This window comes from Hordeum vulgare, chromosome 1H (genome assembly GCF_904849725.1).
Source record: "Hordeum vulgare subsp. vulgare chromosome 1H, MorexV3_pseudomolecules_assembly, whole genome shotgun sequence".
Classification (NCBI taxonomy): domain Eukaryota; kingdom Viridiplantae; phylum Streptophyta; class Magnoliopsida; order Poales; family Poaceae; genus Hordeum; species Hordeum vulgare.
Genome location: NC_058518.1, coordinates 264,040,140 through 264,112,228, shown reverse-complemented (window position 1 = coordinate 264,112,228; position 72,089 = coordinate 264,040,140).

The following is a 72,089-nucleotide window of genomic DNA, read 5'->3' as shown; positions in this document are numbered from 1 at the left end:
AAAAGTTTGGGGATGTGATGCTTATGTCAAAAAGCTTCAGCCTGAAAAGATGGAACCCAAAGCGGAAAAGTGCGTCTTCATAGGTTACCCAAAGGAGACAGTTGTGGTACACCTTCTATCTCAGATCCGAGGGCAAAGTGTTTGTTGCTAAGAAGGGAGCTTTTCTTGAGAAGGAGTTTCTCTCGAAAGAATTGAGTGGGAGGAAGATAGAACTTGATGAGGTTGAAGAACCTCTACACCCTCTAGATGGTGGCGCAGGGCAAGGGGAAACCTCTGACAAAGCGACGCCGGTTGAGGAGGAAGTTAATGATGATGATCATGAAACTTCGGATCAAGTTCCTATCGGACCTCGCACGTCGACAAGATCACGTACTGCTCCTGAGTGGTACGGTAATCCTATCTTATCAATCATGTTGGTAGAAAACAATGAACCTATGAATTATGAAGAAGCAATGGTGGGCTCGGATTCCAACAAATGGCTGGAGGCCATGAAATCAGAGATAGGATCTATGTATGAAAACAAAGTGTGGACTTTGGAACTATTCAGAACAAATGGATCTTTAAGAAGAAGACGGACGCGGACAGTAATGTGACCGTTTATAAAGATCGACTTGTGGCAAAGGGTTTTTCACAAGTTCAACGACTTGACTATGATGAGACGTTCTCACCGGTAGCGATGCTTAAGTCCGTCCGAATCATGTTAGCAATAGCTGCATTTTTCGATTATGAAATCTCGCAGATGGATGTCAAAACGGCGTTCCTTAACGGTTTTCTTAAGGAAGAGTTCTATATGATGCAACCCGAAGGTTTTGTTGATCCAAAGAATGCTAACAAAGTGTGAAAGCTCCAACGATCCATTTATGGACACGTGCAAGCATCTCAGAGTTGGAATAAGCGCTTTGATGAAGTGATCAAAGTGTTTGGGTTTATACAAGTTGTTGGAGAATCTTGTATTTACAAGAAAGTGAGTGGGAGCTCTATGGCGTTTCTAATATTATATGTGGATGACATATTGCTGATTGGAAACAATGTATAGTTTTTAGAGAGCGGAAAAGATTACATGAACAAGTGTTTATCTATGAAGGACCTAGGAGAAGCTGCTTATATTCTAGGCATTAAGATCTATAAGGATAGATGAAGGCGCCTGATAGGACTTTCACAAAGCACATACCTTGATAAAGTTTTGAAGAAGTTCAAAATAGAACAGTCCAAGAAGGGGTTCTTGCCAGTATTACAAGGTATAAAGTTGAGTAAGACTCAGTGTCTAGTAACTGCGGAAGATAGAGAAAAGATGAGTACCGTCCCCTATGCTTCAGCCATAGGGTCTATCATGTATGCAATGATGTGCACTAGATCGGACGTCAGCCTGGCCATAAGTATGGCAGGCAGGTTCCAAAGTAATCCAGGAGTGGATCACTAGACGGCGGCCAAGAATATTCTGAAGTACCTGAAAATGACTAAGAAAATATTTCTCGTTTATGTAGGTGACGAAGAGCTCGTCGTAAAGGGTTACGTCGACGCAAGCTTTGACACTGATCTGGATGACTGTAAGTCTCAAACTGGATATGTATTTATTCTTAATGGGGGTGCGGTAAGCTGGTGCAGTCCCAAGCAAAGTGTCGTAGCAGATTCTACATGTGAAGCAAAGTACATGGCTACCTCGGAAGCAGCTAAGGAGGGTGTTTGGATGAAGCAGTTCATGAGGATCTTGGAGTTCTGCCGAGCACACTAAATCCAATAACTCTGTTCTGTGATAACACTCGTGCCATTGCTTTAGCAAAGGAACCAAGGTTTCACAAAAAGACAAGACACATCAAACGACGCTTCAACCTCATCCGCGACTACGTCGAAGGAGAGGATGTAAATATTTGCAAAGTGCACACGGATCTGAATGTAGGAGACCCGCTGACTAAACCTCTTCCATGAGCGAAGCATGATCGACACCAGAACTGTGTGGGTGTTAGATTCATTCCAATGTAAATCGCATAGCGATGTGAGACTAGATTATTGACTCTACTGCAAGTGGGAGACTGTTGGAAATATTCCCTAGAGGAAATGATAAAATAGTTATGACTATATTTCTTGTTTCAAGATAATCGTTTATTATCCATGCTATAATTGTATAGAATGAAAACATAGATACATGTGTGGATATATAGACAAAACAATGTCCCTAGCAAGCCTCTAGTTGGCTAGCCAGTTGATCAAGGATGGTTAAGGTTTTCTGACCATATGCAAGTGTTGTCACTTGATAACTGGATCACATCATTAGGAGAATCATGTGATGGACTAGACACAAACTATAAACATAGCATGTGATCGTGGCATTTTGTTGCTATTGTTTTCTGCGCGTCAAGTATTCATTCTTATGACCATGAAATCATGTAACTCACTGACGCCGGAGGAATACCTTGTGTGTATCAAACGTCACAACGTTACTGGGTGACTATAAAGCTGCTCTACATGTATCTCCGAAGGTGTCCGTTGAGTTAGCATGGATCAAGACTGGGATTTGTCACTCCGTGTGATGGAGAGGTATCTCGGGGCCCACTCGGTAATAAAACATCACAAACAAGCCTTGCAAGAAATGTGACTCAAGTGTAACTCACGGGATCTTGTATTACGGAACGAGTAAATAGACTTGCCGGTAACGAGATAGAAATAGGTATAGGGATACCGACGATCAAATCTCGGGCAAGTAACATACCGAAGGACAAAGGGAATGTTATACGGTATTATATGAATCCTTAGCACAAAGGTTCAGCCAATAAGATCTTCGTAGAATATGTAGGATCCAATATGGACATCCAGGTCCCACTATTGGATATTGACCGAGGAGTGTCTGGGGTCATGACTACATAGTTCTCGAACCCGGAGGGTCTACACACTTAAGGTTCGATGATGTTTTAATATAGTTGAGTTATATGTGTTTGTGACCGATGGTTGTTCGGAGTTCCGGATGAGATCACAGACATCATGAGGGTTTCCAGAATGGTCCGGAAACGAACATTGATATATAGGATGGTTTCATTTGGTCACCAGAAAGTTTTCGGGCATTACTCGCAGTGTATCGGGAGTGACAAATGGGTTCCGGGTATTCACCGGGAGGGGCCCACCCACCCGGGAGTGAGCCTAGTAACCCTAGGGTGGCGCACCAGCCCTTAGTGGGCTGGTGAGGCCAGCCCAAGCGGGCTATGGCGCCACAAGTGGAAAAAACCAAAGGAAAAGAAAAACCAAGGAAAGAGGGAGGTGGGAATGAAGGAGTGGACTCCTTCCCCCAAACTGAATTGGGGTGGAAGCCCACCTCCTCCCATCGGCCGGCACCCATGGGGCACCCTTGATCCCCAAGGATAGCCCCTCCCCTCCTCCTATATATATTTGTGGTTTTAGGGCTTTTGAGACACAACTTTGCCACGTGCAACTCAAACCTATACCACGTAGTTCTTCCTCTAGATCGGATTTCTGCGGAGCTCGGGCGGAGCCCTACAGGAGCAGATCATCACCACCACCGGCGCGCCGTCACGCTGCCGGAGAACTCATCTATTTCTCCATATCTCTTGCTGGATCAAGAAGGCCGAGATCGTCATCGAGCTGTACGTGTGCGGAACAGGGAGGTGCCGTCCGTTTGGCGCTAGATCGGAACGGATCATGGGACAACGGTGATTTGAATCATGAAGCTGTCACTACTGGAATTTAGTTATTTTTCGTCTGCCACATCTTTTCCGTCACCTAGCACACGGCAAACAACCTCTATGCCGTCGGCTTTGAGAAACAGACGGTAAAGATATGGCTGATGGCAAAAAACCTATTTGCCATCAGCCACTCCTTTGCCGTCTGTCAACCGACGGCAATGGTAGTGAAGGCAGACGGCAAACCTATTCTCCTCTCTGCCCACCCCACCCCGCCCCACCCAGCCCAACCCACCCCTTTGCCGTATGCCTAACTACCTTTGCCGTGTGCGGCAGACGGCCAAGGGGATGGACCCCTAACGGTCGTCCTGCCCACCCAGTCCCCCACTCTCTCACCCACTATCTCTCCCCACTCTCTCCACCGCAACCTCCACCCCACCCCAGCGCCGCCGCCACCCCCCCCACCCCAGCACCGCTGCCCCACCCCAGCGCTGCCGCCGCACCACCGGAGCAGCTCCGGCACCCACCCTGCCCCGGCCCACCCCAGCACGGCCGCCGCACCGCCGGCAGCCACCCCGCCCCGGCCCACCCGAGCACGGCTGTCGTGCCCCCATCGCCCCCAGTGACCCTGCCACCCCCGGCCGGTGCCACTACCGCCCCACCGCGCCCGCCGGTGAGTACCACCGTCGGTCGCCCCTTTTTTCTATATTTTATGTTTTTTGTTTGGGTTAATTTGGTTAGTTTATAATTAGGTTAGTTTTATTTTTAATTAGGTTAGTTTATCAGTTTATTAAGTTAGTTTATTAGGTCAATTAGGTTGGTTAGTTAGGTTAGAAGAAAAATAAGAAAAAAATAAGGAAAAATGAAAAAGAAAAAAGGAGAAGAAGTAAAGAATTAGAAGAAGAAGAAGGAAAATATGAAGGAAAAGAAGAAGAAGAAGAAGAAGAGGAGGAGGAGAAAGAAGAAGCAGAAGAAGAAGAAGAAGAAGAAGAAGAAGAAGAAGAAGAAAGAGGAGAGAGGAGAAGAAGAAAGAAGAGGAAAAAAGGAAAAGAAGGAAGAAGAAGAAGAAGAAGAAGAAGAAGAAGAAGAAGAAGAATAAGAAGAGGAAAAAGGAAAAGAAGGAAGAAGAAGAAAAAGAAGAAGAAGAAGAAGAAGAAGAAGAAGAAGAAGAAGAGAAGAGACGAAGAGAAGAGAAGAAGAGAAGAAGAGAAGAAGACATAATTACTCCCGACCCTCGACCCCCGACCCCCGATGCCACTAACACCCGACTCCCGACCCCCGACGCCCGATACCACTGACCCCCGACCCCCGATCCCCGACTCTCGACCCCCGACTTGACTAACCCCCTACCCCCGAGGCCCGACGCCACTGACCCTCGACCCCCGACCCCCGATGCCCGACGCAACTGACCCTCGACTCCCGACGCCACTGACCCTTGACCCCCGTCCCCCGACGCCACTGACCCTCGACCCCCGACCCTGTACCCCCGACGCCACTAACCCCCAACCCCGGACCCCCGACGCTAGTGACCCTCGACCCCCGACGACACTGACCCCCGACCATCGACGCATTTAACCCGACTCCCGACCACCGATATGCGACACCACCGACCCTCGACGCCACTAAGCCCCGACCCCCGACACCTCTTCTACTTACTATTGAATGAGAAGGTGCTTTTCGGCCTTCTAGAGGCCCATGGGGTCATAGTTTTGTAAATTATGAGTTAGGTCACATATTTTCCGATTATGTTAATTATAAAACGTCATATTTGTGTTGATCGTGTGAATTTCAATGTGCAATTGTTCGACGACCTCCATGTGCGTTGGACGAGCTCCGCCCTTGCGTTTGTTGGTGAGCACAAATGACTTCTCCTCCTACCCCCTTAATTTGCTCTCTCCCGGTCTTCGTGCCGATGAAACTTGCTAGCTATAGGTTTCTTCAATCATGAGTATGCGTGACCAGTATGTGTCTCCCATTCGAAAGGGCGTCATCTATAAATATGCATTTCTTTGCATATTTATAACCGCCATCCTTTTGAATTGTCCAACATTATCCATGGACAGCCCGAGTATGTGTAGATTGCGTTTGTTTTCCCGTATGTTGTGCTCTGGATCCGATGCAGAATTTGTCAGTGACTCCCTGTTGTTCTCCGGGTACACATCCTCTCCGCTTATTGCCGAGACGTGTATCAGGAGAACAGCGGGGAGGTGCTGCCGAAATTCTGCATCGCATCTAGAGCAGAGCATGGGAAAACGAACCCAATCTACACATACTCGGGTGGGATTAGGACCTATCTTTACCTATTAGCGTGTAGGTTGCATGGACGTAATAAAACTAACAAACTTGATTAGCGTATGAATATAGATGATGAATTATATATTTATTTCTTGTGCGCCCATAGGTAGCTAGGCAACATGAGTGATCATGCTTGGATGTACACTGGTCACCCTAGTCAGAAATACATGACCCATGAATGGTTAACAAAAACCAGGGGGTTTGTGAGAGCCGCATTTGCAAATGGCCAACAAAAAACATGGTGCCCCTGTCCCAACCGCGACAACTGGAAAAAGCAGACAGAGTTTGAAATGGGTAAACACGTGCAGAAGTGGCGTTTTACGCCTAATTACACGGTGTGGACTTTTCATGGCGAGTCTGACCGACGTGCCAGAGCTGAGGTGATTCGTTGTCGCACCGACGAGCATGTACCGGGATTGAAAACATGGTGCAACACTTTGATGATGCTCGCGTTGGGGAACGTCGCATGGGAAACAAAAAATTTCCTACGCGCACGAAGACCTATCATGGTGATGTCCATCTACGGGAGGGGATTTCCGATCTACGTACCCTTGTAGATCGCACAGCAGAAGGGTTAAGAAACGCGGTTGATGTAGTGGAACGTCCTCACGTCCCTCGATCCGCCCCGCGAACCGTCCCACGAAACATCCCGCGATCCGTCCCACGATCTGCTCCGATCTAGTGCCGAACGGACGGCACCTCCGCGTTCAGCACACGTACATCTTGAGATGATCTCGGCATTCTTGATCCAGCAAGAGAGACGGAGAGGTAGATGAGTTCTCCAGCAGCGTGACGGCGCTCCGGAGGTTGGTGGTGATCTAATCTCAGCAGGGCTCCGCCCGAGCTCCGCAGAAACGCGATGTAGAGGAAAAACCGTGGAGGTATGTGGTCGGGCTGCCGTGGCAAAAGTTGTCTCAAATCAGCCCTAAAACTCCAGTGTATATAGGAGGGAGGGAGGGGAGAAGTCAGCCTGAAAACCTCAAGGTTTGGCCGAAATTGGAGGTGGAGGAGTCCTACTCCAATCCTACTTGGAGTAGGATTCCACCTTCCCACTTGGAAACTCTTTCCACCTTGTGTTTTTTCCTTCTCAAACCTTATGGGCCTTAGTGGGAACTTATTCCAGCCCACTAGGGGCTGATTTATCTCTTCCCATAGCCCATGAGACCCCTTGGGGCGTGACACCCCTCCCGATGGTCCCCAGCACCCCTCCCGGCACTCCCGGTACACTACCGATGAGCCCGAAACTTTTCCGGTGACCAAAATAGGACTTCCTATATATCAATCTTTACCTCCGGACCATTCCGGAGCTCCTCGTGACGTCCTGGATCTCATCTGGGACTCCGAATAACTTTCGGTTACCAACACCTATAACTCAACTATACCGAAACGTCACCGAACCTTAAGTGTGCAGACCCTGCGGGTTTGAGAACTATGCAGACATGACCCGAGTCACTCCTCGGTCAATATCCAATAGCGGGACCTGGATGCCCATATTGGATCCTACATATTCCGAAGCTCTTTATCGGTTGAACCTCAGTGCCAAGGATTCATATAATCCCGTATATCATTCCCTTTGTCCTTCGGTATTTTACTTGCCCAAGATTCGATCGTCAGTATCCGCATACCTATTTCAATGTCGTTTACCGGCAAGTCTCTTTACTCGTTACGTAATACAAGATCCCGCAACTTACACTAAGTCACATTGCTTGCAAGGCTTGTGTGTGATGTTGTATTACGGAGTGGGCCCCGAGATACCTCTCCGTCACACGGAGTGACAAATCCCAGTCTCGATCCATACTAACTCAATGAACACCTTCGGAGATACCTGTAGAGCATCTTTATAGTCACCGGGTTACGTTGCGACGTTTGATACACACAAAGCATTCCTCTGGTGTTAGTGAGTTATATGATCTCATGGTCATAGGAACAAATACTTGACACGCAGAAAACAGTAGCAACAAACTGACACGATCAACATGCTTCGTCTATTAGTTTGGGTCTAGTCCATCACATGATTCTCCTAATGATGTGATCCCGTTATCAAGTGACAACACTTGCCTATGGTCAGGTAACCTTGACCATCTTTGATCAACGAGCTAGTCAACTAGAGGCTTACTAGGGACAGTGTTTTGTCTATTTATCCACACAAGTATTGTGTTTCCAATCAATACAATTATAGCATGGATAATAAACGATTATCATGAACAAATAAATATAATAATAACTAATTTATTATTGCCTCTAGGGCATATTTCCAACAGCTCGGGATTCGGACGATGAGATGCAGGAATATGCAAAGACCTTCTATGAAATGTCGGAATCTTCAAAACGTCCTCTCCATGAGCAGACTGAGCTTTGTCAGCTGGATGCCATCGTGCAAGTAATGGCTCTGAATGCTCAATTCAACCTAGGCAGAGAATGCTACGACGCGATGATGACGATATTTGGACGCTTTCTACCCAAAGGCCATTTACTGCCTGCAAACCTATACCAGTCAGAGAAAATCCTCCGTGTACTTAAGATGCCCTATGAGAAGATACATGCCTGTGAGAATGGATGTGCCTTATTTAGGCTTGAGTATGCGGCCTTGAACTATTTCCCCATTTGCAATTCTTCCAGGTATATTGTGGTAGACAACGGTATGGGTGAGAAGAATCAGACCAAAATCCCCATTAGTGTTCTTCGGTATCTGCCAATCGTACCAAGACTTCAACGTCTTTTCATGGTCGATGAGTCGGCCAGACAGATGACATGGCACAAATTGGGCAAAAGAACCGAACTAGATGCGGATGGGAACAAGATGCTGGTACACACTTCAAATGGTTTTGCGTGGAGGCACTTCGATGCATTACATAAGGATAAATCGGAAGATCCAAGGCAACCTAGAGTTGCCATCAGCACGGATGGGTTCAATGTGTATGGTATGACTGCAACACAATACAGTTGTTGGCCTGTATTTGTCATTCCACTAATTTTGCCACCTGGAGAGATTATGAAAAGAAAGAACATTTTCCTGACGTTGATAATTCGAGGGCCCAACTATCCGGGGAAGAATATGAATGTGTACATGCAGCCGCTTAAGGATGAGTTGCAAGAAGCCTGGGATAATGGGATCAAGACCTACGACGCGGCTACCAAAACAAATTTCAAAATGCATGTGTGGTACATTTACTCGACGCATGATTATCCGGCGTTTGCGCTATTCGCTGGCTGGTGTGTGCATGGAATGTTCCCGTGCACCACATGCAAGGCATCTCTTCAGTACTGTTGGCTGCAGGCTGGTCGCAAGTATTCTTGCTTTGACATGCATAGACAATTCCTGGATCCTGACTATAAGTTCAGAAAAGACAAGAAGAATTTCAACAAAGGTAGAGTTGTCAAAAACACTTCACCAGCTGCGTTGATAGGCCAACAGACCCTTGATCAGTTAAACACTCTCGAGCCTGATCCTTTGCGTCCAAGATACTTCAAAGGGTATAATACGGAACACGCCTGGACTCACAAGTCATGCTTATGGGATCTGCCTTACTTCACAGACCTCCTTTACCCACACAACGTCGACGTGATGCACACTGAAAGGAATATTGCGGAGGCCATTTTTGGTACAAGTCAAAAGATAATCCTCATGATAGAATCGACCTGGAGGCTCTATGTGATAGACCGTTGCAAAACTTGCGACAACGGAAAGCAAAGCAAAGCATAGCAAAGCCAAAGGCATGGTTCAATCTTGAAAGGCCAGCTATGAGGGAAATGCTATTGTGGGTGAAAATGCGGTTGATGTTCCCCGATGGGTATGCTACGATTCTAAAGAGGAGAGCGAGTCTTGATAAATTGAAAATATTTGATCTCAAGATTCATGATTGGCACATATGGATTGAGCGGGTAATGCCGGTGATGTTGCGTGGCTTTATCCCTGAGGATGAATGGCTAGTACTGGCAGAGCTGAGCTATTTCTTCCGTTCTCTTTGTGCGAAAGAACTATCACCTGGCATGCTAGATGAAATGGAAGAGTATGCGGTGGAGTTGATCTTCAAATTAGAAAAGATCTTTCCACCGGGCTTCTTTAATCCAATGCAACATTTGATTTTGCATCTCCCGACCGAGGCAAGAATAGGGGGCCCGTTCAAAATCGATGGCGCTACTCAACTGAGAGGATGCAGAAGACGCTTCGAGGTAAGTGTAAAAATAAATGTAGAATTGAAGCATCGATGGCGATTCATTCATTACTGAGGAGGCGGCAAACTTCATGACAGCACACTACGAAGCCAAAAATCATCATTTGCATAACCCGAAGACTCGGTACAATGATGGCGATCCAAAAAAAGTTCGATCCAACCTCAGCCTATTCAAAGGTAAGCTCGCACCATCAGGTGCTTCGAAAGGGAAATCGTTGGATGTCGAAGAATGGCGGACCATTTCATTGTATATCTTCACCAACCTAACAGAAGTGCGGTCGTACATCGAGTAAGTTCTCGGTAAATTATTGTTCCGCAACTTCTAGTTGCTTTGAACTACTCTTATTCCCAGATATTTGATATAGTCTATACGTTGCCGAATTCTCGGATTGAGCGGTCATCGAAAAGGATTCCGTCGAAGAGTATGAGCTTCTCGCAAAGCATGGAGGCAACTATCCCGATTTCATCTCTTGGTTCAAACAAAGGGTAATTAATTACAATTAAGGGCCTATTTGATTTCTTGGTCTAATTTGCGGCTAATGCATCCATTCTTTCTTATTAAACTTGTAGGCTGATGCAGAGTCTATGGACACCGAGTTGAGACAAGTCGCTAATGGTTTTGACTATAATGTTTGTTCATTTGACAAATACAACATCAACGGGTATCACTTTCGTACCTTTGTCAAAGAGCTATATATGCCCGACCTAAAGACTAAAAATTGTTCTGTCTCTGCTACCGGCGAAGGAGGCACCGAGTATTATGGAAGAGTTGAAGCAATTTATGAACTTCTATTCTATGGTGAAAACCCATCGACCGTCGTAGTCTTCAAATGTTATTGGTTTGAGCCGAGGGAGACTAGAAGGACGCATGAACATATAGGACTAGTCGAAATCAACCAAAACACCCACTTAGATGTTCCCGATGTCTATATTACGACTCAACAGGCGACACAAGTTTTCTATCTACCAAGGGCCTGCCAAACTGATCCAAATCTCAAAGGTTGGGATGTCGTTTATGAAGTGCCACCACATTTTAGACAACCTACCGTCAATGAAGAGGATTACGAACCTCACATTAACCCAGACACATATGAAGGAGAATTCTTCCAAGAAACACGTATCTCCAAGAAACGTTTCAAGAACCGCTCTACTTCACCCGAGAACATTGAAGTAGACAGCGACAGTGAATCCGTCTTAACCCCTCAGCCCGAACAGGAAGAGCTGGAAGAAGAAGAGGTTACTGATGCGGATGACCTGTCACTTCTTGACCGATTACATAATGGTGGCCTTCCACATGTTCTTCGTGATAGTGATGATGATGATGCATTTATTGATGATAGTGATGATCATGATGCTTTTATCGACCCCGAAGCATATATAGGCGAGCACGATTGTTATTAGTTCATGTCAGGTATTCAACTATTATACTATATATAAATTTTGAGTTCATGTTAGGTATTCAATTTTTATTAGTCATGTTGGTATTTATGTTGTACTAATTTCATTTACTCTTTGTCATGACAGGTGTTGAAAGATGATGGGAAAGGGTCGAAAGCACTCCGCGGCTCCTCCTTCGTCGGCGAGTGGTGGTATGGGTACTTCCATTCCTGCCTCGCCTCTTCGGAGAGTGTTGCTCCCTACTCTGCAAGGAGCCCCCCCGTGAGAGGAGGTCGACCCCCCGCGAAGCCGAGAGGTACTAAACGTACACTTTGTATTCATGTTGGTATTTATGTTGTACTCATGTTGTATGCATATTGGTATTTATATACTCCCTCCGTCCGAAAATACTTGTCCTAAAAATGAATAAAATGGATGTATTTATAACTAAAATAAGTCTAGATACATGCATTTCTAGGACAAGTATTTCCGGACGGAGGGAGTACATCTTATTACTCATGTTGGTATTTATGTTGTACTAAAGGTATACGTGGCCGCGAGAGAGGTAGGGCGGTGGCTGCCACGCCTTCTGAGGTGGAGGCTACATAGTCTTCGCCACCACCCCAAGCTGATTCACCTGAGCACATGACTTCTAGGGTGGATTCTTCTGAGGTGGAGGCTACACGGTCTCCGGTTCACGAGCCTCGGGTCGACGAGCCTCAGGTCGACGAGCCTTCGACCCACGAGACTCGTGTCCCAGAGGCTTCGTTCCACGCGACTCTGGAGCAAAGCAGGGATGAGGGTACGTCCTGAGAGACCCAGTGGGATACCTGGGCTGAGCCAAGTGGCCATGCTGGTAGCGACGAGGAGCTGGGTGGGGGGGGCTACCGTCTACTGATACGTCTCCGTCGTATCTACTTTTCCGAACTCTTTTGCCCTTGTTTTGGACTCTAATTTGCATGATTTGAATGGAACTACCCCGGACTGACGCTGTTTTCAGCAGAATTGCCAGGGTGTTGTTTTTGTGCAGAAATAAAAGTTCTCGAAACTTCCTGAAAATTTACGGAGATTTTTTCTGGAATAGAAGAAAAATACCTGCGCAAAGATCCACCGGAGGGGGCGTGCCAGCGGGCCACAATCCCACAGGCCGCGACCACCCCCTATGGTCGCGCCGTGCAGGCTTGTGCGGCCCACGTGGCACCACCACCCCCAATCTCAGCTCTATATCTTCTATTTCGCCTGGAAAAAAATCAGAGAGAAGGTTTCATCGCGTTTTGCGATACGGAGGCACCGCCACATCCTATTCTTCATCTGGAGGGAAGATCTGGAGTCCGTTTCGGGCTCCGGAGAGGGGAAATCGTCGCCATCATCATCATCAACCTTTCTCCATCGACAATTCCATGATGCTCTTCATCGTTCGTGAGTAATCTCATCGTAGGCTTGTTGGTAGGTGATAAGTTGGATGAGATCTATCATGTAATTGAGTTAGTTCTTGATGGGGATTTATCCCTTGTATCCACTATCTTCTAGATTGATGTTGCTACTACTTGGCTATGCTTAATACTTGTCACTAGAGCCCGAGTGCCATGATTTTAGATATGAACCTATTATGTTGTCGCCAATATATGTGTGTTTTAGATCATGTCTTGCAAGTTGTAGCCACCTACTATGTGTTATGACCCGGCAACCCCGGAGTGACAATAGTCGGAACCACTCCCGGAGATGACCATAGTATGAGGAGTTCATGTATTCACCGCATGCTAATGCATTGGTCCGGTTCTTTTTTAAAAGGAGAACCTTAATATCCCGTAGTTTCCATTAGGACCCCGCTGCCACAGGAGGCATGGACAATAGATGTCATGCAAGTTCTTTTCTCTAAGCACGTATGACTACATATGGAATACATGCCTACATTAGATTGACGAACGGGAGCTAGTTACATATCTCTCCGTGTTATAGGTGTTACATAATGAATCACATCTGTCATACTCATCCATCACAGATCCACTGCCTACGAGTCTTTTACTACTGGTTCTCTCTACGTTACTTTGTCTAGGCTTGTCCCTTGCTACAAAAGGGATTGGGTCACTTTGCTGCTACTATTGCTACTGCTGTCAGTTTGCTGCTTCTGCTACTGCTGTTCCTTACTACTCCGCTGTTACTTGTTGCAAGAATTTTCTGGAGCCGTTCCTTGGGAAGAATAATCCCCCGTCAACGTGCTAGCACCATTGATACAACTGTTAGGAATAGTCTGCCGTGTCAACAGATCATTTCTGGCACCGTTGCTATCATACTACCTTGCTACTGATTCTTTGCTTGCAGACACTAATCTTTCAGGTGTGGTTGAATCTGACACATTCAGCTGCTAATACTTGAGAATATTCTTTCGCTTCCCGTCTTGGCGAATCAACAAATTTGGGTTGAATACTCTACCATCGAAAACTGCTACGATCCCATACGCTTGTGGGACATCAATGCCTTTTTCTGGCGCCGTTGCCGGGGAGGCACAACTATATTTTCTGAGTCACTTGGGATTGACGTCTGCTGATCACTATGAGGAATCCGAAAGATCTAACAACTAAAATCCTACCTTCCACTAATAGGAGAGGTAAGGAACTGCCATCTAGCTCTGCACTTGATTCACCTTCAGTTTTGAGTAAGTTTGTGACTTCGCCTCCTGCTAGAAATCTTGATCTGTCGCATGTGCTTGATGATGCTACTTCTGCTGCCCATGATGCTATGCTTGATACTATGCCTGATGACGCTATGCTTGATACTAAGCCTGATGATGCTATGCTTGATACTATGCCTGCTATGCCTGATACTGCTTTGCCACTTGGTGCATTCCTTGATGCACATATTGCTAGAGTTGTGGCTATGAGTGATGATACTTCTGAAACTGCTGATACTATTGAAGTAGAACCTGCTACTATGCCTGAATTGCCTGTTATGCCTGATACGCGCTATGTTATGGAGGGAGAGATAGCTGAGGATTTTCTTGCGTGTAAGGATAGCTATGATGTTGAGAAACTTCCGCGCAAGTGGAAAGAAAAATCTGTGAATGATAGGATGAAATATGACCCAAAGTTTGCCACTTCGCCTATCTTTGTGACCGATAAGGATTATGAATTCTCTGTCGACCCTGAGTTAATTACTCTGGTCGAATGTGATACCTTTCACGGTTACGATTCTGAAACGGTTGTAGCCCATCTTACCAAACTGCACGATATAGCCACCCTATTCAATAGTAAGGAAAAGATCCGCCACTACTATATGCTCAAGCTGTTTCCTTTCTCGCTAATGGGTGATGCTAAGACCTGGTTCACTTCTCTTGCTCCTGGTCTACTACTTCTCTGAAAAATATTTCCCTGTCCATAAGAAGCAAGCTGCCTTGCAGGAAATATACATCTTTGCTCAAGCTGAGGACGAGAGTCTCCCACAAGCTTGGGGGAGGCTCATCCAGCTAGTGAATGCTTTGCCTGATCACCCTCTTGAGAAGAATGAAATACTTGATATCTTCTATAATGGACTTACCGATGCTTCAAAAGACCACCTATATAGTCGTGCCGGTAGTGTTTTTAGGGAACGAACCGTAGAACAAGCTGAGATTCTACTGAATAACATCTTGTGCAATGAGAATGCTTGGACTATTCCCGAACCACCTCCTAAGCCAACTCCGAAGAAAAGAGGTATTCTATTCCTCAGTCCTGAAGATATGCAAGAATCCAAGAAATCTATGCGAGAGAAAGGCATTAAATCTGAAGATGCCAAAATTCTACCACCTATCAAAGAGATCCATGGTCTCGATAACCCGATACAGGTAGTAGAAGTAAATTCTCTGCGTAGGTTTGATGAGAGTGATATTCCTTTTGATAAACCTGCTAGCTTATGCATGGATGAATTTGATAACTTCGTTGCTAAACAACAGAGTTTCAATGATTATGTTAGCAGACAATTGGAACATAATGCTCGTATGCTTAGTCATCTAAGTGCTTGTGTGGACACAAATGTCAATGATCTTAAGCTTCTGAGTAAACATGCTTCTATGGTTACTACTCAGGTAGAACAAGTACTTAAAGCTCCAAATGACTTGCTCAATGAGTTGAATGAAAATTCCGTCAGAGTCGTCACTAGAGGCGGTAGAATGATCCAGGAACCTTTGTATCCTGAGGGTCATCCGAAGAGAATTGAACAAGATTATCAAGGAGTTAGCACTGATGCACCTAGTCATCCTACAAATAAGAAGAAAGATGATAGGGATTTTCATGCTAGCAACCCTGTTGCTGCTACACCTGAGAGTCCAAATGATGGATGTGTCTCTGATGCTGAAACACAATCTAGTGATGAACATGAGCCTAATGATAATATCAATAGTGATGTTCATGTTGATGCTCAACCTAGCAGTGATAAGGATGTGGAGATTGAACCTAGTGTTGATCTTGATAACCCACAGCCTAAGAATAAGAGATACGATAAGAATGACTTCGCTGCTAGGAAGCATGGTAAAGAAAGGGAACCATGGGTTCAGAGACCCATGCCCTTTCCTCCCAAACCATCCAAGAAAAAGGATGATGAAGATTTTGAGCGCTTCGTTGAGATGATCAGACCTGTCTTTCTGCAGATGCGTTTGACAGATATGCTCAAGATGTCTCCGTATGCTAAGTACATGAAAAATATTGTGACTAATAAGAGGAGGATACCTGATCTTGAGATCTCCGCCATGCTTGCCAATTACACTTTCAAGGGTGGAACTCCTAAGAAACTAGGTGATCCCGGTGTGCCCACTATACCTTGCTCCATTAAAGGTAACTACGTTAGAACTGCTTTATGCGACCATGGAGCCTATGTTAGTGTTATGCCTCTCTCTCTTTATCATAGACTTGAACTGGATAAGTTTACACCCACTTTAATCTCTCTGCAAATGGCTCACAAATCAACTGCTTTCCCTATCGGCATTTGCGAGGATGTGCCTGTTGTGGTTGCTAACACCACTATCTTAACAGACTTTGTTATCTTGGATATTCCCGAGGACGATGCCATGGCTGTCATCCTCGGAAGACCCGTTTTAAACACTGCAGGGGTTGTTATAGATTCCAACAAAGGCAATGTCACTATTCCTCGTGTCAAGATGAATTATGATTTTCTTGTTGGGGAGATACACATCCCCATTGAGGTGACTTAGTGACTATTCGAAAATTCTCCGTTCTCTTTTGCGATTCAAGAAAGTTTTGTCGTGGCGATTTGATCAACCCCATTGACGGATTTCTTTCAATGACCATGAGATGGATGAAGCGAGGAGTCACAAACCTCTGTTCCAAGCTTTCACTTTAGGTTGCTTAGAAGAAAAATGATAGATTTAGTTTAGTTTTCCCTGTTTTCTGTCTTAGCGTCCCGTGGAAAAATACCCCAAAAATAAAAGTTCTCCGAACCCTGTGAAAATCTAGTATGATTTTTTCTGGAATATTTGAAAAATACTGGGACAAAGAGTCTGTCTGGGAGCCACACTAGTGGGCCACATGCCCTAGGGCGCGGGCACCCCCCTAGTCGCGCCACCCAGTCTTGTGGGGCCCACAGGCACCCCCTCCACTCATTCTTGCTCTCATCTGCTTCTCCTACCTCCAGAAAAAATCGTCTCGTAGCTCAAACCCGTGTTCTTGCTCCTTTTGCTGAGATTTTCGATCTCTTTGCTCAAATCACCGTTCTCCAAACTGTTTTGGGGAAATTACTCCTTGGTAAGTGACTCCTCCATTGGTCCAATTAGTTTTTGCTCTAGTGCCTTATACTCCGCGTATTTTTGCTGTCTTGGTGATCATGTTCTTAAGCTTTGCATGCTGATTTTAGCTAGTCCCAAGTAGTTTTGACGCGTAATATGGTCTCTAGGCACTTGTGGGAGTAGTTGCTACGAGTTTCATTGAAAATTTGAGAAAAGGAAGATGTTCAGGAGAAACTTTCATGGTGGTTCCTCAAGCAAGAGAGGTCCCCGTCTTGCGATTCGGGAGCCTGATCCTTACCAATCAAGGGACGCGGAGGTACAACTATGTGAATGGCCTTCTGATGAATTTATGATTGAGGCAGGTTTCAAAGATGAGTTTGATGCACTTGTTCACAACGTCGGACTCGAGGAATTCATCTCCGATAAATGTGAACGGTCTGTTGCTCTCACTGCCTCTTTTGTTCGTAGATTCAAATTTTCAGCTGGCCGTGAGACATCGGTACTGTTTGATGTCTATGATAAATCTTATACCATGGATTTACAGGATTTCAATAGAATTTGCAAAATACCTATCTGGGGTAGTCTCAATGATCCTCATAAATCTTCGGTTAGAGATTTTTGCTCTCGTATTACTGTTGGAGAAACTAGATACATTATACAAGCTACCATGGGGAGTATTCATTTTCCCGCCTTGCATTACTTTGCCCTCTTCATAGGCACATGCATTAATGGCAAGATTGAACATTGTCACTTCTGCGCACCCGACCTTAGTATCCTTAAGAGCGCAGTGACGGGTGACAAAAGCTTCAACATGGGAGCTATTATAGCAAGGAGGCTGAATAAGAATACTATTGAAGGGGATTTCTTTGGTGGGATCTATTCTACTTGCATAGCAAATTTTCTTGGAGTACCCATCCGCGAAGGAGATCCCCCGCTCCATACAGCTTTCCTTGACCGCGTCGCTTTGACACGCTACCAGTTCCTTGAGAGTGATGACGAATCCCTCCTATACCGTCTTATATTTAACCGGCAGCATGTTTTCCATATTACCCTTCCTGCTCCTGCCTTATTTGACTTTCAGGTAAAACGAAGATATTACATAACCAGAGGAGAGGCAGAGGAGTATGAGAGGGAGGCAAAGGCTGCTCGTCTCCGTGAGGCAGCTATTCAGGCAGTGGCTGCAGCGCTCCCGTATAACCCCCATTATGATTTTGGGTTTCGCCAGGACCATCCTTGGGAGTAGACCAACTTATGCCAAAAGCCTAAGCTTGGGGGAGTACGTGTTCTCACGGACTTTACATTCTTGGTTATGCTTTCACTTTGTTAGCCGGTGTTCACACTTTGCCACTGTATCATCCATGCTAGTTTATTTTCTTTTTCTCGTTTTCTTTTCGTGTGTCCATCTAGTTTGAGAAAAACCAAAAAGATTTTCTTTTCTTCTTTTGCTTGTTGGGAGCTTTCCAGTGTAGATAGTTTTTCTTTTTCTTTGGGTCAAGGTAGAAGATATTGGTTACAATGTTTAGTGGCTCTTGCATGCATACCTGTTTAGCTTTCAAAGAGCCATATTACTTTGTCTTCTCCTTTGTGTTTCCCTGCAGATTCCAGCTTTAGTCCAATGCACGAGCACGCTTATTATTGTTCACATTGTTCGATCGTGCAAGTGAAAGGCAATAATGACGATATATGATGAAGTGACTGAGCCTGGAAAAGCTGGTATGAACTCGATCTATTTTGTTTTTGAAAATATGACTAGCTCATGATGCCTGATTCAGCTTTATTGTGAGAGAAACATGTTTGCAATGACAACTTAGAGATTATAGTTGCTTATGCCATGCTTACTTAGCTAGGAGCTTATAATGGTTTGTCTTGATTGCCCACATGAATGTTGAGATGACTATGATGTAGTATGATAGGATGGTATCCTCCTTTGAATGTTTCAAGTGGCTTGACTTGGCGCATGTTCACGCATGTAGTTGAAAAAAAATCAACATAGCCTCTATGATGTTCATGTTCATGGTGATTTATGTCCTACTCATGCTTGCACTCAATGTTATTTAATTTCAATGCATTTTGATGACTGTTGTCGCTCTCTAGTTGGTCGCTTCCCAGTCTTTCGCTACCCTTCACTTGTACTAAGCGGGAATAATGCTTGTGCATCCACTCCCATAACCCCAAAGTTGTGCCATATGAGTCCACCATACCTACCTATGTGCGGTATCTACGTGCGGTTCCAAGTAAATTTGCATGTGCCACTCTCTAAACCTTCAAGAAATAATCTGTTTTGCATGCCCGAACCGCTCATGTGGTGACAAGGGGCTATTGGTATCTTCCATGCTAGGCGTGTTATCCTCGATATGTGTTTATTCACTATCATTCACAATAAAGGGGCCGGTAATTGGAATTCCCAGTTCCATGCTCAAATCGAAAAGATAATTTTAAACAAAACTCCCCCAGGTTTGATGTTGGTTTGGACGGTACCCGAGGATTCGGCTAGCCATGGAGTCTGATTGATTGGTGGTGGGGGAGTCAAAACTTTACTTTTCTGTTTGGGAACCGCCTATAGCATGTGTAGCGTGGAAGATGTTGAGAACTCTTAGTCATTGGGTTGACAATGAAAGCATGCCACCCAAAATTATTATCTCTGTTTTCAAAGCTTGAGCTCTGGCACATATGCAAATCAATGCTTCCCTCTGCGAAGGGCTTGTCTATTTATGTTCCTATTGAGTCATCCTCCTCTTACAAAAAGCACCAATTAGAGAGTACCTCTGTCATTTTTATGCTTTGCTTTTAACTGTGTTGAGTGTGACTATGACTGGATCTTCATTGCCTTGAATTACAATGTTTAGTCAGCCCTTGTTCTTTGAAGGTGCTCTGCATTTATGTTTTGCAGTCTCAGAAAGAGCTAGCGAGATACCATATATTTGTACTGCTTCATGTTGTTTTGATTGAAGTGTTGATGTTTGAGACTTATTATTATTTGCTCGCTAGTGGATTATGCCTTTGATATGAGTTTATCGTGAGACCTAGATGTCATTTGCTTATGTGGTTTGATTGTGATCTTGATGAGATTCTGGTTATGAGTTAGACATAGTTGCAACCATAAGATCAAATAGAGTTCGTCAAAGTTTTTCTTTTGTCTCTCTCAGTTTGTCAACTGAGTTGCTTGAGGACAAGCAAGGCATTAAGCTTGGGGGAGTTGATACGTCTCTGTCGTATCTACTTTTCCGAACTCTTTTGCCCTTGTTTTGGACTCTAATTTGCATGATTTGAATGGAACTAACCCGGACTGACGCTGTTTTCAGCAGAATTGCCATGGTGTTGTTTTTGTGCAGAAATGAAAGTTCTCGGAACGTCCTAAAAACTTACGGAGAATTTTTCTGGAATAAAAGAAAAATACCTATGCAAAGATCCACCGGAGGGGGCGTGCCACTGGGCCACAAGCCCACAGGCCGCGGCCACACCCTATGGCCGCGCCATGCAGGCTTGTGGGGCCCACATGGAACCACCGCCCCCAATCTCAGCTCTATATCTTCCGTTTCGCCTGGAAAAAATCAGAGAGAAGGTTTCATTGCGTTTTGCAATACGGAGGCGACGCCACATCCTGTTCTTCATTTGGAGGGCAAATCTGGAGTCCGTTTCGGGCTCCGGAGAGGGGAAATCATCGCCATCGTCATCATCAACCTTTCTCCGTCGACAATTCCATGATGCTCTTCATCGTTCATGAGTAATCTCATCATAGGCTAGCTGGACGGTGATGAGTTGGCTGAGATCTATCATGTAATCGAGTTAGTTCTTGACGGGGATTGATCCCTAGTATCCACTATGTTCTAGATTGATGTTGCTACTACTTGGCTATGCTTAATGCTTGTCACTAGGGCCCGAGTGCCATGATTTCATATCTGAACCTATTATGTTGTCGCCAATATATGTGTGTTTTAGATCCTATCTTGCAAGTTGTAGTCACCTACTATGTGTTATGACCCGGATTCCCAGAGTGACAATAGCCGGAACCACTCCCGGAGATGACCATAGTATGAGGAGTTCATGTATTCACCACGTGTTAATGCGTTGGTCCAGTTCTTTACTCAAAGGAGAACCTTAATATCCCGTAGTTTCCATTAGGACCCCGCTGCCATGGGAGGGATGGACAATAGATGTCATGCAAGTTCTTTTCCCTAAGCACGTATGACTACATACGGAATACATGCCTACATTAGATTGACGAACGGGAGCTAGTTACATATCTCTCCATGTTATAGTTGTTACATGATGAATCACATCCCTCATACTCATCCATCACCGATCCACTGCCTACGAGTCTTTTACTGCTAGTTCTCGCTATGTTACTTTGTCTAGGCTTGTCCCTTGCAACAAAAGGGATTGGGCCACTTTGCTGCTACTGTTGCTACTGTTGTCACTTTGGTGCTGCTGCTACTGCTGTTCCTTACTACTCCGCTGTTACTTGTTGCAAGACTTTTCTGGAGCCGTTGCTTGGGAAGAATAATCCCCCGTCAACGTGCTGGCACCATTCATACAACTGTTAGGAATAGTCTGCCGTGTCAACAGATCGTTTCCGGCCCTGTTGCTATCATACTACCTTGCTACTGATACTTTGCTTGCACACACTAATCTTTCTGGTGTGGTTGAATCTAACACATTCCGCTGCTAATACTTGAGAATATTCTGTCGCTTCCCGTCTTGGCGAATCAACAAATTTGGGTTCAAGACTCTACCCTCGAAAACTGTTGCGATCCCATACGCTTGTGGGACATCATCTACCAGCGTGGTAGTTCGAGGCTCCCGCTCGTGTCGGCGACCCACGAGCAGAGGTAGTCGATTAGGCCAAATGGGGACAAGTAACTTAATTTACTCTTATTTAACTCCAAAATGGTCTGTTTAATAAAACATGACCTATACTTAGCTAATTATCCTCGAAATGACATAATTAGCTCCAAAAAGGCATTCTTAGCTAATTTAGCCCGAAGAAGGGGACAAGAGGAGAAGAAAGAGGAAAAATGAAAAGAAGGAAGAATAAGAAGAAGAGAAGAAGAAGGACAAGAAGATGGACAAGAAGGAGAAGGAGCTCCTCCTTCTCCTTCTTCTTCCTCCTTCTCCTTCTCCTTCTTCTTTTCTTCTTCTTCTCTTCTTCCTTCTCCTTCTCCTCCTCCTCCTTCTTCTTTTACTTCTTCTTCTCTTCTTGCTTCTTCTCTTTCTCTTCTTCTACGTAGCTTAGACTCATCCAACAAAGACTAAATTGGCTAATTATCCTACAAAAGGACATAATTAGCTTAGTTAGGTGAAAACATCATCAGAACCTTGGTTAGCTCATTAAAATGACCAATTTAGCTAAAAAATGAAATAATAAGCTCAAAATGGCATAAGAACCTTGGTTAGCTCATGAATATTATATACTTAGCTAGGCTTCCACCTAAATGATATAAGTAGCCAATTTAGCTCCAATATGGCTTAATAAGCATAGTTAGCTCCAAAACGACATATTTAACCTAAGTGAGCTCCGAAACGACCTATAGTTAGCTAGGCTTCCACCTAAATGACATAATTAGCTTAGTTAGCTCCAAAATGACCTATTTAATAAAAAATGACCTATAGTTAGATAAGTTATCTCCTAAATGACATAATAAGGCTTACGTAGCTGCAAGATGACCCATTCCCCCTAACTTAGGTATTAAATGGCCTATAATTAGCTTAGCTATAGACAAAATGGCTTAATAAGCATATTTTGCTCCGAAATGACATATTTTACCCAAGGAGCTCCGAAATGACCTATAGTTAGCTAGGCTTCCACCTAAATGACATAATTAGCTTAGTTAGCTCCAAAATGGTCTATTTAATAAAACATGACCTATACTTAGCTAATTATCCTCAAAATGACATAATTAGCTCTAAAAAGGCATTGTAAGCTAATTTAGCCCGAAGAAGGGGACAAGAGGAGAAGAAAGAGGGAAAATGAAAAGAAGGAAGAAGAAGAAGAAGAGAAGAAGAAGAGAAGAAGAAGGAGAAGGAGGAAGAAGAAGGAAAAGGAGGAGAGAAGCTCCTTCTCCTTTTTCTTGTCCTTCTTCTTTTCTTCTTCTTCTCCTCTTCCTTCTCCTTCTCCTCCTCCTTCTCCTCCTCCTCCTCCTTCTTCTTCTTCTTCTTCTTTTTCTTCTCCTTCATCTTCTCTTCTTGCTTCTTCTCTTTCTTCTTCTACGTAGGTTATTTTCCCCAACAAAGACATACTTAGGTAATTATCCTCCAAAATGACATAATTAGCATAGTTAGGTAAAAACATCATAAGAACCTTGGTTAGCTAATTAAAATGACTAATTTAGCTCCAAAACGACATAATAAGGTCAAAATGGATTAATAATCATAGTTGGCTACAAAATGACATATTTTATCCAAGTTAGCTCTAGAATGACCTATACTTAGCTAAGTTCTCTCCTAAATGACATAATAAGGCTATGTAGCTCCAAGATGACCTATTCCACCTAACTTAGCTATTAAATGGCCTATACTTAGCTAATTTCTCTCCGAAATAACCTATATACTTCTTCATCTAGTATTATTCTTCTAACTTTCTTATTTGTCATTTTGCAGATTACATTCAGTTCACGGGAACCTTGGATTATATTAATGGAATGCTTGAAAATGATTTCTTGTATCATGGCTTCACGGAAGCTTGTATTGAAACTATTGTAGTATATGGATATATATGAAACTTCGTATGCATGTGGATGAAACTGGTGTAATATATGATTTGGTACGGATGGAACTTGCATAATATGTATGTACTATGGATGAAAGTTATTTTAATATGGTCATGAGTACGGAAACAATTTTTTTTTTCATATATATATATATATATCCTGATTATTGTGAAAAATGTTGGATATAATCTTTACCTATTAATAAAGCACATATTGCTTCTGTGGTACGTCATGGGAATTACCCCTGAAGTTTGCATAAATTACCCACCATGCCACCGGTAAGTAATAGAAAACGTTTCACAAAGCGAAAAATCTTAGACTAGGCCGGCCCATGTAAAAACCTCCTATATTACGCTCTGCACCCTCGGAGAATATCCAGCACACCGTATGGGCCGGCCCATGCATAGGCGCCAGTTTTTTTAGTTCCGTTTATTTATTTATCTTGAGTTCCATTTTATTTTTTTATTTTCAATAATTTATAACTTCAAATAACCTTTAAATTTTTAACAAACTTAAAATTTTAAATCAACATATTTAAAAAACTAAAATGTTTGTGACTTAAAAAACTGCTCGGAGTTTTTGTAAAAAATGCTCGCATATACAATAAAATGTTTGCAAGTTTGAAAAAATGTTTGTAAAATAAGAAAATTCCATGATCTCAAATCAAACTCCATGTATTAAAAATTATTAAAATCATTTAACAAAATTCTTTCTAATTCAAAATATGTTTATGCATTTAGAAAATGTCCTAAAATTTTAAAAATAGTTAATGCCAGTTTTGATAGTTTCTTTTTTTATTTAAAATTTTCCATTCCATTTTTGTTTACTTCTAATTTAAATAATTTAGAATTACAAAAGCATTTGCATATTAAAAAATAGGAATTTTGAATTAAAATGTTGACGAAAACATAAAATGTTTGTGGATTCAAAAAAGGCGTTGGATTTTTATATTTTTTTTGCAAATTCCAAAACAATGTTCGTGAATTGAATAAATATATTACTAACTTATAAAAATGTTTGTTTATTCAGAAGAACTTCATGCGTTTCAAAAATGATTGTGAATTTCAAGTAAAATCCTAAAACATAAAAAATTATGTTAGTCTTTTCTAGAATTGGTCGCCAATTCAAAAGAAAATATTTAAACCCGTTTGAAATATAAAAAATATTCACGATTTTTAGTAAATGTTTGTAAAATGTAAAAAATGTTCTCGATTTTAAAATTGTTCTCATATTTGTAAAATTGTTCATGAAAGATCTAATGTATGTAGTTAAACATTAATGCTTCTAAGTCTCTGTGAAAATATACCCGTGTGTTTTTTGAAGAATTAACTGTTGGATGGATTGGATTATTATTGTATGTTTTCTAAAAAAAATCTTGAAATTAAGAATAATTCTTTGAGTTACCAAGATTTTTGACAACCATGTTATTTTTTTTTGAAAATGTAAAGATTGCTTCAACTTGTGAATAAATTTAAAAGAAGAAACATTTTCTTGCATTTGTGCACAAAATTTCAAAATCAAGCGATGATGTGTGAACATAATGTGGTCATCATCATTGAAGATTATGTTCTTTTTTCTTCCGTTGAAACGCACGGGCCATTTTGCTAGTAAGAAATAAAATAAAAAGGGGCTGGTTCCCCCCTTTGCCGTCTACCCCCACAATGCAAAGGAGGGATGGCAGACGACAAAGAGGGGAGAGAGAGGGGCTTAGTGCCCCCCTTTGCCGTTTGCCCCCACATGGCAAAGGGGGGATCGCACACGACAAAGAGGGGAGAGAGAGGGGCTAAGTTCCCCCTTTGCCGTTTGCCCGAACATGGCAAAGGGGGATGGCAGACAGCAAAGAGGGGAGAGAGAGGGGCTTAGTTCCCCCCTTTGCCGTCAGCCCCCTCATGGCAAAGGGGGGAGGGCAGACGGCAAAGAGAGGAGGCCTGCCATTAACACTTAACAGGACCGTTGGTGTATCTGCCGTCCCATTTAATTTGCCGTCTGCCCCCACATGGCAAAGATTCTTTGCCGTCCGCTTTAAGAAAGCAGATGGCAAAGAACCTCTTCACCTGATTTTTTTTGTCGTCTACTTTGCCGTCTGCTGACCGACGACAAAGCCTTTGCCGTCCGTGGTTCCCCCCTTTGCCGTCAGCCATGGCAGACGGCAAAATGATAAATTCCAGTAGTGTGTACCACTACATCAACCGCGTTTCTTAGCGCTTCCCGCTTAGCAATCTACAAGGGTATGTGGATCTAATCTCCCCTCGTAGATTAACATCACCATGATAGGTCTTCGTGTGCGTAGGAACATTTTTGTTTCCCATGCAATGTTCTCCAACAGCATACAACTCCCTTACTCGAGCTTAAGCTTCTCTCACTCTAGCCACCCAATATAAGTGAATCATGAACATATTGCAAACCCTTCACTATTAATCCTTCACATGTGCGCCTCACTGAAGGCACCTTAGGGCAACACCATATCAACCAACAACTCATATCAATAACATCATATCACAATTAGCCCGTAGGACAAAACAAATCTACTCAAACAACATAGGATAACCACACATCATTGGGTAATAATATATAGCATTAAGCACCATGTTCAAGTATAGATTATAGCGGGGAAGAGAGGTTTTATACCGCAGCATAGAGGAGGAGAGAGTTGGTGGTGACAACGGTGAAGTTGGTGGTATAGATCGTCGTCATGATGGTTGCCCTGACGGCGCACCGGCGCCACTCGAAGAGAGGGGGGAGAGACACCCTCCTCCTTCTTCTTCCATGGCCTCCTCCCTAGGTGGACGGAGGCTTTCTCCTCTGGTCGATGGCCTCCATGGCACTCGGAGGGCAGCAGCCCGTCCAGGATTGGATCTCTCTCTCTCTCTCTCTCTCTCTCTCTATCGCTATCTCTCTCTCTCTCTCTATTTCTCTATTTCTCTCTTTTTTTCTGTGACTTATTTTCTCTCCCTTCACCGTATCTTAAATATCCGGAGATTTGTAACTCCAATCAGGATGAAATTTTTAGGGGATTTTTATCGTAAAATTATCTTTCTTACAGCCAAAGGAGAGCTCCAACCGAAGTAAGGGGGTGGGCACAGGCCATCGGCCGCACCCTCTTGGCTTGTGACTCCCTCAGGCACTGTGTTGCGTTTATTCCGACTCCCAGAATTCATATATATTCCGGAAAAAATATTTGTTAAATTTTATCGCGTTAGCGGTCCATTTGATATGGAATTTCTGTGAAACAAAAAACACAAAGAAACAAGAATTGGCAATTGGCACTCGATAAATAAGTTTACAATGTTGCCAAAAGTGTATGAAATTTATAGAATATTGGTATGCAACAATCAAAAATTATAGATGCAACGGAGACGTATCATCATCCCCAAGCTTAATGCCTGCTCGTCCTCGGGTAGGTAAATGATAAAAAGTTAACTTTTGATGTGGAATGCTACCTATCATAATCTTGAGCAAATGTCTAATCATGGCATGAATAGTAAGATACAAGTGATTCAAGGCAATAGTCTATTATTTAACAAAAAGACATCCATACTCAAGTTTACTAGCAAACAATCATGTCCTTTCAAAATAAAAATGCTTGAATAATATTATCCCTACAAAGTCATATAGCCTGTCATGCTTGGTCTTCCTAGCATAAAGTATAAATCATGAGCACCATGGTGTCAAACCAAGCAATTGGATCATACTTTTAACGCGACTCGACTTTTTATTACTCACACAATACATGAGCGTGAACCATGGATATAACATAAAGGTGGAATAGAATATTGTGGTAGGTTTCAAAGGGGTAAAAGTGGAGAAGAAAATCTTGCATCAACTCGGCGTATCAACGGGCTATGGAGATGCCCATCAATAGATATCAATGCGAGTAGTATGGAATGCCATGCAACAGATGCACTAGGTCCATAAGTGTATGAAAGCTCGACTGAAGCTAAGTGGGTGTGCATCCAACTTGATTGCTCATGAATACCTCGGGCATTCGAGAACGCTCGTCATCGGAATATATAAGCCAAGTTATATAATGAGAAATTCCCACAAGCATATGCAAGTGACAAAACAAGAGACTCTCTATATGAAGAAGACGATGCCACTTTGAGGCACAAGTGTGGTAAAGGATAGTTGCAAAGTCCCTTATCTCTTTTTCTCTCATTTATTTTATTTTTTATTTTTCATGGTGGGCTTTATTTTGCGTCCATCTTTTTTATGGTGGGCTCATTTGGCCTCCCCCATTTTTATCTCCTCACTAGGACAATGCTCTAATAATGATGATCATCTCACTTTTATTTACTTACAACTTGATATGAAAAACTGATAGGAAGATATGACTCTATATGAATGCCTTTGGCAGTGTACCAGGATGTGCAATGATCTAGCATAGCAAAAGTTAATCATCGCGCGACTCCGATTATAACAGCTCAAAGGATTTGAACCAAGGATAAATTATCATCCAATCTTCATAGTACAATTAGAGACTATATGTGCATGCTTTGGGAATCACAAACCTTAACATTAATATTCTTACTAATCCATAATCATTATCTAGTGCACACACATATTACTGTTTTAATATTTCAAAACTGTTGCAGGGAATCAAACATATCATATTCCATAATCGACAAGTTTTATGTAGGATTTTATAACTAACCATGTAAATGACCAATTCTTGTTGATTCTCTAAATAGGTATAAGTGAAGCATGAGAGTTTAATTATTTCTACAAAATACCTAACATGCTCTAATAAATATAAGTGAAGCAAAAGAGCATTCTACAAATAACGGTTTTTTATATGTAGAGAAACATGCATCCAAGTTCGAATGATATAAGTGAAGCATCCTATAAATCAATCATGAAATGAAAAGTGAAATGAAAAGTGCATCCTATAAATCAATCATGGACTTTCCCATACCAGCATGGTGCATTTATAAAAGGAAAATAAAAGGAACACGAAGCTCCAAGAATTTACGCATATCATGTGAACAAAAAAACATACTAATAGTTGTAGAAGAAGAAAGATGGCATGCCTTTCGGCGCATATCCAAGCTTAGACGCTTGTGTCTTCTTGAATTATTATTTGGGGTTCCTTGGGCACCCCCAAGCTTGATATCTTACCTCTCCTTATTCTTCTCATATCAATACCTCCTTGATATTCGAACACTTCATCCACACAAAACATAGCAAAACATTTATTAGAAACGTTAGTACATAATCATAAATCTCATCATGTCCATCCATAACATTATTGAATAATTATAATCTAACACTACCACTTTATGATATCATAATTATATGGTTACAAGTCAATGCGGCTCAATAAGAAATCAAAACATAAGCTCGCAAATCAACTATAACGGCAATTTATGAAAAACAGGATAGTCTAGAAAGATGGAGATGAAACATACACTTTTCTAACTCAGAAAATTCGGAAAATTTAGGCAGTGGTAACCAATTTGTATGATAGTACTGTGTAAAATTTTCAGATTTATTTCACGTTCTAGTAAAATATGAAAAACCAAACACTACATCCAAAGTTTCTGTTTTTGCACAACACATATCAAACAAGCAATTCAAACATCCTAAAGGAAAATCTTGGCACATTATTGTTATAATACAATGGATTTGCACAAGGCGATTCTTATTTTTGTTGAACAATTTCTTTAATCCCGATTCACAAAGTTTCAATGGGAATGAACAAAGTTCAAGGCTAGCCCCCACTTCAACGGTGCTCGTCCTTCTCACTTTCACTTTTCTTTTTGAAAAGTTTTAGGTGACCCACTTTATTTTTTTTTAATTATTTTAAAATCAGACAACATAAATAAATGGCTGAGTAAATCTTCAGTGTTATCTCCCTAGCAGCGCTTTCTTGAAAGCCATTAAGCTAGGCAAATAGTGCTCAAGTAATTGATCCACCCCGATCCGAAGGTATATCATAGCCAATTTTAATTAAGAATGATTTGTAATTTTGTAGTGAGCACAAAGTGACATATATCATGTAGCAACAAAGTCTAACTCCCTTCTTATGCATTGGTATGTCATAAAATAATAATTCATGCACATCAAGTAAATGCCAATACAAAGCATAGGTAGTTTCTTGCAATTTTATCGTATTGAAAACATAGAGAGGTGAAGATCCGGTTCCTCTGTCATAATAGTTGCAAGTAGGAGAACCAATGACATGCATATTATATCCATCAAAATCATCATGTGAAGTGGTAAAATGCAACCCATCAATATAATCCTTAATAAGTGCAAACTTTTGTGATATGGTGTAGTTGGGAGAATTCAAAAATATAATAGGACTATCATGTGTGGGTGCAATTGCAAAATTTCATGCTTAACATAAGGAACTACAACAAGTTTATCTTCATAAGTATAATTCATATTTGCATCATGCCCACAAGCATATCAAGCATCAAGTTCATGAAAAAGGGAAATTTTAAGCGAATCCAATGGATCATAGCATTTATCATAGCATTCATCCTTTGGTATGCATGAAGGGGAATTAAACAATGTATGAGTTGAAGAGTTACTCTCTTTAGAAGGTGGGAATGGGTAGCTAATCCGATCTTCCTCCTTTTGTTCTTCGTTCTCCTCCTCATCTTCTTCATCTAATGATCTCACAAATTCATCAATTTCTTCTTCCATAGATTCCTGCAAAATATTAGTCTCTTCCAAGGTAGTGGTCATTCCTTTAATAAATTCATTAATACCAGCATTGTATTCATAATTATCATATCAATATTTAAGTATGGCAAAAATTTCAGATTTGTAAGGAATATCATCTTACTTTTCAATTAAAGAAGCAATTTCATATGCATCCTTAAAAGCTACTAATTCTTCTATTTGTTCAACATCATAGTAATCCTATATACCATTACTATAAGAAGACAAGGTTTTATTATCATTATATTCATATTAGAAGGGAAGGTGTAGACCCTTACTCTTAGAGCAACAAGTATAAACACTTATCATGCATAAATCACAACCATACCAATGCAACATTCTAATTTGATCCCATAATTGTTTCCCTTTTGGAGACACCGATAATCCATAAAGTACACGAGTTGATCCAACATGTCTCCCATTATCAAGTTTAATAAGGATTTCTCAGGATTATCAAAGCTGTAAATAATGTGTTTCACATAACCAACATCGAGGGTTTTAGTAGGTTCCCCATCTCCGTGAGTAGTAAGTACAACTAATTTGTTTGGTGCTTTGTGTTCCATATCCATAACTAAATATATAAAACAACTAATAACAGAAAATAAAATTACTTAGTGATAAAGCAAACAAGCACACACGATAATATAAACCACTAAGCTACCTCTACCTGGCAACGGCGCTAGAAAAAGGTCTTGATAACCCACAAGTGTAGGGGATCATTTGTAGTCGTTTTCTATAAGTAGGAGTGTTGAACCCAACGAGGTGATAAAGGTAGAATTAATATTCTCTCAAGTTCTATTTCCCACCTATACAACTCTACGCATGCTAACGCTTACTTTAAGTAGAACAAGTATGAAACTACTTTGCGAGAAAGAAACTAGAAGTACTTAGTAGGTGTAATAGATAGTTCTGCAAGAAAATAGAGCGCAAGTAAATAAAAGTTTGGGGTTGTTTAGTAGAAAGCTTTTTGTGTAACGCTAGAGAAATATTTTCCATAGGTAATTGAATATAACATGATAGATACTTCTCATATGCAATGAGGGACAAACCTACGCTAACACACTTCTGTACTTCGATCATATGCACTTATGATTGGACATCTCGCAAGCATCCGCAACTACTAGCAATCATTAAGGTAAACCCAACCATGGCATTAAACATTAATTTCTCTTTACTCCCATATGCACACAACTCCCTTACTCAGGTGTATGTGTATGTCCCTCTAGCTAGCCACTATAAACAAATCATGAACATATTGCAAACCCTCCTATGTTAATCCTTCACGTATGTGCTTCACGGAAGGATCCTTAGGACAACACTGATGACCCACAAGTATAGGGAGTCAATCATAGTCCTTTTGATAAGTAAGAGTGTCTAACCAAACAAGGAGCGGAAGTAAATGGCAAGTGGTTATCAGCAAGGTAAATTCTGCAAGCACTAAAATAGTGGTAACAAGTTGTTTGATAGCAAGATAATTGTAACAAGTGACAACTAGCAATAGTAACAATAGGTGCAGAAAGGTAGCCCAGTCCTTTTGTGGCACAGGACAGTCCAGAACAATTTCTTATAATAGGCAAAGCGTGCTTGAGGGCACACGGGAATTTCATCTAGTCGCTTTCGTCATGTTGGGTTAATTCACGCTCGGTATTTTGATATATTGATATGTGGGTGGACCAGTGATTGGGTGATGTTCTTACTTGAACAAACCTCCCACTTATGATTAACCCTCCTGCAAGTATCCGTAACTGCAAGAAAAGTGTTAAGAACAAATTCTAACCATAGCATTAAATTTAGGGATCCGAATCAGCCCCTTACGAAGTAGTACATAGACTGGGGTTTAAGTTTCTGTCACTCTCGCAACCCACCCTCTAATTACTACTCCACAATTTATTCCCTTAGGCCTAAATATGCTGAGATGTTATGTAGTCGACGTTCACATAACACCACTAAGGGAATCAAAATATTCATATCATAAAAAATCGAATGAATATCAACTTCACATGAATACTTGTACCATGATTTCTGCCGTGGCCTCAAGAACAAAAGTAACTACTCACAAGTGATAAACATGTTCATGATCAGGGAGGTATTAAATATCATAATGGATATGAACATATGATGTTCCACCAAATAAACCATAACATCAACTACAAGATGTAATCAACACTACTAGACACACCCGAGGTACCAATCCGAGGTTCCGGCACAAGATTGAGTACAAGAGATGAACTAGAGTTTTGAGAGGAGATGGTGCTGATGAAGATGTTGATGAAGATTGGCCTCCCCCAAGATGAGAGGGTTGTTGGTGATGATGTGGGCCTCGATTTCCCCCTCCGAGAGGGAAGTTCCTCGAGCGGAATCGCTCCGCCGAAGTACAAAAGTGCTCCTGCCCAGGTTTCGCCTCGAGTCGGCGGCACTTCATCCTGAAAGTCCTCTCTTTAATTTTTTAGGGTAAGAGGATTTTATACCAGAAAATGATCAACAGAGGTGGGCCAAGTGGCCAACTAGACATCAGGCCGCACCAGCGGTGCGTGGCACGCCATGGCGTCTAGTGAGCGCCTCCGGCACTTCTTCACTCTAGTATTTTTTTATTATAAAATAAATCTCCATAAACTTTCAGCGTAATTGGAGATGTGCAGAATAGGTATATATGACGTAGCATTTGCAGGTCAAGAATTGCATCTGCCGGCATTCTCCCACTTGATGTAAACCTTGCATATTATGAGAGAAAAGGCATTAGAATTACTGCACCAAGTGGCAAAATGCCTAAAAAACTATAAATAACAGTAAGAAAACATGATGCAAAATGGACATATCAACTCCCCAAGCTTAGACCTCGCTTGTCCTCAAGCGAACTTTGAGAGAGAGGTGTTGATAAAAACAAAATATGATCATTATTATAACAACAAATAAAACTTTATAAAATACTTCATCACACCATTCTCATCATATAACTTTTGTCGTCAAGGCTTCTTATAAACAACATTGAAGTATGAAGCATAAACTCTATTGAAAACTAAAAAACTATGTTCTGAGTCAACTTTGCAACACAATTCATCATATTTTCATGAAGGGTCACATGTCGGAGCTTTTAAGCAAGTCTACAGACTCAATCACCATTTAGTCTTCTATGACTGCTAAAACTCACCGCATACGTATGAGCAAAAGGTTTCAACCGGACATATCAAAAGATAGGGGCTTATAGGGTTGCCTCCCAACGTATTCACCTCAAGGGCGATGTCAACAATAATAACTCATGGCCACCCACATTAAGCTGGATATATATGTTTAGATTTTTTTCCCCGGCGCATAATGCTTGCCAAAGAGAAGATTAAGCAAATAGAGGAAAATACTTTGAATTTTGCACATAAGTAAATACATAAAAGTAAAAGATCGGCCCTTCGCGTAGGGAAGCAGAGATTGTCATGCACTTTTTGGTTGTATGCTAAATCTCTTAGTGCAAAGGAATGTTACGCTATATTACCCCGTGTGATGGCAACCTTTATTATGTAGTCTGTCACTTTTATTATCCCCATTACAAGTTTGTAAAACGCTTAACTTCCCTTACTCTAAATGATCAAACATGTTTAGAAGCAATTTTATTGCTTTGTGCACCGATGACGACTTACTTGAAGGATCTTACTCAATCCATATGTAGGTATGGTGGACTCTTGAGACATGGGTTTGGTTTTAGGTTTTCAATGCTCAAGTAGTATTTCTACTTAGTGCGGAGTTTTGGCTAGGAAAGTATTGGTCAAGCACCACATGTTAGAGGATCTATAACAATATAAATTCTATGTGAATGTGAACAAGCATAAATCATTACGTTTTCTTCCTTGTCAAATGTCAACAGTTTTGGCATATTATAATTAATGGGGGCTCACAATCATAAAAGATGTCAAGGTTAGTGTATTTGCATGTAAATCTTCTCTTCCCTTATGAATTCTTTCATGTGTTGCATCACCGACCAATGCTATGTTTGTCAACTTCAACAAATTTTACCACTTATACTTTTCCTTATGTGATGTCACAACTTACTATAAGGTTGGTATATGATATTTATCGCAATTTTCCTTTATTTTGGTTACAACAAGGAAGTAAATAAGAAAAACTAAAACTAAACTTTATTATATAACTTTCACTCATTACATAGATAGATAGATAGATCACGAAACTAGCACTCAAAAGAAAAAGATTGAACTAAAATTTTATTTGACTAGATTTCAAAATGGCTCAAGATCAAACTAGATGGATAAACATAAACAAGAGTGATGGTGATACAATACCAAGGCACGTCCCCCAAGTTTGGCACAAGCCAAGGGGAGTGCCCATATGTGTCTACTCAAGTCTCCTTCTTTGGTCATTAAGATGGAGGTGGTGGTGTATTTTTCTTCTCCAACTTGCATCGGAGGCTGAAATTATCCTCCCTCAGACCCTCATTATCCAACGCTATCTTTAATATATTTTCACATAACACCACTTTGCTCTCTTGCAAAAAATGGGAAGGGATAAACTGTACCTTAAGGTTTGTACTTGTTGAAGTGGCTTGACTTCTTTAATTCCACGTGCATATCTCCAAGTTGGGGTAATAGATCTTCCTCTTCCCAGGAGATATCCCCCTTTGCTTATTTCATAGCCTCATCTTCCTCCTCCGTAGTCCAGCCGTAGTGATCCACCTCTCCATAGACCTTAGGGTTCACAACAAAATCAGTGATGTAGCTCTCTCCCTCCCACTCTTGAGATGATATAATTTCACATCTTCCAGGAAAAAAAGCTCGAAACAAGAACAGAGGATTTCTTCGTGGTACTGGGGTAAAATCATCAACGGATATATATAGAGAGAATTTTTATACAAGGAATACATGTTCCACAAGAAAACCGAGCGAGGAAGGTACCCGAGGGGCCCACTAGACATCATGCCGCATGAGGGGGGCCTGGTGCACTCTGATGTCTAGCGGACACCTCGGTTGCCTTCCCATGTGTTTCTCAGTTTCCTATTTTTTCTAATATTACAAAACTACTAGGAAATATTTTGCGAATTTTTCTGAGACCATTTACCTACCGTATCACATACCTCTTCCTTTTAAGAATTTTGAAGTGCTCTGGAAGGTCACTCTAATGTGCTCCTCTGGTGTCATGGTTTCGATAATATTTGTTTCAACATAAATTGGTGTGCCTGAAATATAGTGCTTTATTCTTTGTCCATTGACCACCTTTGGGTTAGTGCCTTCGGGATTGTTGACATTAATAGCTCCAGAACGATAAACTTATCTAAAGATATATGGTCCTTCCCATTTGCATAGAACTTTCCTGCAAAAAATCTAAGACGAGAATTGTACAATAGAACATATTCACCAACTTTGAATTCTCGCTTTTGGATTCTTTCGTCATGCCATCTTTTAACTTTTTCTTTGAATAGTTTGGCATTTTCATAAGCTTGGGTTTTCCATTCATCAAATGAGCTAAAATCGAATAACTTCTTTTGACCGGCAAGTTTGAAATCATAGTTGAGTTCCTAAATTGCCTAATAAGCTTTATGTTCTAACTCAAGAGATAAATGACATGCTTTCCCATAAACCATTTTGTAAGGAGACATACCCATAGGATTTTGATAAGCTCTTCTATAGGCCGACAATGCATCATCTAATTTCTTAGACCAATTTTTTCGGGACCTGTTGACAGGGTTCTGCAATATTAATTTTATTTCTCTATTGGTTAATTATACTTGACCACTATACCGAGGATGATAGGGGGTGCAATTCGCTGGTTAACATCATTTCTAGCAAGAAGCTTACGAAAAGCACCATGAATAAAATGTGGAACACCATTGGTCATTATATATCTAGGGACTCCAAAACGTGGGAAAATAACTTCCTTAAGCATCTTAATAGAGGTGTTATGATCAACACTATTGGTCGGAATGCTTCTACCCATTTAGTGACATAATCAACACCAACCAAAATATGTGTATACCCATTAGAGGAAGGAAAAGGTCCCATATAATCAAATCCCAGAACATCAAATGGTTTAATAACAAGTGAATAATTCATAGGCATTTCCTGACGTCTACTAAGGTTACCAATTCTTCGACATTCATCACAAAAGATTACAAACTTACGAGCATCTTTGAAAAGAGTAGGCCAATAAAATCCAGACTATAGTACCTTGTGTGCAGGTCTATCTCCCGCATGGTGTCCTCCATAAGCCTCACAGTGCCACTTCCAAAGGATTTGTTCCTATTCATGCTCAGGTATACAATGTGTAATTATACCATCTACTCCCTATTTATAAAGATGTGGATCATCCCAAAAGTAATTTCTTAAATCAAAGAAGATTTTTTTGTTTTGTTGATAGGTAAAACTAGGTGGTATGTATTTACCAACGATGTAATTAGCATATTCAGCAAACCATGGTGTGTTATGAGAAACATTGAGCACAGCTAGTTGTTCATCGGGAAAGCTATCATTAATACTGTGGGGACCCCAAGTTCTAAGTCGTGATCACCGAACGCACGTGTACACTGATCCCAGAGATCAATGCTCAGTAAACACACAGAAGCTGAATAACAAGAGTCTTACATGCATATATACCATCTGAAACAAATAAGGACCATTAAGGCAAAGTCTTACATAGATAGGGCCTTGAAGGCCAACAAACCAAGCATAACTAACGGCGGAAATCTTGAAGGAAAGCGTGAACCCATGCCATCTGCCATAACCTATAGGCATTCTCACTCGGAAGTGCCCTAGTTCGCATGTTCGTCACACACAAACTGTTCTCCAAATTCCTGTTCTTCAATGCCTGGCCAATTAAATAACCAGTGGCAAGCCAATGAGTACTGTGAATGTACTCGCAAGCAACCCATGATATGGAACAAGGCAATAATGAAACATGCTCTAACACTATTACGAAATTTTTGTGGAAAGTACGTAGGATCGAAAGTATGTCTACAGGTGGGTGATTAGACTACTTGAAAAGATATTTTTTGCCTTTTACCAATTTTAGTTGAGAGGCAGCTATGGCAGTTATAGCAACTCAAGTACACCCTACACATGCAGTTCTAAGAGTATAGCAGCGGCATGTAAAACATGCAAGTGTAAAGTAGAGGAGTAAGGTAGGGAGATCAAAGGCATGAGGTTGAGACGCGATTTTTGGCATGGTTTCGATAGGTGGAGGTATCGTACGTCCATGTTAGTGGAGACTTCAACCCACGAAGGGCAATGGCTGCGAGAGTCAACAGAGGGCTCCACCCACGGAGGGTCCACAAAGAAGCGGCCTTGTCTATTCCACCATGGCTTCCGTCCACGGAGGACTAGCCTTACTCACGGTAGATCATTACGTAGTAGGAGATCTCCTTTCCCCTACAAACATCTTGGTTCAACTCCACAACACGAAGTAGGAGGCTCCCAAGAAACACCTAACTAATCTAGGAGGCACCACCCTCCAAAAGGTAATAGATATGGTAGATCAATGAACTCATTGCTCTTGTGCTTGTAAAGATAGTCTCCTCAACACCAAATCACTCTCTCATAGAATATGCATGGGTAGGAGAGATTGATTTGGTGGAAAGCTGTTTGGGGAGGCTTGAGATCAAGTTTCAAATGATTGGATTGGACTATCTTGGTCTCAACACATGAGTACGTGGTTCTCTCTCAGAAAATGGATCTAGCAATGAAATGTGTGTTCTGAGTGCTTCTCCCATGAATGAGAGGTGGGTGAAGGGGTATATATAGGAAGCACACAAAATCCAACCGTTACACACAAAGTGGTAGACTCGGTGATACCAAAGTCAAAAACTCCGTGGTACCGATTAGCACAAAGGTAGAAACTTTTGAATCTCGGTGAGACCAATATATGAAACTCGGTGGCATCGAAAAGGTGGCTAACGGTCAGATGGCCAAACTCAGTGACACCTATACTCAAACTCATAAATTCTTATTTTGTGTATCGAGGCACGTGAAAGTTGGTCACCCTAACTTGGTAGCACCGATTTGGTGGGAATGGCTAGGGTTTTTGTCTAAGATCAAACTCGGTGGGTCCAAAATGTGGAAGTTAGTGACACCGAATTTTTGTATCTGGATTTTGACAGAATGGTTATGAAGGAAAATGACTGAGTATTTTGGTGGCCAACTTTGAGGACTTTGAGAAATCAGTTCATTCTACTACATCACCCCTTTTAATAGTATTGGCTTTCCTATGGAACTAAAAGTGATTTATCACAAATATGAAATGAATATTCTTCTATCTTGAATTTTGAGTCAATATTATTCCTTTCTTGCATCAAGGGGCATCTCCACATAAGCCTTTAGACATTGCATCTTTTGAACTTTTCTGAAATATACTTGGAAAACATATTAGTCCAATGATGCATATGTTGTGATCAATTATCAAAACAACCCTAGGGAGCAATTGTACTTTCAATCTCCCCCTTTTTGGTAACTGATGACAACATATAGATCAAAGCTTCGACAAACGATATAATCAATGATTAGCATCAACGCTTTGAGAAGTATGTGAAAAGCAAGAGCTCCCCCTAAATTTGTGCATTATTTAAAATTTGTGTTTGAATGCAAATGCACAATCGATTAGGATCATGGGTTACACTTCCATGTCACATACATCTTGGTGGTGCACATACATGATAAGAATGAATAGCATGACAACAACAAGATAAGTGAATGATCATCACATAGATAGCTAAAAGATAATAGTGTAGCATCAGTCAAGCAAAGCGTATGATTAAACAAAGATAGCAGGATAAAGTCATCCAAAAGACCAAAGTTTTTAAAACCAAATGAGAGAAAATAAAGTCAAAATCTCTCTCTCTCTCGAAGTCTAGGATCTATACATTTCTCCCCCTTTGGCAACAAGTTGCCAAAAAGTTCAAAAAGTATAGAACTACTCGTCTCTGGGCAGCTGATGATGGAGTCGACACAGGAGAAACAACGAAGGCATATACTGAGTGTCCTGGAGATGGAGGAGTTGATACTGGAGGTGCTTGAGCTGGAGGAGTTGATACTGGAGGTGCTTGAGCTGGAGTTGGTGCTGAAGGTGCTGATGCTCAAGCTGAAGATGTCTTCCTTATCTCCTCATTAGGAACGACAACTGATCTAGGCTGAGTGCTAAACCATGTGGCAATGAGAAGAAGAGTCTCTTCTTCGTCATCATCCTCTTCATCATCTTCATCATGTGAGAACGGGATCTCCACTAAGTCAACTCCATGTTGAAGTTGTTTGACTATACTGGTCAACTCAGTAACCTTCACATCCATGTCATGAAACTTTGTTTCCATGACTCTCTCAAGGCTTTTCTGACTTTGCTGTATCTCCTGGATGTTCTTCTCCATGCCTTGGACAAAGCTAACTAGAAATGCCAGTTTCTCAGCTTGAGTTCTGAGTTGTGGAACTGGTGGTGGCCTATTTCTAGCAGCCTCAGCTTCTACGCCTCTGTTGCCATTCTTGCTGCAGCCGAGCTGGGATCATTGTCATCCATTACCACTTCATTGTCTTCAAACACTAGCTGAAGAGGTAGATGGGGACGATCAAGTAGATATACATGCTTGCCTAGCTTGGCATTGATAAGCATATCAATGTAATGGGCATATCCGCATGATATCTTTTGATCAACAGCAGTCCTCCGGATAATCTCTACTATCAATTCCATAATTCTGAATCTGGTGTGTGTGTCCAAAAGGTGCAGCAGGTTGATGGAGTCTCCTGTGATCATCTTATCATCACCTGATTTAGGCATCAAGGTGTGTCTCATAATAGTGTTAGTAGTGGGTATGTCTGCTTTCAGAAAGTACATTAAGCCCATCTTGTGACTAGCCAAATACTTGTGAGGAATTGGCTTGTACATATTGGCCATAGAGTTGTGGCACTTCTTTGCTTCAGAATACACATCAACACCTCGATCTTCTTACTTTGGGGCACCAATGATAGTGTCCTACTCATCAATCGTAGACTCGTACCTGTGACCATCAGTCATCCAGACCAAAGAACCATCTCTATAGAAATGAATAGTTGCGTAAAATTGCATGATCAGCTCATCATTCCATGGGGTCATCTCCTTTCCAACAAAATCTTCAATGTCCTTCTAACCTGAACTTTTCTCGAACATGGGGAAAGAAGTTTTCACTCTCCTTGATATATTCCCATTCAACATATATCATATCACTGACAACAGGACTCTTGTCAAACAAGAAAGTCTCATAAAAATATTGGTGTTCCTTGGTGTGAAACCTTGGATCCACATCAGTTCTTCTTCTGACAGCATATGGGTCAACAACTCCCCATTTCCTCAAACCAACATCCTTTCTCTTCCTCATATCTTCTTCTACAGGGTGAGCAGTGTTGTGTAGTGGCAGATGTGGTTGGAGCTTCTTGAGAATGGGTGAATTCTCCTCTTCTTCCTCTGTAGCAAGGGTACTAGAAGCTGGACCTTTCTCCTTGGCAGCTGTAGGAATGTCCTTTGTAGTCCTCTTGGGAGCTACAACCTTCTTTGCCTTGGATGGAGGCTTAGGAGCAGATTTCATGGCATCTTACATGAGCTTCTTCTTCTTAGGAGGAAATAGGATCTCATTAGGAACATCTTCTTTAGAAGTGTCTTCAGGGTCTTCATACATAGAAGTTGGTCTCCCCACCACATGAAGTATAATTTTCCTTCCTCTCTTCACTCCAGCCTTCGTGATAGGTTCAACACAGGAAAGAGTTGTGCTTCTCCTTACATAAGCAGGTTCTCTTAAATCAGTAGGATCAATAGTTATCTTTTTCACAATCTTCCTTCGAGCCTTGGGAGGAGCTGAAGTTTCCTCTGGCACAAAGTCTAAGTCCTCTTCATCAGAATTCAGTTTCTTCCTCTGCCTGGTGGCTGCCTTGGGCAAACCATTGGAGCTGTAGGATCCAGGGTCAGAGTCAGATTTCTCTGGACTAGTGCCTAAGTCCATCTCAGCACTTGGTTCTCTGAAATCGTTCTGACTATCTTTTGAACCAGACATCTCTGACAGACAAGCAGAAATTGAGCAGCAAATAGCAAAACTTGTGAAGTAGATATAGAAAAGATAGAAGGGTTGAGCATCGCAAAATTCAGATGTTTCCAAAAGTTTGAACAAAGAAATCCTTAGTTTTAGCTTTCTGCAGATCACATTTCGGTAGCACCGAGTTTGAACTTTCAGAGTCACCGAGACACATGAACTCCTTAACAGAAAATGGTCATCATTTTGGTGGAACTGAAATTGACAACTTGGTCTCACCGAGTCCATTCTGAGTAACCCTAGGTTCAAAATTGGTGGAACCAACTTTTGCAAATCGGTTTCACCGAGATGAGTTCTGTGGATGGATAACACTAAAAACTTCCTCGTTCTCTGATATGTGGGAGCATCTCGTGGATAGAGGGATTGCACACTGTGGCTTGTGGATAAATCTTCTAATGCACATGAGATAGATTGGGGAGCACAAAAGAAAGAGATGGATCTGTACCCTAACTCGGCGATGGTCTGGCTACGACGACGATGGTAGTGGAGAATCCATCGACGACTGTGATTCCCTGCGGCGGAGATGCACGGGGAGTCAACAACAACAACGAGGGGTCCAAGGAGGCATCTTAGGGCATGAGACGAAACGACTTTGACGAACTAAAATCAAAGATCCAGTCCACTGGAATATATACCCTTGCGCTGTTAGTATCGCCAAGATGACGAAATCGGTGTCACCGAGTTCCTCTACTGTCAGTTGGCAGGGAAACTCGACGTAACGAAGTTTGTGATTTCGGTGGTACCGAGATGGAATACCAGATCAGCTTTGACAATTCGGTGGAACTGATTTTGTGAAGTTGGTCACACCAAGATTTTCAAAGAGGTTTTGGAGGTCAGCCATTGACGATACGGAACTTCGAGTGCACCTTCACACAGAGGGATCGACAAGTGCTTCTTCAAGTTTTGTGATGAAGCATAAATATAACTTGAGATGAGATAGCATAGATAGCTAGAGAAGGGTCCTAGGGATTCTTCTCCATCCAATTGGCAAAAGATAAATCAAAAGCCAAATAACAACAATTGGATGTCCTCGAATGAGAAAACATGTGCAGACTCACATGCTCACACAATAATAATGATAGATAAAACATGGTGAACATGCACAAACATCCTAGCAGCTATCAAGCACTTGGGTGATGACAAAGTAATCTACATATGAGTATATTGACTTAGGATCCAAGTAAGAATACTTGATCGTAGGTCATACTCATCGTTAAGCACAAGTGGGTTACCACTTTTACAGAAGCTTTAATGTGTTCATAAGACTTAGAGTAAAGCTCCCCCTTGATATGACATCCACCCTAAGAGGGATCAACTAACCTTGGGTTTTGTCGTAGAAGACTTCAAGTAGGTGAAGTAGTGGTGGATGCTCAATGTTGATGAAGATCATCTTTAGTTGGGAGCAATCCTAGTTGTTTCTTATTCTTCTCACCTACATGGGTTAGTCCCAAAGCACGAGGAACATATGCAATAATATCTATGGACATGGAGTGAAACACAAACGGAATGATAGCCAACGAAGCATTAATTACCTTGGTCCTTTCTTACCTTTTAGGGAATGTGTGACTCCATGAACTAATGCATATGGTTAAGGTTGATTGCAAATAGTTCTTGCCAAATTGAATAAGACTCAATTTGATTGGCGGAGCCAGCCCTCAAGAACTTCTAGTTCTTCCTCTTGGGAATCCGCACCAACTTGATGGGGATTCTTGGAGTTGTGGTAGCACTAGATGAGGTAGAGCTAGTAGTGTCCTTGGTTACCCAGTTGACCTTGACTTGGGGTTCTTCTTCAAATAGGTCAATGTCATCTTGAAGCTTTCCCTTGCCTTTGTGGTCTTGTGGTAGAAGGCCATATTTGTGATCTTGGGATGAGTAGGATCATACTTTTATTCTTGGGAACAAACTTAGGAATCAGATATGGATCTTCTTCCCAATCATCTCCATTGACGTTGAAGTAGACAACACCTTACTTATTCCTATGTCCTCCTTGCTTGCACACATTTTCCTTGAATTGCTTACTTCCGGCAAGACTCTTGAAGACACCTCTCTCTATAATCCCTTTCAAGAAATCATTTTCTTGCTTAAGTGTAACTTGGCTAAGAGAATCATTAGTGCAATCAATCGAGCTACTAGCAACAACATTATTGGATTTAGCTTTAGCATTGTTGTTACTAGATGAAGAAACTTTCTTGCCTTTGTTACTAGTGTTCCTAGGTTTAACTTGTGGAACAAAATTAGACACGGGTAATCGTTTGGCTAGATAAGAAGAACTCTTGTTTCGAACATCACCATTAATCGCTTTTAAGAACTCATGCTCTTGCTCCAAATTGAGCTTCTCGAACCGTCGCTTCTCATGCGCTCTTGCAAGCCCTCTATGATCTTCTAGAGTAATCTCATGAGCTAACTTAAGAGTGTTTAATTCTTCAGTTAGTCGTTCATTCTTTCTTATCATCATCATTCAATTTCTCTTGACTAGCATGATAATTAGCAAGTTCATTTTCATTGCAATCACTAGTTTTGTCAAAGAGCAAGTCATCTTCTCCTAACAAGTCATCCTCATCACTATTAAAATCAAGATACTCGGGGTTTGATACTGTCGGGGAAAAACACCTATGGGAGCCTCGAGGGTCCCTTGCTGGTTTGGTGGGGAGAGCGATCACGCCTAGAGCAGAGCTAGCTATCAGCATCTGGGAGACGCTTTTACCCAGGTTCAGGCCGCCTGAGCGTAAAAGCCTACTCCTGCATGTGTATTAAAATGCATTGGCGGTTTATTGTAGGCCTGTATCTTCTCCTTATTGTCTACCCCTTAGAACTGAGCCTTAGGCCTCCTTTTGTAGGCAAAAGGGGTCGCCAACAGTGGCCGAATAGTGGGTTCACGGGTAGCACACTGAACAGGGTTCACTGCTAGGTTACAGTATTACTGTTGGAAATATGCCCTAGAGGCAATAATAAAAGTGTCATTATTATATTTCCTTGTTCATGATAATTGCCTATTATTCATGCAATAATTGTATTAACCGGAAACAGTAATACATGTGTGAGTATATAGATTACAATGTGTCCCTAGTGAGCCTCTAGTTGCCTAGCTCGTTGATCAATAGATGATCATGGTTTCCTGGTCATGGACATTGGATGTCATTGATAACGGGATCACATCATTAGGAGAATGATGTGATGGACAAGACCCAATCCTAAGCATAGCACTAGATCGTGTTTGTTCATCTGCTAAAGCTTTTCTAATGTCATGTATCGTTTCCTTAGACCATGAGATTGTGCAACTCCCGAATATCGTAGGAGTGCTTTGGGTGTATAAAACGTCACAACGTAACTGGGTGATTATAAAGGTGCATTACAGGTATCTCTGAAAGTGTATGTTGGGTTGGCACAAATCGAGACTGGGATTTGTCACTCCGTATGACGGAGAGGTATCTCTGGGCCCACTCAGTAATACACCATCCTATTGAGCTCAATGTGACTAAGGAGTTAGTCGCAGGATCATGTGTTACGAAATGAGTAAAGAGACTTACCCGGAACGAGATTGAACAAGGTATGGGGATAGCAACAATCGAATCTCGGGCAAGTTATATACCGGTAGACAAAGGGAATTGCATACAGGATTGATTGAATCCTGGACATCGTGGTTCATCCAATGAGATCATCGTGGAAGATGTGGGAACCAACATGGATATCCAGACCGCGCTGTTGGTTATTGACCGGAGAGGTGTCTCGGTCATGTATGCCTGCTTCCCGAACCCATAGGGTATACACACTTAAGGTTCGATGACGCTAGGGTTGTATGGGAATAGTGTACGTGGTTACCGAAGGTTGTTCAGAGTCCCGGATGAGATCCCAGACGTCACGAGGAGCTCCGAAATGGTCTAGAGGTAAAGATTGATATATAGGAAGTCCTGTTTTGTTCACCGAAAAAGTTTTGGGATCATCGGTAGTGTACCGAGAGTGTCGTGAGGGTGCCGGAGGACCCCCGGGAGGGGTGTGATGACCAAAGTACTTCATGGGCTGTTAGAGGAGGTGGACAAGCCCTTATTGGTTGGCCAAGGCCTTCCCTAAAGGCCCATGTGGCTAGGGATAAAGAGATAAGGCAAAACAGGATTTAAAAGGAAGCGATCCACCTCCATTGTGGGAGGTGGACTCCTCCCTAGCTCGGTCGAACCTCTCCTCTTGGAGGAGGGGCCATGGCAGCCCTCCCTCTCCCTCCTCCTATATATACTTGAGGTTTTGGCCCTTTTGAGACACACAATTGATCTCTCCACGGCGCAGCCATAATCCTCCTCCTCGTCGTCCTCCGTAGCACTTAGCGAAGCCCTGCCGGAGTACCACGTAGCTCCACCGACACCATGTCGTCCTGCTGCCGGAGCTTGATACGTCTCCAACGTATCTATAATTTTTGATGGTTCCATGCTATTATCTAGTCAACTTCGGATGTTTTGTATGCATGAATATTCTATTTTATATCTTTTTTGGGACTAACCTATTAACTCAGTGCCAAGTGTTAGTTCCTGTTTTTTCCGTGTTTTTGACCTTTTCCACAGGAGAATATTAAACGCAGTCCAACGGAATAAAACCCGCGGAATGATTTTTTCCATAACAGAAGACACACATGAAACTTGAGAACCAAGGCAGGGGACCTCGGAGGAGGTCCCAAGCCACCCAAGCCCGGCCTAGGGGGCGGGCCTAGCAGGCTTGTGGGCCCCCTGTGGTTCCCGTGCCCTACTTCTTCTTCCTATAAATTCCCTAAAAATCTGAAACCATGGAAGAGAGCCACGAAAATACTTTTCCGCCACCGCATGCTTTTGTCTCCGCAAGATCCCATCTGAGGTACGTTCTGGTTCCCTGCCAGAGGGGGGATTCGAACACGGAGGGCTTCTCCACCAACACCATTGCCTCTCCGGTGATGCGTGAGTAGTTCACCACAGACCTTCGGGTCCATAGCTAGTAGCTAGATGGCTTGTTCTCTCTCTTGGATCTTCAATACAAAGTTCTCCATGATCTTCATGGAGATCTATCCGATGTAATCTTCTTTTGTGGTGTGTTTGTCGAGATCTGATGTATTGTGTATTTATGATCAGATCATCTATGAATGTTATTTGAGTTTCCTCTGATCTCTTATATGCACGATTTCGTATCCTTGTAATTCTTTTCGAGTTGTGGGTTTTGTTTGGCCAACTTGATCTATAATTCTTGCAATGGGAGAAGTGCTTGGTTTTGGGTTCATACCGTGCGGTGTCCTCATCCAGTGACAGAAGGGGTAGCGAGGCACGCATCGTGTTGTTGCCATCAAGGGTAAAAAGATGGGGTTTATATCTATTGCATGAATTTATCCCTCTACATCATGTCATCTTGCTTAAGGCGTTACTCCGTTTGTTATGAGCTTAATACACTAGATGCATGCTGGATAGCGGTCGATGTGTGGAGTGATAGTAGTAGATGCAGAACATATCGGTCTACTTGTCTGTTACATGATGCCTATATGTATGATCATTGCCTTAGATATCATCATGACTTTGTGCGGTTCTATCAATTGCTTGACAATAATTTGTTCACCCACCGTAATACTTGCTATCATGACAGAAGCCTCTAGTGAACACTATGGCCCCCGGGTCTACTTCACATCATATTTTCAGCTCTACACTTTTACTTTGTTGCACTTTCCACCTTCAGATCTCACCTTGCAATCAATCGTGAAAAGGATTGACAACCCCTTTATAGCATTGGGTGCAAGTTTGTTTGTTTTGCGCAGGTACTTTGGAGACTTGCCTTCATACTCCTACTGGATTGATACCTTGGTTCGCAAACTGAGGGAAATACTTACTGCGACTGTGCTGCATCACCCTTTCCTCGTCAAGGGAAAAACCAGCGCAAGCTCAAGAGGTAGCAGAGGTCTCCCCCAACCTCTCCTCCCTCCTTGCTGGTTCAAGGAATTGGAGACGTCACCGGGCTGCACGTGTGTTGAATGTAGAGGTGCCATTGTTCGACACTTCGATCAAAATCCACTGCGACCAGAATCGCTGCGAGTACAACTCCATCAACGACGTTCATAGTAACGCTCCCGCTTAGCGATCTTCAAAGGTATGAAGATGATCTACTCCTGTGCTTGTTGCTGGTTTCCCCATAGATAGATCCTTGCATGACGTAGGAAATTTTGAAATTACTATGTTCCCCAAGAGTGGCGTCCGAGCCAGGTTCTATGCCTAGAATCTATGCACGAGTAGACCACAAAAGTTGTGGGCGATGATTTTGTCAATTTCTTGTCGTTAGTAGTCTCATCTTTTTTCGGCGGTATTGTGGGATGAAGCAGCCCGGCCGACTTTACACGTACGCTTACATGAGAGTGGTTCCACCGCCTGACATGCACTTGGTGCATAAGGTGGCTAGCGGGTGTCTGTCTCTCCGACTTCAGTCGAATTGGATTCGATGAAAAGGGTCCTTATGAAGGGTAAATAGCATTGGCATATCAACATTGTGGCTGTCACGTAGGTAAGAAGCGTTCTTGCTACAAACCCAAATCAGCCACATAAAACTTGCAACAACAACTAGAGGACGTCTAACTTGTTTTTGCAGGGTATGCCATGTGATGTGATATGGCCAAAAGAATGTGATGTTACATGTGTGATGTATGAGATTGATCATGTTCTTGTAGTAGTGTTCACGACTTGCATATCGATGAGTACGACAACCGGCAGGAACCATAGGAGTTGTCTTAATTTATTGTATGAGATGCAATGCCATGTGGTTACTTTACTGCTAACGGTTAGCTATAGTAGTAGAAGTAATATTTGGCGAGACGACTTCACGGAGACACAATGATGTACATCAGGATGATGGATATCATGGTGTCATGCCGGTGACAATGATGATCATGCGATGCCCCGAAGATGGAGATCAAAGGAGCAAGATGATAATGGCCATATCATGTCACTATATGATTTCATGTGATGTTTATCATGTTCTTCATCTTATTGCTTAGAATGACGGTAGCAAAGATAAGATGATCCCTCATAAAATTTCGAGATAAGTATATCCCTAAGTGTGCACCATTGCGAAGGATCGTTGTCTCGAAGCACCACGTGATGATCGAGTGTGATAGATTCTAAAGTTCGCATACATCGGGTGTAAGCCAGATTTACACATGCAAAACACTTAGGTTGACTCGACGAGCCTTGCATATACAAACATGGCCTCGGAATACAGGAGACCGAAAGGTCAAACATGAGTCGTATGGTTGATACGATCAGCATGGAGATCCTCACCATCGACGACTTGTCTGTCTCATGTGATGATCGGACACGGGCTAGTCGACGTGTATCATGTTGAGCTTGGATGAGTAGAGGGATGTCGATCTAAGTGGGAGTTCATTATATAATTCGATTAGATGAACTTAGTCTAAAATTGTCTTTTCAAATATTGTAGATCACTAGCTCGCAGTGTAGCCCCTATTTTAATATGTTCCTAGAGAAACCAAGTTGAAAGATGATGGCAGCAATTATGCGGACTAGGTCCGTATACTGAGGATTGTCCTCTTTACTGCACAGAAAGCTTATGTCTTTGGTGCACCGCTCGGTGTGCTACCCCAAGCGTCGATTGTGGATGTTGCGAACATCTGACAGACACATTTTTGATGACTACATGATAGTTCGGTGTGTCATACTTCACGGCTTAGAATAGTGTCTCACAACATTTTTTGAAATGTCACAGAACATGTGACATCTTCCAAGAGCTGAAATAGGGATTTCAGGCTTGTGCCCGCGTCGAGAAGTATGAGACCTTCAACAAGTTCTTTGCCTGCAAGATGAACGAGAATAGCTCAATCATTGAGCGTGTACTTAGATTATCTGGGTACTACAATAGCTTGAATCGAGTGGGAGTTAATCTTCCAGATGAGATAGTGATGGTTCTCCAAAGTCACTGCCATCAAACTACTAGAGCTTCGTGATGAACTACAACATATCAAGGCTGAATATGATGATCCCTCAATTGTTCGCGATGTTTGACACCGCGAAAGTAGAAATCAAGAAGGAGAATCAATTGTTGATGGTTAGCAAAACTACTGGTTTCAAGAAGGGCAAAGGGTGAGAAGGGATATTTCATGAATAGCAAATTAGTTGCTGCTCTAGTGAAGAAACCCAAGGTTGAACCCAATCCCAATACTAAGTGCTTCTATTATGACGGGGACGGTCACTGAAGCGGAACTACCCTAGATACTTGGTAGATAAGAAGGCCGGCAACGTCAATAGCCAGATATTTGATATTCGTGTTATTGATGTGTACCTTACTAGTAATCCTAGTAGCACTTGGGTAATAGATACCGGTTCAGTTGCTAAGTGTTAGTAACTTAAAATAAAAGCTATGGATTGAGAGAATACTAGCTAATGGCGAGGTGACGATGTGTATTCGAAGTGATTCCAAGGTTGATGTGATCTACATCGCACGCTCCCTCTACCATCGTGATTGGTGTTGAACCAGAATAAAAGTTATTTGGTGTGTGCGTTGTGAGTAAGCATGATTAGATCATGTTTATTGCAATATGGTTGTTCATTTAATTCAGAGAATAAAGGTTATTCTATTTACATGAATAATAACTTCAATGGTCATTCACCCAATGTGAATGATTCATTTATAATATTGATGTCAATGGATGCAAAGTTAATAATGATAGTACCACATACTTGTGGCACTGTAGCTAAAAGGTCATAGTCGTGTAAAGAGCATGAAGAAGTTCCATGCTGATGGATTTTTGGAATCACTTGATTTTGAATCACGTGATACATGCGGACCATGCCTATTGGTTTAAAACACATGAAGAAACTCCATACTGATGGATCTTTGGACTCACCTGATTTTGAATCACGTGAGACATGTGAACCATGCCTCACCGGCAAGATGACTGAAAGCCTCGTTTCTGCAGTAAGATGGAGCGGGCAAGTGACTTATTGGAAATAATACATGTTGATGTATGCAGTCCAATAAGTGTTGTAGCACGCCCTGGATATCGTTATTTCCTAAACTTTCACTAACGATTTGAGTAAATATGAGGATGTTTACTTAATGACTTACTAGAAACGTTTGAAAAGTTCAAAGCAAATTTCAGAGTGAAGTTGATAGTCGTCATAACAAGAAGATAAAGTTTCTACGATGTGATCGTGGGAGTGTATGTCTGAGTTATGAGTTTGGCACTCATTTAAGACATTGTGGAAATTGTTTCACAACTCATGCCACCTGGAACACCATAGTGTGATGGTGTGTCCGTACGTCATAGTCGTGCCGTATTGGATTGATGCGTACTGTGATGTCTCTTATCGATTTGCCACTATTGTTTTGGGGTTATGCCTTGGAGACAACCACATTCACTTAAATAGGGCACCATCAATTTCCGTTCAGATGGCACTGTATGAACTATAGTTTCACAAGAAACCTAAGCTGCTATTTCTTAAAGTTTGGGGCTGCGATGCTGGTGTGAAAAAGGTTTCAACCCGATAAGCTCGAACCCAAAGCAGATAAAATGCATCTTCATAGGATACCCAAAGGAGAAAGTTTGGTGTTCCTCCTATCTGAGATCCAAAGGCAAAGTGTTTGTTCCTAGGAACGTGTCGTTTCTCGAGAAAAGGTTTCTCTCGAAACAATTGAGTGGGAGGATGGTGGAACTTGATGAGGTTATTGAATCGTCACTTCAACCAGTGTGTGGCAAGGCGCATGAAGTTGTTCTTGTGGTGCCTACACAAATTGAAGTGGAAGCTGATGATAGTGATCATAATGCTTCAGATCAAGTTACTACAAAACTCGTAGGACGACAAGGTCACGTACTGCTGCAGAGTGGTACAATAACCCTATCTTGAAGGTCATGTTGTTGGACAACGATGAACCTACGAGCTATGAAAAGGCAATGGTGGGCCCAGATTCCGACAAATGGCTTGAGGCCATGAAATCCGAGAGAGAATCCATGTATGAGAACAAAGTTTGGACTTTGGACGAACTACTTGATGGTCGTAGGACAGTTAAGTACAGATGTATTTTTTAAAGGAAGACAAACGATGATGGTAAATGTCACCATTAAGATAGCTCGACTTGTCGCAAAGATGTTTCCGACAAAGTTCAAAGAGTTGAGTACGATGAGACTTTCTCACCCGTAGTGATGCTAAAGTCTGTTGGAATTATGTTAGCAATTGCTGCATTTTTCAATTATGAAATCTTGCAGATGGATATCAAAACATTGTTTCCTCGACGGTTTTCTTGAGGAAAGGTTGTATGTAATACAACCAGAAGGTTTTATCAATCCTAAGGATGCTAACAAGTATGCAAACTCCAGCAATCCTTCTTAAAGACTGGAGCAATCATTTCGGAGTTGGAATAGGAACTTTGATGAATGATCAAAGCTCTTGGGTTTATACAAAGTTTATGAGAAACTTGTATTTCACAGAAAGTGAGTGGCAGCACTATAGAATTTTTGATAAGTATATGTGGTTGAAATATTACTGATCAGAAATGATATAGAATTTATGGAAAGCATAAGGGTTGGTTTGAAAGGAGTTTTTCAAAGGAAAACCTGGATTGATCTACTTGAACATTAAGCATCAAGATCTACAGAGATAGATCAAGAAGCTTGATAGAACTTTCAAATGAATACATACATTGACAAGATTTTGACAAGAGTTAAAAATGGATCAGTCAAAGAAGGAGTTCTTGACATATTCTAAAGGTGTGAAATTGAGTAAGACTCAAAGCCCGACTGCTACTTCTCAAACAACAACGCCAGAATTGGCACGTTGACGGAGACTTGCTTGTGTTGGTTTTTCCATTGAAGAGGAAAGGGTGATGCAGCATAGGAGCAGTAAGTATTTCCCTCAGTTTGAGAACCAAGGTATCAATCAGTAGGAGCATCTCGTCAAGTCTAGAGTACCTGTGCAAACACAAAAGAGCTTGCACCCAATGCTATAAAGGGGCTGTCAATCCCTTCGATATTGATTGCAGAGTGAGATATGAAGGCGGAAAGTGCAACGAAGTAAAAGAGTAAGGCTGAAAATATGATGTGAAGTAGACCCGGGGCCATTGTTTTCACTACAGGCTTCTCTCAAAATAGCAAATAATACGATGGGTGAACAAATTACTGTCGAGCAATTCATAGAACCGCGCAAAGTCATGATGATATCTAAGGCAATCATCATACATATAGGCATCACGTCCGAGACAAGTAGACCGATACTTTCTGCATCTACTACTATTACTCCACACATCGACCGCTATCCGACATGCATCTAGTGTATTGAGTTCATGACGAACAGAGTAACGCTTTAAGCAAGATGACATGATGTAGAGGGATAAACTCAAACCAATGATGAAAACCCCATCTTGTTACCCTTGATGGCAACAACATGATGCGTGCCTTGCTACTCCTTCTGTCACTGGGTGAGGTCACCGCATGGTAGGAACCCAAAACCAAGCACTTCTCCCATTGCAAGAATCATAGATCAAGCTGGCCAAAAAAAACCACAACTCGAAGAGAATTACAAGGATATGAAATCATGCATATAAGAGATCAGGAGAAACTCAAATAAGATTCATTGATAATCTGATCATAAATCCACAATTCGTCGGATCTCGACAAACACATTGCAAAAGAAGATTAGATCGGTTAGATCTCCATGAAGATCATGGAGAACTTTGTATTGAAGATCCAAGAGAGAGAAGAAGCCATCTAGCTACTAGCTATGGACCCGTAGGTCTATGGTGAACTACTCACACATCATCGGAGAGGTCATGGTGTTCATTAAGAAGCCCTCCGTGTCCGAATCCCCCCTCCGGCAGGGCACTAGAACGTGCCCCAGATGGGATCTTGCAGAGACAGAAGCTTGCGGCGGCGGAAAAGTATTTTCGTGGCTCCCCTGGTTTTTTCTGAGATTTTAGGGAATATATAGGCGAAAGACCTAGGGCAGAGGAGGCCCAGGGAGCCCACAAGCCTGGGTGGCGCGGGCCCCCTGGCCGCGGCTAGGGGGCTTGTGGGGTCCCTGGTGGCCCTCTGCCTTGGTTCTCAAGTCTCCCGATCGTCTTCTGTTTCGGAAAAAAATCTTTTCAGAAGTTTTATTCCGTTTGGATTTCGTTTAAAATCATCCTCTCAAAAGGGTCAAAAACACGAAAAAAACAGGAACTGGCACTTCGCACTGAGTTAATAAGTTAGTCCCAAAAAAGATATAAAAGGCATACAAAACATCCAAAGTTTGACAAGACAATAGCATGACACCATAAAAAATTATAGATACGTTGGAGACGTATCAAGCATCCCCAAGCTTAACTCATGCTCGTCCTCGAGTAGGGAAGTGATAAAGACAGAACTTTTGATGTAGAATGCTACCTATCATCGTTGTCCTTTGTAACTTATTTCATGCGACATGAATGTTCAGATCCGTAAGATTCAAAACAATAGTTTTCTATTGACATGAAAACAATAATACTTCAAGCGAACTAGCAAGGTAATCATGAACTTTCGAAATAACAAGGCCAAAGAAAGTTATTCCTACAAAATCATATAGTCTGGCTATGCTCCATCATCCCCACACAACTAATTTAAATCATGCACAACCCCGGTATTGGCTAAGTAATTGTTTTCACACTCTTACTTTCTCAAACCTTTTACAACTATCATGCAATGCATGAGCGTGAGCCATGGATATGGCACTATAGATGGAATAGAGTGTGGTGGTGGTTATGAGACAAACAAGGAGGAGATGGTCATATTGACTCGGTGTATCAAAGGGTTATGGAGATGCCCATTAATAGATATCAATGTGAATGAGTAGGGATTGCCATACAAAGGATGCACTAGAGCTATAAGTATGTGAAAGCTCAAAAGGAGAACTAGTGGGTGTGCATCCAACTTGCTTGCTCACGAAGACCTAGGGCAATTTGAGGAAGCCCATCATTGGAATATACAAGCCAATTTATATAATAAAGATTCCCACTAGCATATGGTGGTGATGAAACGAGAAGCTCTCAATCATGAAGAACATGGTGCTATTATGAATCACAAGTGTGGAAAAAGGTAGTAGAGTTATCCCTTCTCTCTTATTCTCTTTTTTTTAGTTGGCCTCTTTGGCCTCCTTTTTTTATGTGGGAAACTTTGGCCTCTTTTTTCCTCACATGGGACAATGCTCTAATAATGATGATCATCACACTTTTATTTACTCACAGCTCAAAGCTCGGAACGATGATGACTCTATAGGAAATGTCTCCGGTAGTGTATCGGGATGTGCAACGATCTAGCTTGGCGTATGACGTTGAAACATCTCGCTAGCTATCTTAAGATCATGCAATGGCAATATGAGAGTGACGGCACAAGTCATGAGACGGAACGGTGGGAGTTGCATGGCAATATATCTCGGAATGGCTATGAAAATGCCATAGTAGGTAGGTATGGTGGCTATTTTGAGGAAGGCATATGGTGGGTTAGTGCACCGGTGAAAGTTGGGCGGCACTAGAGAGGCTAGAAATGGTGGAAGGTGAAACTGCATCTATACCATGGACTCACATTAGTCATGAAGAACTCACATACTTGTTGCGAAAGTTTTTATTAGTAATCGAAGCAAAGTGCTAAACACATACTCATAGGGGAAGGGTTGCTAGGTGTTAACCATCGCGCGATCCCGACCTCAACACAAAGGATGACAATCGATAGATCAATTATGCTCTGACTTCCTAACATAGCGGTTTACCATACGTGCATGCTACGTGAATCACTAACTTCAGCACAAGTATTTCTAGATTCACAACACCCTACTAACATAACTCTTAATATTACCAAATTCACGTCTCAAAACTAATTGAGAGGAATCAAAACTTCTCTTTCTACTCGATGCACATGAAGATGGAGATTTTTGTATCCCATTTGGGTACCTATCACCTTTGGGACTACTTTATAGCACAAGCCAACTACCAAGTCATGCACCGCCGTGCTCTAAAAGATCTAAGTGAAGCACATAGAGCAAATTTATCTAGCTCAAAAGATATAAGTGAAGCACAATGAGCATTCTTGCAAAATCATGATGAGTGCATGTCTCTCTAAAAAGGCGTACAACAAGGATGATTGTGACACAACAAAAAGAAAATACTCCTACGATACAAGACGCTCCAAGCAAAACACATATCATGTGGTGAATAAAAATATAGCTCCAAGTAAAGTTACCGATGGACTGAAGACGAAAGAGGGGATGCCTTCCCGGGGCATCTCCAAGCATGGGCTTTTTGGTGTCCTTGAATTTGGCTTGGGATGCCTTGGGCATCCCCAAGCTTGAGCTGTTTCCACTCTTGATCCCTTTGTCCATGAGAACATCACCCAAAACTTGAAAACTTCACAACACAAAACTTAAACCGAAACTCGTGATATCATTAGCAAAAGAAAACAAACTACCACATCTTTAGGTTCTGTAGAAATCTTGAATTCTATTCATATTGGTGTTATATTACTGTATTATCAATTTTCCATGTCTAGTACCCCCCGATACTATCCATAGTTTCATCAAAACAAGCAACCAACTCGACAAGAACAGAATCTGTCAAAATCAGACCAGTCTGTAGCAATCTGTATACTTCATATACTTATGGTACCTCCAAAATTCTGAAAACTTACGAGTTCCTAGGAAAAAGGCATATCAATCAGCAGCATAAAGAATCAACTCAAAATCTCTTTCTAAGTAAAAATGAAAAATAATCTCGTGAGCGAAAAGTTTCTGTCTTTTTCCAGCATGATCAAACAACCATCACCAAGCTAGTCATAAAGGTTTTACTTGGCTCCAACACAAAGAGAAACACAAAAGACACAATCATAACAGAATTATGATGGTGTGGACGCAACAAAACAGAAAGCAAAAAGCAAAGATAAATTCATTGGGTTGTCTCCCAACAAGCGCTATTGTTTAACACCCTTAGCTAGGCATTGATAATTCAATGATGCTCACACAAAAGACAAGAATTGAAGCACAATGAGATCATCAAAAAGCATGTGAAAATCACATCTAAGTCTAATATACTTCCTATGCATAGGCATTTTATAGGAAAACAGATTGTCAAGAAAACCAATAGTTACCATATACAAGGAAGAAGAAAGAGACAATATCAATCTCAATATAACGAGATGTGATTTGGTAACATGAAAGTTTCTACCACAATATTTTCCTCTCTCATAATAATTACATGTGGGATAATATTCAAATTCAACAATATAGCTATCACATAGGATATTATTTTCATGATCCACATGCATGCAAAGTTGACGCTCTTCAAAAATAGTGGGATTATCATCAACTAAAGTCATGACTTCTCCAAATCCACTTTCAATATTATTGCAAATATCATTGCAACAAGTAGTGGACATAGCAAAACTAGCATCCCCAAGCTTAGGGTTTTGCATATTTTTTAGCATGATTGCCATTAATAGAATTTATAATGAAATCATTGCAATCATGCTTTTCATTCAAGGAGCCCACGTGAATCACTTCATAAATTTCTTCATCACGATTTTCAGATTCACGCATCTCAAGCAAAACTCCATAGAGAAACTCAAGTGCACTCAATTCACTAGCAATTGGATCAACATCATTGGATCTCTTAAAAAGATTAGCAAGTGGATGAGGATCCATATCACTAGATTTTCAGCAAGCGAAGATGCAAGCATATTGAAGGCACATAGCACACAAGCAAAGGAAAGCAAGCGAAAAAAAGGGCGAACGAAAAGGGCAAACGAAGAAAAGGGCAAATATTTTTTTGTTTTTCGGAAGTGGGGGAGAGGAAAACGAGACGCAAAAAAGTAAATGCAAGAGATGAGTTTGCGACACTTACTTGGATGAGTTCTTGACTTGATCCTCCCAGGCAACGGCGCGAGAAATCCTTCTTCTACTTCTCAAAAAACAGCGCCAGAATTGACACGTTGATGGAGACTTCCTTGCGTTGGTTTCCCCTTGAAGAGGAAAGGGTGATGCAGCACAGGAGCAGTAAGTATTTCCCTCAGTTTGAGAACCAAGGTATCAATCCAGTAGGAGAATCTCGTCAAGTCCAGAGTACCTGCGCAAACACAAAAGAGCTTGCACCCAACGCTATGAAGGGGCTGTCAATCCCTTCAAGATTGATTGCAAAGTGAGATCTGAAGGCGGAAAGTGCAACGAAGTAAAATAGTAAGGCTGAAAATATGATGTGAAGTAGACCCGGGGGGCATAGTGTTCACTAGAGGCTTCTCTCAAAATAGCAAATAATACGGTGGGTGAACAAATTACTGTCGAGCAATTGATAGAACTGTGCAAAGTCATGACGATATCTAAGGCAATGATCATACATATAGGCATCACGTCCGAGACAAGTAGACCGATACTTTCTGCATCTACTAATATTACTGCACATGCATCTAGTGTATTGAGTTATCCAGCATGCATCTAGTGTATTGAGTTCATGACGAACAGAGTAACGCTTTAAGCAAGATGACATGATGTAGAGGGATAAACTCAAACCAATGATGAAACCCCCATCTTTTTACCCTTGATGGCAACAACACGATGCGTGCCTCGCTACCCCTTCTGTCAGTGGGTGAGGTCACCGCACGGTATGAACCCAAAACCAAGCACTTCTCCCGTTGAAAGAATCATAGATCAAGCTAGCCAAACAAAACCCACAACTCGAAGAGAATTACAAGGATATGAAATCATGCATATAAGAGATTAGAAACTCAAATAAGATTCATAGATAATCTGATCATAAATCCACAATTGATGGGATCTTGACAAACACACGGCAAAAGAAGATTACATCGGATAGATCTCCATGAAGATCATGGAGAACTTTGTATTGAAGATCCAAGAAAGAGAAGAAGCCACCTATCTACTAGCTATGGACCCGTAGGTCTATGGTGAACTACTCACGCATCATTGGAGAGGTCATGGTGTTTGTGAAGAAGACCTCCGTGTTCGAATCCCCCTCCGACAGGGCACCAGAACGTGCCCAGATGGGATCTTGCAGAGACAAAAGCTTGCGGCGGCGGAAAAGTATTTTCGTGGATCCCCTGATTTTTTCTAGGATTTTAGGGAATATATAGGCGAAAGACCTAGGGCAGAGGAGGCCCAGGGAGCCCACAAGCTTGGGAGGCGCTGGCCCCCTGGCCGGGGCTAGGGGGCTTGTGGGGTCCCCGGTGGCCCTGTGCCTTGGTTCTCAAGTCTCCCGATCGTCTTCTGTTTCGGATAAATCTTTTCGGAAGTTTTATTCCGTTTGGACTCCGTTTAAAATCCTCCTCTGAAGAGAGTCAAAAACACGGAAAAAACAGGAACTGGCACTTGGCACTGAGTTAATAAGTTAGTCCCAAAAAAGATATAAAAGGCATACAAAACATCCAAAGTTTGACAAGATAATAGCATGAAACCATCAAAAATTATAGATACGTTGGAGACGTATCACCGACCATGACAGAAGAAAGAGAAAGGACGAAGGTCGTCCCTTATGCATTAGTCGTAGGCTCTATAGTATGCCATGCTGTGTACCGCACCCGATGTGTGCCTTGCCATGAATCAGTCAAGGGTTACAGAAGTAATTCAAGAATGGATAACTGGACAATGATCAAAGTTATCCTCGGTAACCACTGGACTACGGAATATTTCTCAATTATGGAGCTGATAAAAGGGTTCGTCGTACATAGTTATGTCGATGCAAGCTTTGACACTAATATGGATAACTATGAGTAGTAAGCCAGATTCGTATAGTGGGGAGGCCTGTTAGAATTGTTCTAAATGGAGCATAGTAGGAACGTCTACAGTATGACAAAGAGATTTTTAAGGTACACACATATCTTAATGTGTGAGGCCCGTTGACTAAAACCTCTCTTACAAGCAAGATATGATCAAACCCCACAACTGTATGGGTGTCAGATTCATTACAATCACTTAGTGATGTGAACTAGATTATTGACTCTAGTGCAAGTGGGAGACTGTAGGAAATATGCCCTAGAGGCACTAATAAAATGGTTATTATTATATTTCCTTGTTCATGATAATTGTCTATTATTCATGCTATAATTGTATTAACCGGAAACAGTAATACATGTGTGAATATATAGATTAGAATGTGTCCCTAGTGAGCCTCTGGTTGGCTAGCTCGTTGATCAATAGATGATCATGGTTTCGTGATCATGGACATTAGATATCATTAATAACGGGGTCACATCATTAGGACAGTGATGTGATGGACAAGACCCAATCCTAAGCATATCACTAGATCGTGTTTGTTCGTCTGCTAAATCTTTTCTAATGTCAAGTATCGTTTCCTTAGACCATGAGATTGTGCAACTCACGGATATCGTAGGAGTGCTTTGGGTGTATCAAACGTCACAACGTAACTGGTTGATTATAAGGGTGCACTACAGGTATCTCCAAAAGTGTCTGTTGGGTTGGCACGAATCGAGACTGGGAGTTGTCACTCCAAATGACGGAGAGGTATCTCTGGGCCCACTTGGTAATCCATCATCCCATTGAGCTCAGTGTGACTAAGGAGCTAGTCACAGGATAATGTGTTACGGAACGAGTAAAGAGACTTGCTAGTAATGAGATTGAACAAGGTATGGGGATACCGATGATCGAATCTCGAGAAAGTTATATACCGGTAGAAAAAGGGAATTGCATACACGATTGATTGAATCCTTGACATCGTGGTTCATCCGATGAGATCATCGTGGAACATGTGGGAACCAACATGGATATCCAGACCCCGTTGTTGGTTATTGACCGGAGAGGTGTCTCGGTCATGTATGCATGCTTCCCGAACCCATAGGGTAAAGATTGATATATAAGAAGTCATGTTTTGGTCACACAAAAAGTTTCGGGCTCATTGGTATTGTACCGGGAGTGCCGCGAGGGTGCCGGAGGACCCTCGGGAGGGGTGGGATGACCAAAGGACTTCATGGGCTGTTAGAGGAGGTGGACCAACCCTTATTGGGTTGGCAAAGGCCTTCCCTAAAGGCCCATGCGGCTAGGGTTAAAGAGATAAGGAAAATGAGGATTTAAATGGAAGGGATCCACCTCCCATGTGGGAGTTGGACTCCTCCCTAGCTCGGCCGAACCTAACCTCCTTCGAGGAGGGGCCAAGGCTGCATTTATACTTGAGGTTTTGGCCCTTTTGAAACACAAAATTGATCTCTCCACGATGCAGCCATACTCCTCCTCCTCCTCCTCCTCCGTAACGCTTGGCGAAGCCCTGCCGGAGTACCACGTAGCTCCACCGACACCACGCCATCGTGCTGCCGGAGCTCTTCCTTAACATCTCCTCCCTCCTTGCTGGTTCAAGGAGTTGGAGAAGTCACCGGGCTGCACTATGTTGAACGCGGAGGTGCCGTTGTTCGGCACTTCAATCGGAATCCACCGCGATCTAAATTGCTCTGAGTACGACTCCATCAACCACGTTCATAGTAATGCTTCCGCTTAGCGATATTCAAAGGTATGAAGATGCTCTACCCCTTTTCTCATTGTTGGTTTCTCCATAGATAGATCCTTGCATGACGTAGGAAATTTTGAAATTACTACGTTCCCCAACAGTTACTGTGTTGTCAGGGTGCAGTAACTGCTTCGTCATACTCTCCTAGACCTCATCAGGAGGGTGTTGACACGTACCCAGGTGTTTCAAAACCTGGGCATTGCGCTGGCACGCGGTGGATGTGCTGGTGCAGCAGTTGTCGGTTGTGTCTAGCTCGGGGAGGTGCTTGCCGGACGAAAGGGGCATGCCGGGCCTGCACCTCGCGGGGCTACGTTTGTCCTCCCGGCAAGGAACGCTTGTCAGGGCCTTGTATATCCTTCCCGGCAAGGATGATTGCCAGGGTCTCGTGGTTTGTTCTTGGTGCAACTTGGGCTTGTCTCCCTCTGAATCCCACATCGTGCCTTGCTGCCGCGAGGTCTACCGGTGTCCGTGCACGAGTCTGGGGTACTGGAGACCCCAGTCTTCAGTGCACCGACAGGAGCCCCCGGGACTGGGCCATACAGCATGTGAGGTGCTGTTGGGCCAGGCCCAAAGCGGTGTGCGGGGCCCTGTGCCTGGAGAATCTTCAGGATCAAGCCATTGTAAATTTTCTTTCCCCACATCACGCATTGAACGTGCAAAGTGGGGAGTGTGCGGCGTGCAAATGGTGGCCGAGGTAGCCGCGTGCGCGCAGAGCCGTTGGTTGGGTAACCAAGGCCGACCCATGCCTCCCCATAAAAGGGGAACTGTGGTAGCATTAGCCCCTTATTCCGTGTTCCCTTCAATCTCAAAGTTGCCACCGTCTTCTTCCTCGAGAGAGAGCTCTCATCTTCCCCACTCTCTAAGTCGTTCCCTGGGCAGTTGCCGTCCCTACGGCCGCTATGCCACCGAAGGGAAACAAAGCCAAGAAGGGGAAAGCAGCCAACGTGGAGAAGGAATTAGCGAAGATGCGGTGGGAGCTCGCCTACTTCCCCTCGGGCGTTGACCCGTTCGCCTTGAAGGACTGCTACCAGTTCATGTGGGCAGCCACCACGACAGCGCATCCGGCCACCCGCATGACCCCGGGGGTGGTCGGCAGTGCCCCAGATAAGTATCCTTTCTTTGTTGATTACTTCTATTGTGGGATTTGCCCGCCCTTCTCTGAGTTCTTCATCGACTTCATGCATACATAGGGCTTCCACCTCCTGGATTTCATGCCGAATGCCGTGACATGCATGTCCATATTTGCGCATCTTTGTAAGAATTTTGTCAGCATCACCCCCAACACAGGCCTCTTTCGCCACTATTTCATCCCTCGCATTCAAGGAGGGGACACCCTTTCTGGCTCCATTACTTGGATTCCAAGGTCCAGGTGCAAGGAGGCCTACTTGGATGGGGCCCTTCACGAGAAATGGGAGGAATGATGGGGGAAGTGGTGCTGGATCCGGGAGGAGGGATATCTGCCCTTCTGCGAGCCCATGACTGTCAAGATAGAAGCCCGCGGCGATAACTGGAGCAATCTCGACCTGAACGACGGGAAGTTGACCATCGCCGTTAATAGGATATTGCGTCTTAGGGTCGCAGGATTGACAATGGACATAGTGGGCGCAAACTTTGTCTGCATGCGCATTGCCCCCCTCCAAAATAGGGGAGGGAGGCTGGCGTCGGCCTATTCAAACGTGGCGGACATCAAACGGCTGCGGACGGGGCTGAACAATAATCTCACGGTCATGCAGCATGCGTTCGTGTGCCAGAAGTTGTTCAAGTTTGACCCGATGCTCCAATTGCCGGCGTGCGTCATCCCCTTGTTCAACAACTCGGCCCTGAGCACGCTTACAACAATAATGCCGGAGGGCAATGCCCATGGCATGGTTGCGAATTGGATTGAGCTGTCGGAGGAGGATGTCTTATCCTTCTTCGACCGCTTGTCAGAGAAGCCCATCAGGGAGGGGATTGAGCTCGCTCACCCCGCTACCCCGGGACAGGTGGCGTACATCGCCAGCCGATTCGAGGAAAAGGACCTCGTTGAGGCAGCTGGGAAGGTCGATTTCTTCAACGAGAAGTCATGCAAGGAGCAGGTGCCACTGAAGGAAACGCCTGCCGGGGTCCCGGTGGTTCATCCTCGTGTGGCCCTTTGGCTGAGTGCGTGCCTGAAGACGGGGGAGGGGGAAGGGGATGTCTAGGATCCCTTAGTTCCTCGAAGGACTAGGCGGGTTCTCCGACATGCTGACTCCGGGCTACCAGTTCGGCAGGCCTCGGCCTCCGTCCCCGCCAAGCATTCCAGGGACGCGTCTTCTTTTGTGGGCGTCGAGGCGGTCGTGGACTTTGACTTCTCGACCTTCAGTTCGGAGGAGGAGGAAGAGTACGTACTCGACCCCTGATTCTTCCAAACCTCATATTTCACTATTCTTGTTCGTCTTGTTTTGACTTGTCTCCGCAAGGAGACGGAGACGCTGGCCCGAAGGATGGCGAAAAGAGCGAGGATGTCGGCCAGCGACAAGCCCTCAGCAAGCACCTCCGAGGCGCCGGAGATGGCTTCGATCACTCCAGAGCCCAGCCCTCGGCTGAGCCCCCAGCGTGGGTTCATTACCCACTTTCGTTTGACGAGTGTTGGAGACGTCATCTTCACTGCTAACATTACTTAGCGTGCAGGGGAGGACCGGCAACATGGAGAGTCACCAAAGACTGCGCCGCCTTGAGGCGAGCCCCCGGTTGGGACCAGCCCCACCAAGGATGTCTTAGTTGAGCCGGGAGTTGACGATCCTGCGCCGGCAGTCGATGTCGCCGGAGGGAGGGAAGCCACTCCACCTCGCTTGACGAGGGTAAGCGACCCACCAGGGAACGCATGCGCCTTTCTCTCTTTCTTAATTTTTTGTGTCTTCTTGAACTTCTATCCGGATCTGATTGTCTTCCTACTCATTCTGGGCTTCAGATCTCTCTCTTGTGGAAGAGGCGGATGTCGACTTTGTCAACTAAGAGCTTGCCCAGGACGCTGTAGCCGAGGCCGGCAAGGTTGTTGCCGGGGAGGCCGCTAAGGAGGCGCAGGAACGGGCCGCCCAGGGATCGACGGAAGAACCCATCGAGTGGCCCGAGGTGCGTGTCGACGACCCTTCCACTGCCGGGGTGGAGGATGCCATGCCGAGTGTGGGGTCCCCTCTTGCCGGCGGGGGAGTTGGCGATGACCAATCGTCCTTGTCCGAGGCCCCCTTCCCGAGCGAGTATCTCCATGCCGGCAAGGGGCTATTCATCACCTCGTTGGGGACGGCTCGCACCGGAGCGATCACGGAGGGGGAGATCTTTGACGCCGAAATCTCAACCGTCGCGGGGCTCAAGGTCGTGGGCACACCGGAGGCCAGCGGTGTAAAACTTAATGAGGAGAAGCTCTTCCTATCCATGAAGGACAATCTTAGCCAGCTCCAGGCTCTCTATCGCGCCCGGAGGGAGAAAGTGGACTCCCATGCGGCGATCGTCGAGGCGACGAGGAGGCGTTCCAAAAGCGTGTGGATGAGACGTATGCTTGGTTCACCTATGCCTGCCAGGGGCTGCAGGACGAGCACGCAAAGCTGAAGGCTGATCGGGAGGAGCTCCTCCTGAAATCTTATGATATCGGAAAGGAGCATGAAGCGACTCAGGGCCGCATTACCGCTGAAGAGGTTCGCCTCAACTCGCTCTACGTCAGCCTCGAAGCCCATGACAAGGAGATCGCCGACCGCAAAAGGCCGCTTGGCGACAGCATCCGTGCCAAAGATGAAGAGGTTCAGAAGCTCGTGGTGCAGCATACCAAGAAGCTGGTGGAGCAGCGCAAGAATGCCCTTGCCACCCAGGCTTCAGAATATGCCGACGAGATGAAAAAGGTGGTGGACAAAGTTGTTGCCGCCGAGGCGACCAGGGAGGATCTTGCCGGCAGGTGAAGGAGCTAGAAGAGAATCTTGAGAGCCTCGGCAAGGAGGCATCTGCGCTCAAAGCCGAGAGGGAGAAGATTCGCTCCAACTTGACGGAGACCCAGGCTGCCGTTTCTGACAGAACTACCCAGCTCTCCTCCGGCAACAACACCATCGCCACCCTGCAAGAGAAGTTGTCCTCCCTGGAGCAGGCCCTTAAGGACGGCAAGGCCCGAGAAGGGGTCCTGGCCAAAAATCTCCACGATGAAACCAGCCAGCTTGAGACCGCCACTACCGCCCATGTAGATTATGTGGACGACATGAATTTATGGACCGAGCGTCTCGTCGATGTGGCCGGGAGGGTGATTGCAATCTCTAGCGATGGCTAGACGAATGCTGATGACAACAAACCTTCCCCTGCAACGGCACCAGAAGAATGCTGCTAGCACTCCTCGGCAACGAAACTAGAAGAATGTTGTTGATGGCCCACCAGCGCGTGGGTTCGCAGCAGTTTTCGAGGGTAGAGTATTCGACCCAAATTTGTTGATTCGCCTATAGGAGGTGAGAGGATACTCTCAAGTATTAGCAGCTGAATATGTCAGATTCAACCACACCGGAAAGATTAGTATCTGCAAGCAAAGTATCAGTAGCAAAGTAGTATGATAACAATGGTGTCAGAAACGATCTATTGACGGCAGACTATTCCTAACGATTGTATCAATGGCGCCAAGTTGCCTCGTTGACGGAAATTCTCAGTTCCTGTCAACGATCAGCGAATCAAGATTGTAGCAGGTAGCAGCAGTGTAACGAGCAATAGCAGCGGCAAGGAACAGCAGTAGTGACAGCAGTAGCAAGTAGCAACAGCAGCAACCAACAGTAATAGCAACAGTAGCAGGAGAGCAAGACAAGTAACAGCAGTAGCAATAGTAGTAGCAGCAGCAGCAGAGCAAGACAAGTAACAGCAGTAGGACAAACTCGTAGGCAATTGGTCGGTCATTTGTTTGGATGATATTCATCATGCAAGAGCTATAACACGGAGAGATATGTGGCTAGCTCCCATTCGTCAATGTGATGTAGGCATGCATTCCGTGTATCATCATACGTGCTTAGGGAAAAAACTTGCATGGCATCTATTGTCCATCCCTCCCGTGGCAGCGGGGTCGAAAAGGAAACTCCAGGATATTAAGGTTCTCCTTTAAATAAAGAACTGGACCAACGCATTAGCACTTGGTGAACACATGAACTCCTCAAACTATGGTCATCACCGGGAGTGGTTCCGGTTATTGTCACTCCGGGGTTGCCGGATCATAACACATAGTAGGTAACTACAACTTGCAAGATTGGATCTAAAACACACATATATTGGTGACAACATAATAATTTCAGATCTGAAATCATGGCACTCGGGCACTAGTGAGAAGCATTAAGCATGACAAAGTAGTAGCAACATCAATCTCAGAACATAGTGGATACTAGGGATCAATCCCCATCAAAACTAACTCGATTACATGATAGATCTCATCCAACTCATCACCGCCCAGCGAGCCTACGAATAGATTACTCAAGAATGACGAAGAGCTTCATGGAATTGGAGAGGGAAGAAGGTTGATGATGACAATGGCGACGATTTCCCCTCTACGGAGCCCAAGACGGACTCCAGATCTGCCCTCCAGATGAAGAACAGGTGGTGGCGGCGCCTCCGCATCGAAAACGCGACGAAAGCTTCTCTCCTTTTATTTTTTCTTGGATGAAAGGGATCTTATAGAGCTGGAATTGGGGGCGGCAGAGCCGTGTGGGCCCCACAAGCCTGCCCATCGCCACCAGGGGGTGGCGGAGCCAGGGCTTGTGGCCCACTGGCCCACCCCCTGAGGTGGAACTTGGCACATATATTTTTCTTATTTTCCAAAACTGCTCCCCGTAAATTTTCTGGACATTTAGAGAACTTTGATTTCTGCACAAAAATAACACCAAGGCAATTCTGCTGAAAACAGCGTGAGTCCATGTTAGTTCCCTTCAAATCATGCAAATTAGAGTCCAAAACAAGGGCAAAAGAGTTTGGAAAAGTAGATACGATGGAGACGTATCAACTCCCCCAAGCTTAAAACCTTGCTTGTCCTCAAGCAACTCAGTTGACAAACTGAGAGAGAAAGAAAAACTTTGACAAACTCTGTTTGATCTTGTTGTTGCAACTATGTCTAACTCATAACCAGAATTTCAGCAAGATCACAAGTTAACCACATAAGCAAATGACACAAAGGTCTCACGGTAAACTAATATCAATGGCATAATCAGCTAACGAGCAAATAATAATGAGTTTCAAATACCAACACTTCAATCAAGACAAGCATGAAGCAATATGAACAGGTGGTATCTCGCTAGCTCTTTCTGAGACCGCAAAACATAAATGCAAAGGACTTTCAAAGATCAAGGGCTGACTAAACATTGTAATTCATAGCAACGAAGATCCAGTCATAGTCATACTCAATATCAATCAAAAGCAAAGCATAAAAATGACAGAGGTGCTCTCTAATTGGTGCTTATATAAGAGGAGGATGACTCGACAGGAAAATAAATAGACAGGCCCTTCGCAGAGGGAAGCATTGATTTGCAGAGGTGCCAGAGCTCAAGCTTTGAAAACAGAGATAATAATTTTGGGTGGCATACTTTCACTGTCAACGCAATGACCAAGAGTTCTCAATATCTTCCATGCTACTCATGCTATATGCAGTTCCCAAACAGAAAAGTAAAGTTTTAACTCCCCCACCACCAATCAATCACACTCCACGGCTAGCCGAATCCTCGGGTACTGTCCATACTAACATCAATCCAGGGGGAGTCTTGTTTTACAGTTATGTTTTCGATTTAAGCATGGAAATGGGCATTCCAATTATCGGCCCCTTTCTCGTGAATGACTGTGAATAAACACATGTCGAGGATAACACTCCTAGCATGGAAGATACCAATAGCCCTCTGTCACCACATGAGCGGTTCGGGCATGCAAAACAGATTATTTCTTGAAGGTTTAGAGAATGGCACATGCAAATTTACTTGGAACGGCAGGTAGATACCGCAAATAGGTAGGTATGGTGGACTCTCATGGAAAAACTTTTGGGTTTATGGAAGTGGATGCACAAGCAGTATTCTGCTTATTACAAGTGAAGGCTAGCAAAAGACTGGGAAGCGACCAACTAGAGAGCGACAACAGTCATCAAGATGCAATGAGTTTGACTAACATTAAATGCAAGCATGAACAGGATATAAATCACCATGAACACGAACATCATAGAGGCTATGTTGATTTTCTTTCAACTACATGCATGAACATGCGCCAAGTCAAGCCACTTGAAACATTCAAAGGAGAATACCATCCTATCATACTACATCATAGTCATCTCAAAATCTATGTTGGCATTCAAGACAAACCATTATAAGCTCTCAGCTAAATAAGCATGGCATTAGAAACTATGATCTCTAAGTTATCATTGCAATCATAGTTCTCTCACAACAAAGCTAAATCTGGGTCGACAAGCTAGTCATATTTACAAAAACAAAATAGATAGAGTTCATACCAGCTTTTCAGTCTCAGTCACTTCATCATATATCATCATTGTTGCCTTTCATTTGCACGATCGAACGATGTGAACAATAATAAGCACATTGGACTAAGCTGAATCTGCAGGCAAACACAAAGGAGAAGACAAAGTAATATGCCTCTTTGAAAGCTAAACAGGTAAGCATGCAAGAACCAATAAACATTGTAACCAATATCTTCTACCTTGACACAAAGAAAAAGAAAACTATTTACACGGGAAAGCTCCCAACAAGCAAAAGAAGAAAGAAAAATCTTTTTGGGTTTTCTCAAAAGGACACAAAACAAGAAAACAAGAAAACAAAAAGAAACTAGCATGGATAATACAGTGGCAAAGTGTAAACACCGGCTAACAAAGTGAAAGCATAAGCATTAATGTAAAGTCGGTGAGAACACGTACTCCCCCAAGCTTAGGTTTTGGCCTAGCTTGGTCTACTCCCAAGGTGGGAAATAACCAGCTCCAGGATACTCCGGACCAGACGGTGGATGCCACTGCTGTGTGAGCTCCTCTGGCTCCCACTGATAAACTGGCGTCTGGTACTCGACTTGCGGCTCGGGCACGAGCGCCTGTGGTTGGGCCAAGCCCCAATATGCGTAGATGTCCGCGGGCATAATAGTGTACCTGCCTTCATGAAGATCAAACAAAGAAGGAGGAGGCAAATTAATAGTCTCTCGAGTACCCTGACTAAACACCAGGTTATAAATCATCCGTCTACTAGCATCTCTATCCAGAAAATCATGGCGAACCATGCTGTCATAATCCAGATATCTCTCAGGGAGAAGCATCTCTCCTTCCTCTCCCAGTCTAATGGGTATCTCAAAGTATCTGGCAAGGTGGGTAACATAGATACCTCCATAGACAACACCTTTAGAACGGTTCAGGTTCAACCGTTGAGCTACTATAGCGCCCAGGCTATAAGTCTTATCGTTATAAAGGCCTTCGCGCAAAACCGCATGGTCTGGAGAACTAAGTGATCCAGCCTCCCCACGGCCAATCAAAATTTTCCCACAAATAATGAGAAGTACCGAAGCACAGGAAAATGTATGCAAGCAATTCTAGCGTGAGACACTCCTCTCTCCTCTCCAACAGCAATAGAACCAATGAAATCCTCCAAGTCCCGTGGACGAGGGTCACGGATATCCCCAACATAAGGTAATTTGCATACATTGCAAAAGTCCTGCACCGTCATGCACTGGGGGACATCGTATATCATGAACTCAACCTTGGGAGGATTCTTCCTCGGATAAAAGTTGGAGATTTGAATGAAAATATTGGTGAGGAGGACATATTGTGGGCACTTATCTTCAACAAACGCAGTAAGACCTCCATTCTCCACCAAGTAATAAAAGTCTTCATAAAGTCCGGCGGCGCGCAAAAGTTCATCACTTGGCCACTCGCACGCTCAAACTTCTGTGACTCGAGGGACTACGTACTTGGGGTGGTTTTTCTCATCCTCCTTGGGGTTACGGCTTGCAGAGCCTCTCAAGAACCTCCTCATCTTTCCCTTTTCTAGCTCTGAAAAATTCTGAAATTTTTAGAGACTTAGAAAGAAAAGTGAATAAGGATTAACCCAACTTGTAGCAATTACTCCTACTAGTACCTAGAGACCGTATCACACGCTAAAACTACTTGGGACCAGCTAAAATCAACATTTCTAGCGCAAGAACAGGGTCACCAAGGTAGCAGGAATACGCGAAGGATAAATCACTACAGCAAAAACTAATTCGACCAATGGAGGAGTCACTTACCAAGGAGTAATTTCCCCAAAACAGTTCGGAGAATGACGCTTTGAGCAAGGAGATCAAAAATCACAGCCAAATGAGCAAGAACACGGGTTTGGGCTGCGAAACAATTATTTCTGGAGGTGGAAGAAGAGGCCGAGAGATGGAATGAGTGGATGAGGTGCATGTGGGCCCCACAAGCTTGCACCCCGCCACCAGGGGGTAGGTGGCAGTGGCAGGGCTTGTGGCCCACTGGTCTGGCCCCCAGGCCAGCTCTCACGCCCAAAAAATTTCAAAAATTCCAGAAAAAATGATACTAAATTTTCAGGACCATCGGAGAACTTTTATTTTCGAGGTATTTTTCTTCGGGACGCTAAAATAGAAAACAGGAAAAACTAAACTAATTCTATCATTTTTCTTCTAAGCAATAGAAAATAAAATCTCAAAACAGAGGTATGTGACTCTTCGATTCATCCGTTTCATGGTCATCGAAAGAAATCCGTCAATGGGATTGATCAAGTACTTATGACAAAACCTTCTCGAATCGCAGGAGAGAATGAAGAATTTTCGAATAGCTAATAAGTCACCTCAATGGGGATATGTATCTCCCTAACAAGCAAATCATACTTCATCTTGACACGAGGAATAGGGCATTCAAAGCTCCCAATGAGAATCGATGAAGTCTTTTCGATAGCATTGATGCAATGTCCTGGATATCGTTTTCTCGGAAAGTGCACTGTGTGCTCATTACCGTTGACATGGAAAGTGAGTTTGCCTTTGTTGCAATCTATAACAGCCCCTGCAGTGTTTCAACAGGGTCTGCCGAGGATGATAGCCATGGCATCATCCTCGGGAATATCCAAGATAACAAAGTCTGTTAAGATAGTGGTATTAGCAACCACAACACGCACATCCTCGCAAACGCCGATAGGGAAAGCAGTTGATTTGTCGAACATTTGCAGAGAAATTTCAGTGGGTGTCAACTTATCCAACTCAAGTCTACGATAAAGAGAGAGTGGCATAACACTAACACCGGCCCCAACGTCACATAAGGCAGTTCTTAAGTAGTTTCCTTTGATGGAGCAAGGTATAGTGGGCACTTCGGGATCACCAAGTTTCTTATGAGTTCCACCTTTGAAAGTATAATTTGCAAGCATGGTGGAGATCTCAAGGTCTGCTATCTTCCATTTATTTGTCACGATATCTTTCACGTACTTGGCATATGGAGACATCTTGAGCATATCAGTTAACCGCATCTGCAGAAAGACGGGTCTTATCATCTCAACGAAACGCTCAAAATCCTCATCATCCTTTTTCTTGGATGGCTTAGGAGGGAAGGGCATAGGTCTCTGAACCCATGGCTCTCTTTCTTTACCATGCTTCCTAGCAGTGATGTCATTCTTGTCGTATCTCTTAGGTTGTGGATTATCAGGATTAACCGTAGGTTCAATCTCCACATCCTCATCATTGCTAGGTTGAGCATTATTATGAACATCGATGTCCACGTTGTCAAGGTTTATGTTCATCACCTGATTGTGTTTCTGCATCAGACATAGAAATATCATTAGGTTCTTCAGGTGTGACAATATTTGGTGAACTGGCGTGCAGGTTTATACCATCCTTCTTATTCTCCTTAGGATTATTGGGTGTATCAGCATTGATTCCTTGAGAATCTTGATCAATTCTCTTAGGATGACCTTTAGGATACAAAGGTTCCTGAGTCATTTTTCCTCCTCTAGTAATGGCACTGACAGAGTTGTCATTTAATTCATTGAGCAGGTCATTCTGAGCTTTAAGTACTTGTTCTACCTAATTAGTAATCATAGAGGCATGTTTACTCAG